General features: G+C 46.7%; 1 protein-coding gene and 1 non-coding gene across 4 annotated transcripts; both read left to right on the forward strand.

Annotated features, from left to right (window-relative positions):
• Positions 1 to 8048: 8048 nt before the first annotated feature.
• On the forward strand, positions 8049 to 44739 carry TIPIN (TIMELESS interacting protein). Of its 3 annotated transcripts, XM_077263268.1 has the most exons (9): positions 8083 to 8205; positions 14412 to 14546; positions 27112 to 27255; positions 29290 to 29389; positions 31074 to 31149; positions 33929 to 34051; positions 41453 to 41516; positions 43755 to 43952; positions 44458 to 44739. In XM_077263268.1, the coding sequence occupies exons 3-9, from the start codon at positions 27126 to 27128 to the stop codon at positions 44679 to 44681; spliced, it is 915 nt and encodes a 304-aa protein (XP_077119383.1). In that variant the 5' UTR covers positions 8083 to 8205; positions 14412 to 14546; positions 27112 to 27125; the 3' UTR covers positions 44682 to 44739. The 3 variants fall into 3 exon arrangements, with proteins under 3 accessions (XP_077119384.1, XP_077119383.1, XP_077119382.1); XM_077263269.1 differs by lacking the exon at positions 14412 to 14546 and having other exon boundaries at positions 8049 to 8205; XM_077263267.1 differs by lacking the exons at positions 27112 to 27255; positions 29290 to 29389; positions 31074 to 31149; ... (2 more) ...; positions 43755 to 43952; positions 44458 to 44739 and adding an exon at positions 15395 to 16937.
• LOC143777276 (small Cajal body-specific RNA 14) lies at positions 41616 to 41745 on the forward strand. Its single transcript, XR_013216071.1, has one exon.
• Positions 44740 to 60948: the final 16209 nt, after the last annotated feature.

Raw genomic sequence — 60948 nt, forward strand, 5'->3', positions numbered from 1 at the left:
GACTGTGCAGGTCAGAGGGCGCAATGACGTATTAGTGTGTGCGCCGCCCTCTGCCTGAACAGTCAGTGCGGAGAGACGGGACGCTGAGGAGCAGCGGGCAGCGACGAGAGGTGAGTATGTGATTTTTTTTTTATTGCAGCAGCAGCATTACATGTGGCACAATGTTATATGGAGCTTCTATGGGGCCATAAAGAACTGCATGGAGCATTATATGGGGCATCTATGGGGCCATAACTGCATGGAGCATTATATGGGGCATATATGGGGCCATAAAGAACTGCATGGAGTATTATATGGGGCATCTATGGGGCCATAAAGAACTGCATGGAGCATTATATGGGGCATTATATGGGGCCATCACTGCATGGAGCATTATATGGAGCATCTATGGGGCCATAACTGCATGGAGCATTATATGGGGCATCTATGGGGTCATAACTGCATGGAGCATTATATGGGGCATCTATGAGGCCATAACTGCATGGAGCATTATATGGAGCATCTATGGGGCCATAACTGCATGGAGCATCTATGGGGCATCTATGGGGCCATAACTGCATGGAGCATTATATGGGGCATCTATGGGGCCATAAAGAACTGCATGGAGTATTATATGGGGCATCTATGGGGCCATAAAGAACTGCATGGAGTATTATATGGGGCATCTATGGGGCCATAAAGAACAGCATGGAGCATTATATGGGGCATCTATGGGGCCATAACTGCATAGAGCATTATATGGGGCATCTATGGGGCCATAACTGCATGGAGCATTATATGGAGCATCTATGGGGCCATAACTGCATAGAGCATTATATGGGGCATCTATGGGGCCATAACTGCATGGAGCAATATATAGAGCAGAGGTGTCAAACTGCATTCCTCGAGAGCCGCCAACAGGTCATGTTTTCAGGATTTCCTTGTATTGCACAGGTGATAATTTAATCACCTGCACAGAATGATTCCAGCGCCTTGTGGAATGCTAAGGAAATCCTGAAAACATGACCTGTTGGCGGCCCTCGAGGAATGCAGTTTGACACCTCTGATATAGAGCATCTATGGGGCCATAACTGCATGGAGCATTATATGGGGCATCTATGGGGCCATAAAGAACTGCATGGAGCATTATATGGGGCATCTATGGGGCCATAACTGCATGGAGCATTATACTACGTGACTGGACAAAATACTACGTGACTGGGCAATATACTACGTGGACATGCAATGTACTGCGTGGGCTGCGCAATGTACTGCGTGGGCTGTGCAATATACTACGCATACATATTCTAGAATACCAGATGCATTAGAATCGGGCCACCATCTAGTATATATATATACATACACACACACACACACACACACACACACACACACACACACACACTCACTGTTCACTGAAGGGCATGCAATGAAAGATTACGTCCTAACACCAGTGCCAGAGTCAGGATGTACTTTGTGGGCGGAGTTTGTACGGCCTCCAAAGGATGGTATAAATGTCCAAATGGCCCTTCGCAAAAAAAAGATTCCGCACCCCTGCTTTAAATAAAGATGGCTTATTTTTTTAAGCTTTCTGGTGTTTAGATTTCACTGAACTTTGATACACTTCGGGGTGGATTACATGCGTTTTTTGATGGGTTTCTACCATGGCAACTCACTAAAAGCGTATGTGCATTTTTTACCTGTGGATTTTATGCATCTAATGTAAGTTTATGGGGAAAATCTGCACAGAAAACTCCACGTACCCACAAGAGAAATCGACATGTTGTGGTTTTGGAAACTGTGCCGCAGGTCAGTTTAGGCTACTTTCACACTAGCGTTAACTGCAATACGTCGCAATGCGTCGTTTTGCCGAAAAAACGCATCCTGCAAAAGTGCTTGCAGGATGCGTTTTTTCTGCATTGACTAACATTAGCGACGCATTTGCGACGCATTGACACACGTCGCAACCGTCGTGCGACGGTTGCGCCGTGTTGTGGTGGACCGTCGGGAGCAAAAAACGTTACATGTAACGTTTTTTGCTCACGACGGTCCGCTTTTTCCGACCGTGCATGCGCGGCCGGAACTCCGCCCCCACCTCCCCGCACCTCACAATGGGGCAGCGGATGCGCTGGAAAAATGCATCCGCTGCCCCCATTGTGCGGCGGAGACAACGCTAGCGTCGGGGACCTCGGCCCGATGCACTGCGACGGACCGAGCCCGACGCTAGTGTGAAAGTAGCCTTACACAGTGAAAATAAGAAGCATGTTTGTACGATAAGCACAGTGGGCATGAGAATTACCGAAATCCCATCCAGACCCTGTGTTTTTGACACAGGGGAAACACAGCATAAAAAAAAGATAAAAGTACATAGTGGGAACATAGCCTAACTTCAAAGTGTAGACACACCACCTTCTTCTGTAACAACAGAGCTTTCCTATCTCACCTATGCTCCCATTGTACCGGGCAGGTCACAGACCACACTTCCCATTTGTGTGGCACTTCTCAAGCCTCATTTTGTGAACAATATGGAAAGGACAATGCATACCTACCATTACTACCCCCTCCTATCGCTCCCAACCCCTATAAACACCTGAAATCTTGCCCACCTCAAATCCGTGCCCATGACGCCCACCCCCCTGCACCCTCTCCCTGGATCACTATGGAATGCCCGCTCCATCTGCAATAAACTCCATGTGATTCACGACCTCTTTACCTCTCGTAATCTTTTCTTTCTGGGCATCACCGAAACATGGCTGACACCCTCTGACACAGCCTCCCCGCTGCACTATGTTACGGTGGCCTCCACTTCACCCACACTCCTCGCCCTGGCAATACACATGGTGGAGGAGTGGGCCTTCTCCATTCTTCCAACTGTACCTTTAACGCAATCCCACCTTATCCTCCCTTCTTTTGAAGTCCACACTGACGCATCTACTCCCCCTACAACCTCCAAATGGCCATCATATTCCAACCTCCAGGCCCGACCACTGACTTTATTGCCTAATTTTCCACCTGGCTCCTTCACTTTCTCTCTGCTGACATTCCCACCATCATCATGGGAGATTTCAACATCCCCATTGACACCCACCAGTCAGCAGCCTCCAAACTCCTGTCCCTTACTTCATCCTTTGGACTTACTCAGTGGTCCTCCTCAGCCACCCACACAGACAGACGGACACACATAAGACCTTGTATTCACCCGTTTCTGCTCCCTATCTAACTTCACAACCTCCCCTCTCCCTCTATCTGACCACCATCTAATCACTTTCTCATCCCTGTCCTCCTCACCTATCACCCATATCCAACAACATGCGCACCCACGCAGGAACCTCACACACCTAGACACCCACACACACTCTGACTCTATCCTACCACTAGCAACCATATCCTCACTCCACGACACAGACACTGCCACTGCTTTCTACAATGCCACTCTTGCATCAGCTATTGACATGGTCGCCCCTGTCATACATAGCAGAGTGCGACGAACCAATAGACAACCCTGGCACAATAACATCACTAAAAGCTTCGGCGAGCATCCAGAATTGCAGAACGGCGTTGGAAGAAAACACATTCGCAAGATGATTTTACTGCACTCAAACAAGCAACACTCGCATTCAAATCAGCTCTCACCTCTGCTAAATAGGCCTACTTCACAACAGGGGCGGACCTACCGCCGGTTCAACCGGTGCAGCCGCACCGGGGCCCGGAGGTGGAGGGGGGCCCTTGCAGGCAGGGACATACAGGGGCCCGGCTTTGTGCTGCTGCAGTAGATCGGTGCACGGGTGCAGGCCCCGCACTGTATTAGCAGTGTACAAGTGCCGTGTCGGCCGGCATCCTCCTATTGCAGACAGCAGGCTGTGTGTCTGCTGATCTGACGTCACCTGCGCGCCTGTTTCACTCTGCTGGAGGCCTGGAGAGGAGAGATGAAGTTAGTAGAAAGCCATGGGGTCCCGGGCAGGAGGTATGTGACGGGCTTCATCTCACTCCTGCTTTCTTATCTGCTTTCTGTAGAGGATCTCTCTGTACTGTGAGATTTATTGCACCACCTTAAGTTTACATACAGATAAGGTCTCGGCTCCAGCGTCACCCGATCTGCATGTAAGCTGAAGCTGCAGCAATAAGTCACAGTGATCCTCACCCTGCACTGTGTGACCCTGAGCCCGGCTCCAGGACATCCCATATTATATATCAGATATATATTTGTACTATGTGCACATATATAGTGTTATATACACTGAGCACTGACCAGGCTGCAGGAACTCACATTATAATATAGTATATTATAATGTGACTTCCTGCAGCCTGGTCAGTGCTCAGTGTATATAACACTATATATGTGCACATAGTACAGTGCACAGTATATACAGTATGGAGCCTCATGTGCGGTCATTATACAGTATGGAGCCTCATGTGCGGTCATTATACAGTATGGAGCATCATGTGCGGTCATTATACAGTATGGAGCATCATGTGCGGTCATTATACAGTATGGAGCCTCATGTGCGGTCATTATACAGTATGGAGCCTCATGTGCGGTCATTATACAGTATGGAGCATTATCTGCGGTCATTATACAGTATTGACCATCATATGGTGCCATTATACAGTATGGAGCACTGTGTGGTCATATTTATTTATAATTATTCTTTATGAAAGTGTGATCAGCAGTGCTAAATGGGTGTGGTTGGGACGTGGATATGGGTGTGACTAGTTATGAATGGGCGTGGCCAGAGGCGTGGCCTAAAATTTGCCGCGGCGCGCATTGCGCGCCGCAAGCTTTGTCCCTCTTTCCCATCTTCAAAAGTTGGGAGGTATGATGCTGGGCAGGGAGGGGGGCCCAGACACATTTCTTGCACAGGGGCCCAAAGCTGTCAGTGTCCGCCACTGCTTCACAACCCTGGTATCTTCCTTATCCCACAACCCCAAACAGTTGTTCAACACTTTTAACTCCCTCCTCCGCCCAATACTGCCCCCTCCGAGTTTCCCAATCGTTGCCGAGGAATTTGCCATGCACTTTAAAAATAAGATCGACCAAACAAGGCAAATCTTTGTCGTCAAACCACCACAACCCCTTTGTATACCAGACCAATGCCCTAACCCCATAACTTCTCTCTCCAAAATCATTGAAGGGGAGCTTGCTCATCTTCTCTCCAAATCACACCTCACCACTTGTGCACTTGACCCCATCCCACCTCCTCCCCAACCTCACCACCACACTAATCCCATCCCTAACCCATCTCTTCAACCTATCACTAACTTCTGGTACCTTCCCCACTGCTTTCAAACATGCCACAATCACACCTATCCTCAAAAAGCCATCCCTTGACCCAAGCGCTATGTCCAGCTATCGCCCCATATCTTTGCTCCCATTTGCATCCAAACTCCGTGAGCAGCACGTCCATGCTGAACTTTCCTCTCACTTTGCATCTAACTCTCTCTTCGACAACCTACAATCTGGCTTCCGTCCCCACCATTCCACTTAGACTGCCCTGACCAAAATTACTAACGACTTACTTACAGCCAAAGCTAACAGACAATTCTCTATACTCCTCCTTCTAGACCTGTCCTCTGCCTTCGACACACTTGACCACTGCCTTCTACTACAGATCCTCTCTTCCTTTGGGGTCAAAGATCTTGCCCTATCTTGGATCTCCTCATACCTTACCAACCGCACATTTAGTGTTTCCTACTCCCATAGTACCTCTTCATCTCACCCCCTCTCTGTTGGTGTCCCTCAAGGCTCTGTCCTTGGGCCCTTACTCTTCTCAATCTATACACTCGGCCTGGGACAACTCATAAGGTCCTATGGCTTAGAGGAACCATCTATATGCTGATGACACTCAGATCTACCTTTCTGGCCCAGATGTCACCTCTCTGCTCTCCTGAATCCCGGAGTGTCTATCAGCCATATCCTCCTTCTCTTCTCGCTTCCTCAAGCTCAATGTGGACACATCTGAACTAATTAGCTTTCCTCCATCTCGCGTATCTTCCCTACCTGATCTATCTATCAAAATAAATGAATTCACACTTTCCCCTTTCCCCAAAATCCGCTGCCTTGGAGTAACCCTGGACTCTGCCCTGTCCTTCAAACCACACATCCAAGCTCTCGCCACCTCCTGTCGCCTCCAGCTCAAAAATATTTTCAGAATCCGTCCTTTCGTCAACCCTCACTCTACCAAAATGCTTGTGCATACCCTAATCATCTCCCGCTTCGACTACTGCAACATCCTCCTCTGTGGCCTACCTTCTAACACTCTCGCACCCCTCCAGTCCGTCCTTAACTCTGCTGCCCGACTAATTAATCTCTCTCCTCGCTACACTCCTGCTTCCCCTCTTTGCAAATCCCTTCACTGGCTCCCAATTTCCCAGCGTATCCAGTTTAAACTACTAACACTGACCTACAAAGCCATCCATAACTTTTCTCATCCGTATATTTCCAAACTAATCTCTCAATATCTTCCCTCACGTAATCTCTGGTCCTCCCACGATCTCCTTCTCTCCTCCACGCTTATTCGCTCCTCACGCAATTGCCTCCAAGACTTCTCCCGAATATCACCCATCCTCTGGAATTCTGTGCCCCAATACATCTGGTTATCCACCACATTTGGATCCTTCAAAAGAAACCTGAAAACCCATCTCTTCAAAGAAGCTTACAGCCTGTAATGACCACACGACCACCTCAACACCATCGGAGCTACTACAACCCCCGAGCTACTGTCTCCTTCTCCATAATCCCGTAGAATGTAAGCCCACAAGGGCAGGGTCCTCTCCCCTCTGTATCAGTCTGTCATTGTTAGTTTTGTTTACTGTAAGTGATATCTGTATTTTCTTGTAACCCCTTCTCATGTACAGCACCATGGAATTAATAGTGCTATATAAATAATAATAATAATACAGAAAACATGCCATATAAAATGAAATGAAAGAATTACCACACATGCTGGCTTCTGCTAACAGGCAATCCCTGTATGTGCTGCAGCTGCAGAACAGCAGCGGGGACTTGAACATATCATTTGAACACCCCGCGGTCACCAGCACATAAGCATGCTCAGATAACACCTCCCACCACGTTCGCTCATTACTAGTGGAGGCGTCCGATCCGGATCCATCGTGACCCCAGCTATGCATGCACGCGATGGTGGGGTGCCAGTGGGTTTCCATGGCAGCCGGCCTCTTAGGAGGCTGTGACTTGTACCATACACTGCATTAGTGAGACATATAGGACAAGCGACTGAGCAATCGTAGGTTTCAAGACCCCTAGAGGGAACTAAAATGGAAAGCAATAATAAAAAATATATATATATAAAAAAAACCCTAACATTTCAATTGTCCCCTATACTCCATCCAGAAATAAATATGCATTGATATAGGAAACCTCCTTAAAAGTCTGATCTTTACCCATAGGTTATGAAGCCCATAAAGTAAATGCCATGAAGAAAAAACATCAAATACAAAGAGTTGAAGATGTCGCCTGCAGCTCACACAGACCAGGGAATACTACGTGACCAGGAGGAAAGAAAAAAACAAAAGCCCAAAAACAGAACATTGCCTCTGCTGGGAAGGGGTTAATATGGTGACAGGAGAGCGAAGCAGCCGGGGTTATTAGGCTATGTGCACACAAAGCGGATTACTCTGCAGATTTTTGTGTACTGATTTCCGCACTGCGGATTTACCGCGGGTTTTTTTTTTTTGCAGATTTTGTGCAGATTCCACCTGCGGTTTTACACCTGTGGATTCCTATTATGGAGCAGGTGTAAAACGCTGCGGAATCTGCACAAAGAATTGACATGCTGCAGAATGCAACCCGCAGCGTTTCCGTGCGTTTCTTTCCGCAGCATGTGCACTGCGGATTTGTTTTCCATAGGTTTACATGGTACTGTACAACGCATGGAAAACTGCTGCAAATCCGCAGCTGCCAATCCTCTGCGGCTCCGCAGCAAAAGCCGCAACGTGTGCACATAGTTGAGGGCCTGACTTGTAGAGAAGGATAAATCATTTGTCTGTGAACAATAAAGTTTTTTTTTTTTCTTTTTGTTCATTTACATCTCCCGCTCTTTTCGGATGCGGGTCAGGACAGGAAGCTGTTTCCTAGAACCAAGGCAGTCAGCGATAGCTCCTCCTCCTTGCCGTGACGTCACATACCCGGAAGGCGCGCTTTAGTGTAGGCGCTGGTGCTCGCTGCAGGTGACCTGGAGGTGTGAGAGCCGGGCGCGTCCATTACAGGTATACGCATGGGGGCGTGCGGCCGGTATGGGCTGCATGCCTGTGCAGGACGGTGCTGCTGTGCACAGCTGGCCGTGCCGGTGTGCCAGCTGTGACTGGGCAGGTCTCAGGCGTGAAGCTCTTGCTGTGTACTGGAGCGTGCCACTGTGAGTTACAGGTTCTGCAGCACTAGCCACCTGCAGTGTGGAACTACAGATCCCAGCATGCAGCAGTCACCCACAGTATACAGTTCTGGAGGTGACTGATGTGTATAGTGGCCTCTTCCATCATGGGCTGCTGCAGACTGTATGTGGGCGAGGGCTGGTTATGGCCGTCCTGCTGTCGGACCGTGGCGGCATTCTTCCCCATGTGACCGCTACATGGAGCGTCTGATTGGCTGTACCGATCACAGGGATGGCACATTGGCCGCACATGCTCTGGGAGAGGAGCCCTTGTGGACTCTGCGAGATCCGAGCCCAGAATAAGTGTAAGGTGCGAATGAACATTGGGAAACTCTCAGCCAGTTTGTATGATCTATGGAAAATCTGCAGAAAACGCTCTGTGTAGACGCAGCCGTACACCACACACTGCTGGATCTAGCGGAATGCTCTCGTGTCTTTGTACACTTACATGCTGTCACTTTCCTATAAAGGAGCTGATGGGAAAGCTCCTACACTGGAGCTACAGCACGCTGCATTAGAGGGAAAATAACCTAGAAAAGAATGTGGCGACATTTTAGCATAATCTGTGTAAAATCTACTTTTTCGTGTCAAATAAACGACACAGATATGATCTTCGTAGCCCAGTGACTAAACACTTCTTAGTGATGAGCGAATATACTCGTTACTCAAGATTTCCCGAGCACGCTCGTGGGTCCTCCGAGTATTTTTTAGTGCTCGGAGATTTAGTTTTCCGCAGCTGAAAGATTTACATCTGTTAGCCAGCATAAGTACATGTGGGGGTTGCCTGGTTGCTAGGGAATCCCCACATGTAATCAAGCTGGCTAATAGATGTAAATCATTCAGCTGTGGCAAGAAAACGAAATATCCGAGCACTAAAAAATACTCGGAGGACACCCGAGCGTGCTCGAGAAATCTCGAGTAACGAGTATATTCGCTCATCACTACCGCTTATAGCTGTTATACAACCGAAATGTATGAACCTATGTAGGGGCAGATCAGGCTGGACAGTAGAGATTTTCTACTCTTTATTTTTTTTATTCTGTAGGTTTGTGCTGTTAAAACCAAACGTGATCCGTATTCCGAATTGCACTCGGACCCCCCAAAAAATAAACACATGCTGCAATTTCACTCTGAAGCAGTAAAACACTCTCCTGTCTAAGGCCGTTGTCACACTAGCGAGTTTTACGGACGTATGAGAGGTGTAGAAAATACGGATTGCATATGGTACAATGATTCTCTATGGCCCAGCTCCTATCTGCCGTATTTTACTGATCCGTATTATACGGTTTTGTACGGCCGTAGAAAATCGCAGCATGCTGCGTTTGTCACCGTATTGCGCAAAAAAATCGCCAATGAAAGTCTCTGGGGGCGAGAAAAATACGGATTCCACACGGACCAGCAGTGTGACTTGCGAGAAATACGCACCGGTGTTCTATAGAAAAGCCGGTAATTCAGTGCGGTGTACAGTAAAATCACACTGACAGAATAGAATAGGTAGAATAAATGTATACACATAGAATAGGTATATAGAATATATACGGTATATATATATATATTTCATACAGCGCTAGATATCATAAAAGCCGGTAATTCAATTGCCAGCTTTTGCTATCTCCTTCCCAAACCCGACATGATATAAGTCATGGTTTACATACAGTAAACCATCTCATATCCCTTTTTTTTTTTTTTTTTTGCATATTCCACACTACTACTTTTAGTAGTGTGTATGTGCAAAATTTGTGCGCTCTAGCTATTAAAGGGTTAAATCGCTGAAAAAATTGGCGTGGGCTCCCGCACAATTTTCTCCGCCAGAGTGGTAAAGCCAGTGACTGAGGGCAGATATTAATAGCCTAGAGAGGGTCCATGGTTATTGGCCCCTCCTGGCTACAAACATCTGCCCCCAGCCACCCCAGAAAAGGCACATCTGGAAGATGTGCCTATTCTGGCACTTGGCCACTCTCTTCCCACTCCCGTGTAGCGGTGGGATATGGGGTAATGAAGGGTTAATGTCACCTTGCTATTGTAAGGTGACATTAAGCCAGATTAATAATGGAGAGGCGTCAATTATTATAATAAAATATAACCATTTCGTACTGTTGGATTAATAATGGATAGGTGTCATAATTGACGCCTCTCCATTATTAATCTGGCTTAATGTCACCTTACAATAGCAAGGTGACATTAACCCTTCATTACCCCATATCCCACCGCTACACGGGAGTGGGAAGAGAGTGGCCAAGTGCCAGAATAGGTGCATCTTCCAGATGTGCCTTTTCTGGGGTGGCTGGGGGCAGATGTTTTTAGCCAGGGGGGCCAATAACCATGGACCCTCTCTAGGCTATTAATATCTGCCCTCAGTCACTGGCTTAACCACTCTGGCGGAGAAAATTGCGCGGGAGCCCACGCCAATTTTTTCCGCCATTTAACCCTTTATTTTACAAGCTACAGCGCCCAAATTTTGCACATACACACTGCTAATAGTAGTGTGGAATATGCAAAAAAAAAAGGGGATATATCCTGTCGGGTTTGGGAAGGAGAAATGAAAAGCCGGCAATTGAATTACCGGCTTTTCACTAACATCGCTGCGTATTTCTCGCAAGTCACACTGCTAGTCCGTGTGTAATCCGTATTTTTCTCGCCACCCTTACACTTTCATTGGCGATTTTCTTTTTTTCTTTTTTTTTTTTGCGCAATACGGTGACAAACGCAGCATGCTGCGATTTTCTACGGCCGTACAAGACCTTATAATACGGATCAGTAAAATACGGCAGATAGGAGCTGGGCCATAGAGAATCATTGTACCATATGCAATCCGTATTTTCTGCACCTCTCATACGTCCGTAAAACTCGCCAGTGTGACGCCGGCCTTAGGCTGCCATCACACTATCAGTATTTGGTCAGTATTTTACATCAGTATTTGTAAGCCAAAACCAGGAGTGGGTGATAAATACAGAAGTGGAGCATATGTTTCTATTATACTTTTCCTCTAATTGTTCCACTCCTGGTTTTGGCTTACAAATACTGACGTAAAATACTGACCAAATACTGCTAGTGTGACGCCGGCCTTAGAGAGGTATTCACACAGGTCAGGGACCGATCAGACTGAGACCACCTTGACGATTGTTGATGGGCATATAATATTTTGCCAAATTTTATGCTAAGCGTCTCATATTTTTTTTCCTAATCCTCCAAAGCCGTATTGCTATTCAAATTTCACATATTCCAAATTGACATGCTTTAGCATGATAGAGTGCAACCTCTTTTTTTGTATATTGTATATAGAGGTAGCTCCTCCTAGTATGCACCTATTCACAATAGTCTGGATGTGCCAGTCCGTTTTTTGTCTTTTCTAATTTACCGTATATACTCGAGTATAAGCAGAGACCCCTAATTTTGCCACAAAAAACTGGGAAAACTTAATGACTCGAGTATAATCCTAGGGTGGAAAATGCAGCAGCTACCGGTAAATGTCAAAAATAAAATGATACCAATAAAAGGAAAATTAATTGAGACATCAGTAGGTTGTGTTTTTGAATATCCATATTTAATCAGGAGCCCCATATAATGCTCCATTAAGTTAATGATGGGCCCCATAAGATGCTCCATATTAACCCCTTCATGACCTTGGGATTTTCCGTTTTCCCGTGTTCGTTATTCGCTCCCCTCCTTCCCAGAGCCATAACTTTTTTTATTTTTCCGTCAATTTGGCCATGTGAGGGCTTATTTTTTGTGGGACGAGTTGTACTTTTGAACGACATCATTGGTTTTACCATGTCGTGTACTAGAAAACGGGAAAAAATTCCAAGTGTGGTGAAATTGCAAAAAAAGTGCAATCCCACACTTGTTTTTTGTTTGACATTTTTGCTAGGTTCACTAAATGCTAAAACTGACCTGCCATTGTGATTCTCCAGGTCACTACGAGCTCATAGACACCTAAAATGACTAGGTTATTTTTTTATTTAAGTAATGAAAAAAAATTCCAAACTTTGCTAAAGAAAAAAAAAAAAAAAAACGCCATTTTCCGATACTCGTAACATTCTCCATTCTCGTAACGTCTCCATTTTTCATGATCTGGGGTCGGTTGAGGGCTTAATTTTTCCGTTCCGAGCTGGCGTTTTTATTGATACCATTTCGGTGCAGATACATTCTTTTGATCGCCCGTTATTGCATTTTAATGCAATGTCGCGGCGACCAAAAAAACGTAATTCTGGCGTTTCGAATTCTTTTCTTGCTATGCCGTTTAGCGATCAGGTTAATGCTTTTTTTATTGATCGGGCGATTCTGAACGCGGCGATACCAAATATGTGTAGATTTGATTTTTTTTTTTAATTTTGTTTGGGGCGAAAGGGGGGTGATTTAAATTGTTTTATTTATTTTTTTATTTTTTTTCACTTTTTTTTAAACTTTTTTCCATGCTTCTATAGCCTCCATAGGAGGCTAGAAGCTGGCACAACATGATCGCCTCTGCTACATAGCAGCGATCTGATGTTCGCTGCTATGTAGCAGAATTGCAGGTGTGCTATGAGCGCCGACCACAGGGTGGCGCTCACAGCTGCCGGGGATCAGTAACCATAGAGGTCTCAAGGACCTCTATGGTTACTATTCTGAAGCATCGCCGACCTCCGATCATGTGACGGGGTCGGCGATGCGATCATTTCCGTCCGCCCAGCCGGAAGCGGTAGTTAAATTCCGCTGTCTGCATTTGACAGCGGCATTTAACTAGTTAATAGGCGCGGGCAGATCGCGATTCTGCCCGCGCCTATTACGGGCACATGTCAGCTGTTCAAAACAGCTGACCTGTCCTGGCTTTGATGCGGGCTCACCGCCGGAGCCCGCATCAAAGCGGGGCTTCTGACCTCGGACGTACTATCCCGTCCGAGGTCAGAAAGGGGTTAAAATATGCCTCATATAATACTGCACAAATGTTGATTATGACCCCATAAGATGCTCCATACAGACATTTGCCCCATATAATGCTGCACAAATGCCGATTATGGACCCATAAGATGCTCCATAGACTATTATGCCCCATATAATGCTGCCACATGTTGATTATGGCCCCATAAGATGCTCCATACAGACTTTTGCCCCATATAATGCTGCACAAATGCTGATTATGGCCCCATAAGATGCTCCATAGACAAATTTGCCCCGTATAATGCAGCACAAATGCCGATTATTGACCCTTAAGATGCTCCATAGACTATTATGCTCCATATAATGCTGCACAAATGCTGATTATGGCCCCATAATATGCTCCATACAGACATTGGCCCCATAAGATGCTCCATACAGACATTTGCCCCATATAATGCACAAATGCTGATTATGGCTCCATACAGACAGTTGCCCCATATAATGCTGCACAAATGCTGATTATGGCCCCATAAGATGCTCCATAGACTATTATGCCCCATATGCTGTTTTTGTGATTAAAAAAATGACATCCTCACCTCTTGTCGCTCAGGCCCCAGCACTTGCTATAGGCCGGTTTCACATTAGCGTTTGTAGCAACTGCGGACTTCCTCTGTGAAGCCCCGCCCTCAGCCGCTAGCTCCGCCTATTTGCATGCGGCCTGCGTACCTATCTTTAACATTAGGTACGCAGGTCGTGCCGCTGTATGCGGATACTTCCGCATGCGTCGTTTTGACGATGCGGCGACCAGCATAGAACGCAGCTTGTAGCAATGTCTTTTTTTTTTCGCATTGTCAAAACGACGCATGCGGAAGCATCCGCATACAGCCGCACGACCTGCGTACCTAATGTTAAAGATAGGTACGCAGGCCGCATGCTGGCCGCGGTTCCCTAAAAAATTGCCCACACGGAAAATTGCCAATTGCAGCATCAGAAAGTTTCAGATCTATGATATTTGAGGTGCAAGGTGAGGATGTTCACATGATATGTGATCAACTTGTGATTTACAGCTGACCTAGTGCAAAACTGCAAACATGCTGAAGATCTGTGGTTTGTAGCAGTCTGTCATTCTCAGCAATAGATAGATCTAGTCTGCTCTCATCTCTCACTGATTCTGCCTCCTCCCACCAGCCCAGAAGAGCAGCACATGCAGAACCAGCAGCAGTGTGATCCAGAGGAGCCATCACTGCTGTCAGTGCTCACAAAAGTATCACTGCTGCTGGCAGAGATAGTTGGTGCTGGAAGCCCAGAAGGCACAGCAGAAAGGTGAGATTCTGTCACTTGTACCACTTTGTGTTTATTCTGAGAATGTATGATATGCTTTTGCAGTGGAGTCCGATGGGCCCCAGTGCGAAATTTGGACCCCCCCCCTCCACACGTTGGTCAGATGTATGGGCCCCTGTAGTGTTCTAAATTCTATAAAGACATATGAATTGCCCCCCTCCCCCTTCATTATGTAGTAATGTCCCCCATACTGGTATATATGCCCATCATCCTGGTGAATATGTCTGTATCCTGGTATATATGTCCTAATGCTGGTATATATCGTCCCCATCCTAGTATGTATGGTCCACATGATCTCCATCCTGGTATTTATGCCCCCTTTCAGGTATACATGTCCCTATCCTGGTTTACATGGTCCCCAATCCTAGTGTGTGTGTCCCCGTTCTGACCCTAATGCATAATTAAAAACAATAACATTCTACTCACCTTTGCTCCCACGTCGCCCAGTGTCTTTTGTAGCCACCGCATAGCCTGGCAGCTGACATCGGAGTGTGCGCCATTTTATGCACCGCTCCCTGTGGCTGCACCTCTTATGTCAGCTCACCGCCAGCAGCATGTATCGTAGTGCAGGGACCCCACGGGTCTCTGCAACATGATGCATGTCATCTGGATCTGCATCTTCAGTGAAGACGCAGATCCACCAGAAGCAGGCACCTGTACCCCCTTGCCTGGTTGTGGACTTGATGCCTGCGACCACAGTCGTTACACATCTGTGTTTTTTTTTGTATTGGTGAACCAATAGTCTTCCCCATCTATCCCCATATTTGTTAATTTATTTTCAATAAAAGTGTATTTTGAGTTCATCTAAAGTATTCTATTTCTTCTTGTAGTGCTAACAATGGAGTTTTCAAAAAGCCAGAGAAACAACAAAGTTATGATTTACTTGGGGTTTGAATATCTTGCATTTCGTACTATCAACGCAGTTGTGACTTGGAGATGCCGACTGCACCGCTCTTCAAAGTGCCATTCAATTCTCAAAACAAAAGATGGCAACGTAGTTCAAGAACCAACAGAACATTGTCATGACTCCTGCCCTCAAAAAGCAGAAGCAAACGTTGCCAGAAGCAAAATGAGAGAAGACATGAGAGCAGTAAGTGCTACTCCTCGCAACGTGATGGGAAAGGTGTTGTCTGTGTTGAGTAATGATGTATTGGCCCATATGCCAAGACAATCATCTCTTGCGAGAAGCCTGGTCTATCATAGAACAGATGGTAATTTGCCTAACCCAAAAACTATACATTTTTGCATTCCGGAAAAGTATAGTCAACTGATACTTCATGATTCAGGAAAGGAAGATCGAAACAGAATTCTGGTTTTAGGAGATAGAGATCTTATGCTTGAACTGAACAAAGATACAATCTGTGGAGATGGCACCTTTGATAAAGTGCCCAATATGTTTTACCAACTGTACACTTGGCATGCCAAGGTGGGTAACTCATATCCGCCACGTTTGTACATTTTACTACAAAGAAAGGACGTGAACACATATAAGAGAATGTTTGAAATAATGAAGCTATTGATTCCAAATCTGGCACCTCAAAAGGTTTTAGTGGATTTTGAGAAGGCTTGTATGACTGCAGTAAAGATTGCCTTTCCTCATGCTGATGTTAAAGGGTGTTATTTTCATCTTTGTCAGAGTCTCATTAGAAAAATAAAAAATGTTGGTTTGAAAACAGAATATGAATCTAATATCAACATAAAAATTACACTGAAGTCTCTTGCTGCATTAGCCTTTGTGCCAATTGAAGATGTGAGATGTGTTTTTGATAAGCTTGCTGCCACATTCCCAGATGAAGAATGCCATAATGAGGTGCTCACATACTTTTTTTCTACATATATTGAGGGTGCAGCTGGTAGAGATCCTCAGTTTCCTATAAGAATATGGAATCATCATGATGCAGCCCTGGAACAGTCACCAAAAACCACAAACTGTTGTGAGGGATTTCACAATGCACTTAATTCCATGTTCCACTGCATGTTCCACTGCAGTCATCCCAGCTTGTGGTTTCTCTTTGATGGATTGCAGAAGGACCTGGCTTGCCACAAATTAACACTGGCTAATGCACAGGCGGGTTGCCTTGAGATAAAAAAGAGGAAGTATGAAGCGCTGTATCATATGGTGGCAACTTCTGTACAGGACTACCCCCAGGTTGAAGATAAACTAAAGTACTTAAGGAGAATAGCTAATTGGCAGTAAAATGGCTAATTTGCAGGTATGCAGTGATTGTTTACTAAACCGGAGTTATTGTTATTAGACCTCTTTAATAAACTGTTCCTGTTCAGGACTATCACCAGGTGGCGAATTATTTCCAGGTGTACAATGATTGCTTAATTGAAGTTATTGTTATTAGACCTCCTTAATAAACTGTTCTTAATAAACTTGTCAGTAATTTTCTGTGTGGGCAATTTTTGCCGACATTCTTCTGAGCTGCAGAGCATCTCACCTATAACTCTATACTATTCTCCTGCCCGGCAGAGCATCTCACCTATAGGGTAGAGGCACTCTAGGGTATGCGTTATCGGAGCGATTTTAATGCATGACAGTCATGCGAGTGCTTTCCGTATCGTCATGCGAGTGTGATGCGATTTTGCTTTTTTTTTCTCTCAGCTAACATCAGTGTGACATCTGTATGGTGTCTGTGTGCTATGCGTTTTTAACATGGTCTTTCTCATCTTAATATATACTTACCTTGTAATGTCTTCACATCCTGTTTCGTCCAGATGTGTCCGGATCTCAGAATTCCAAGCGGCGGAAGTTCACCGAGCTCCATATTGGGACACCCAAGTGATGGGTGTCTCAATATGGAAACTGCTGGTGGTACCAGCCTCTTGTGCGGTACCACCAGCGGAACACCGTCGCACCACGCAAGACACACACACACACACACACACACACACACACACACACACACACACACACACACACACACACACACACACACACTATATGCCGTACGCAGCCTCTTGCGCAGAATACCGTCGCACCACAAAAACACACTGTATACGCTATACGCACACCACACACACACGCACACACACTGTATAAGCCGTACGCCGTCTCTTGTGTGGTACCACCAGCGGAACACCTCCTGGATCAGTCGAATCACTGACCGCCACCATCTTTGTACAGGAGGAGCGCATGCGCAGTTTTAATGTGACCGCCGCTATCTGTCTGCACAAAGATGCTGGCGGTCTGATTTACTGCGCTTGCATGAATTCCGCGCAGGCGCAGTGAATCATTAGGGTGATCCCAGAGGCAGATGCGCGACGTAGCTACAGGCAGAGGAAGCCGGTCACATTAAAGGGGTTTTCCCACGAACGAAAGTTCATTTTAAAAATTGTCTGACCGTGTACGGAGCATACCACATCTCCTTGGCAGGGGAGGAAGCAAAAGACAATACTGACATTACAGCAGGGGATCGCAGAGGATTCATTTTGTCAGGTAAAATAGTGGTGGAGAGAGAGAGCAGACAAGGGGGAGAGCACATGGGGTACACAGGTCAAAGAAGAGCTGATGAGAGAAGACGGCAAATGGGGTAGAGAGAGAGCGCACAGGAGTGAGAGACAGCACAGGAGGGAGACAGCTCAAACGGAACAGCACATGAGGGGAGAACACAGCACAGGAAGGAGAGAGACAGCAGACAAGAGGGGATAGCACATGGGGTAGACAGGTCAAAGAAGAGAGCACAGACGGGAGAAGTCAGCACATGGGGAAAGAGTGGATAGGTGGGTAAGCACATGGGGAGATTCTCAATGCTGCGAAACCTGCCCCCATCGGGACATTACCACCCTCCCGATGCGATAGCATGTGGCCTCCATCTAGTGCTGTATAACGTTCGAAAAGAGAAGACAGACAGATAGGATAGATAGATTGAATAGAATAGACAGATAAATGCTGTAAAAGGTAGATCAGGCTTACCAGTCTCCCACCCATTAAGCCTCATGCATATTCACTGCATTGACTGGCAAACAGCCAATCACAGAAGCGCACACCCCGTGAGAGCCTCTGTGATTGGCTGTTGCAGTCAGACTGCATTTCCTCGATCTGAACGGTGTTTTTGCTTGGTTGCCACCCCTGAAAATGGCGCTAGTGTGGCTGTACCCATACCTGTATACTATCCCCCTGTCCTGCAGAGCATCTCACCTATAATTCTATATTCTCCTGATCTGCAGAGCATCTCACCTAAAATTCTATATTATTCTCCTGCCCTGCAGAGCATCTCTCCTATAATTCTATATTATTCTCCTGCCCTGCAGAGTATTTCACCTATAATTCTATATTATTCTCCTGCCCTGCAGAGCATCTCAGCTATAATTCTATATTCTGCTCTGCAGAGCATCTCACATACCTGCATACTATCCCCCTGTCCTGCAGAGCATTTAACCTATAGATCTATGCTGTTCTCTGCCCTGCAGAGCATCTCACCTATAATGCTATATTATTCTTCTGCCCTGCAGAGCATCTCACATATACCTGCATACTATCCCCCTGTCCTGCAGAGCATTTAGCCTATAGCTCTATGCTATTCTCTGTTCTGCAGAACATCTCACCTATAACTCTCTACTGTTTTCCTGTGGGTATTCATGTCTGTGGGCACTTTTCACATATCATGTGAACACCTTGCACCTCAAATATCATAGATCTGAAACTTTGTGATGCTGTAATTGGCAATATTCCGTGTGGGCATTTTTCCTGTGGGCATTTTTCTGGTCACCGCTGGCCACATGCAGAAATAGGCGGAGCTAGCGGCCGAGGGCGGGGCTTCACGGAGGAAGTCCGCAGCTGCTACAAACGCTAGTGTGAAACTAGCGATAGTCAAGGGCGCCGGTGTCTTCCCCATCCTCCGCACTGACGCTAAGGCAGAGGGCGCGCACTAACCACGTCATCGTCCCTCTGACCTGAGTGTCAGTCGGAAGACGGCGCCCGGCGGTGGAACGAGGAGAGGTGAATATCTCCGTGCTCCTTCTCCCCATTATACTCACCTGCTCCCGACGCGGTCCCTGGCAGCTTCTCTGATGGACTCTCCGGGCGCGGCAGCTCTTCCAGCATTGAGCGGTCACATGGTACCACTCATCACAGTAATGAATATGGATGCGACTCCACTTTTATGGGAGTGGAGTCACGTCCATATTCATTACTATAATGAGCGGTACCATGTGACCGCTCAACGCTGGAAGAGCTGCCGCGCGCCCAGAGAGTCCATCAGAGAAGCTGCCAGGGACCTCGCCAGGAGCAGGTGAGCATGTGACAGCCGCCGCTCTCCCTCTCCTGCCGAGCCCCCCCCCCAGGGACAATAACTCAAGTATAAGCAGAGAGGGGCACTTTCAGCCTAAAAAAATGGGCTGAAAATCTCGGCTTATACTCAAATATATACGGTACTTAATAGGTAGTGATGAGCGAATATACTCGTTGCTCGGATGGTCTCTTGAGTATTTGACTGCTCAGAGATTTAGTTTTCATCGTGGCAGCTGAATGATTTACAGCTACTACCCAGCCTGAGTACATGTGGGGCTTGCCTGGTTGTTACGGGATCACCACATGTAATCAATAATAATAATCTTTATTTTTATATAGCGCTAACATATTCCGCAGCGCTTTACAGTTTGCACACATTATCGTCGCTGTCCCCGTTGGGGCTCACAATCTAAATTCCCTATCAGTATGTCTTTGGAATGTGGGAGGAAACCAGAGTACCCGGAGGAAACCCACGCAAACACGGAGAGAATATACAAACTCTTTGCAGATGTTGTCCTTAGTGGGGCTTCAACCCAGGACTCCTGCGCTGCAAGACTGCAGTGCTAACCACTTCGCCACCGTGCTGTCTCAATCAAGCTGTCTAGTAGCCGCAAATCATACAGCTGCGGCAAGGAAATCTACAACTTGCCTAAGGAATTATTAGGCAAGTTGTATTTCAGAGGATTATTTTTATTATTGATCAACAGCTATGTTCTCAATCAACCCAAAAGACTCATAACTATCAAAGCTTAATATTTTTGAAAGTTGGAGTGTGTTTTTTTTTTTTTTTTTTTTTAGATTTGGCTATGTGTCCACGTTCAGGATTGCATCAGGATTTGGTCAGGATTTTTCATCTGTATTTGTAAGCCAAAACCAGGAGTGGGTGATAAATGCAAAAGTGGTGCATATGTTTCTATTATACTTTTCCTCTATCACCCACTCCTGGTTTTGGCTTACAAATACTGATGAAAAATCCTGACCAAATCCTGATGCAATCCTGAACGTGGACACATACCTGCACAAACAGATATCCTCCTAAGGGTATGTGTCCACGTTCAGGATTGCATCAGGATTTGGTCAGGATTTTTCATCTGTATTTGTAAGCCAAAACCAGGAGTGGGTGATAAATGCAAAAGTGGTGCATATGTTTCTATTATACTTTTCCTCTATCACCCACTCCTGGTTTTGGCTTACAAATACTGATGAAAAATCCTGACCAAATCCTGATGCAATCCTGAACGTGGACACATACCCTTAGGAGGATATCTGTTTGTGCAGGTAACTTACTGTGCAGAATTATTAGACAACTTAATAAAAACCAAATATATTCCCATCTCACTTGTTTATTTTCACCAGGTAAACCAATAATAACTGCACAAAATTTAGAAATAAACATTTGACATGCAAAAACAAAACCCCAAAAAATTAGTGACCAATATAGCCACCTTTATGATGACACTCAACAGCCTTCCATCCATAGATTCTGTCAGTTGCTTGATCTGTTTACGACCAACATTGCGTGCAGCAGCCACCACAGCCTCCCAGACACTGTTCCGAGAGGTGAACTGTTTTCCCTCCCTGTAGATCTCACATTTTGTGAGGGACCCCAGGTTCTCTATGGGGTTCAGATCAGGTGAACAAGGGGGCCATGTCATTATTTTTTCTTCTTTGAGACCTTTATTGGCCAGGCACGCTGTGGAGTAGTTGGAGGCATGTGATGGAGCATTGTCCTGCATGAAAATCGTGTTTCTTGAACAATACCGACTTCTTCCTGTACCACTGCCTGAAGAAGTTGTCTTCCAGAAACTGGCAGTAGGTCTGGGAGTGGCTTCACTCCATCCTCAACCCTAAAAGGTCCCACAAGTTCATCTTTGATGATACCAGCCCATACCAGTACCCCACCTCCACCTTGCTGGCATCTGAGTCGGAGTGGAGCTCTCTGCCCTTTACTGATCCAGCCTCTGGCCCATCAAGAGTCACTCTCATTTCATCAGTCCATAAAACCTTTGAAAAGTTAGTCTTCAGACATTTCTTGGCCCAGTCTTGATGTTTTCTCTTATGTTTCTTGTTCAAAGGTGGTCGTTTTTCAGCCTTCCTTACCTTGGCCATGTTCCTGAGTATCGCACACCTTGTGCTTTTTGTTACTCCAGTAACGTTGCAGCTCTGAAATATGGCAAAACTGGTGGCAAATGGCATCTTGGCAGCTTCACGCTTGATTTTCCTCAATTCATGGGCAGTTATTTTGCGCCTTTTTTGCCCAACACGCTTCTTGTGACCCTGTTGGCCATGAAAAGCTTGATTGTTTGGTGATCACGCTTCAAAAGTTTGGCAATTACAACACTGCTGCATCCCACTGCAAGACCTCTCACAATTTTGGACTTTTCAGAGCCCGCCAAATCTCTCTTCTGACCCATTTTGCCAAAGGAAAGAAAGTTGCCTAATTAAGCACACCTTATATAGGGTGTTGATGTCATTAGCCAACACCCCTCCTCATTACAGAGATGCACATCACCTGATTTACTTAATTTGTAGTTGGCTCTCAAGCCTGAACAGCTTTGAGTAGGACATGTATAAAAAGTATCATGTGATCCAAAAAAAACTTGCCTAATTCTGCACGCAGTGTATTCACTGTGGCCATCTACCTTGGCATCATTGCTGAGCCCAGTGATTGGCTGCAACAGTCCCATGCTCTAATGATGGGCAGCCCGACTCTTTGTGGTGACCAGGATCCGTTCACCAAAATGACTGCTTTTTTTGATCCTACATGGATCCCTACGGAATGTGTTCACCTGTGGCTCTTTGTGCTGATCGGTCGTGAATGACTCTTCTCCCATGATGTCGGCAGAGCTTGAGCAGCAGTGGAGTAAGTAAAGATGACATTTTTTTTTTTTATTTTTTAAATTGGTCGATATTGGGCCGTATGAAAAATCAGCTGATTGTGTTAGTTGAAAATGATTGGCATTGAGTGTTACGATTGCTTTCTGACACTTTAATGGTGTAGATTATGATGACTTTTTCTGCTGCTCTGGCACACCCATTCATCATCCAGCTCTGTCCACTTTATATAAAGTTTGTGTAGCTGGCCAATTCTGGCATAAAAAGGTGAAGTGTCACACAATAAGTTTCGAAACTGACACATTTCAATCAATATTACACCAGAATTCTGCAAGAAACTGTTGTCTGGATCGGGGACAGTGGGTGCAGGCTACAACAAATTGTATAGCGGTTTTGTTTCCACCTGGAAATTTGGATGGAAAATGTGCAGCGTGTTCACCCTGCAGTAAGAGGCCGCACAGTGCCGAGGTGGGGCAGACAGTAATGCAGTGACTGCGTCCACTTATGACGGTGGTTGGGGCAGTGTCGGCTCACATGTAATTCACAGCACACGGTAAGAACAGGGCAACATGTCGTTTCGTGTTACTCTGTGCACTGTATGTATAGTGGCCATCATCCATGGTGAATAATCCTGTTTTGGCTAAGAGCTGTGTAATCCTCCTTCTATTACACCACTCTTGGTAACCTCATGTACTGCGGTGCTCAGAACGCTTTTCATCAGCTCGTTGCTGAATTTCTTATGTGACATATGGGTAATGCGATCCTGGGTCTGAGATGTTCAGAGCCTGCCAGATAGTATAATGAAAGCGGACTCCGATAGTCACTGATCATGCTTTCTTACCGGATGGTTAAAATCCATTTTGAGGCTATGTTCACACAGACCTTTGAAATATCAGATGCTGATTTGGCAGAGAATCTGCTGCAGGAATATGAATCTGACCTTCATATTGTTGTCTCAGATTTTCAGTTTATAACTGCTGGTGGTCCCCTGCAGTGGGGTAATCCGTGTTTGGTTTCCTGCTGCAAATATCACTAAGTGACATGTCCTGTAGGGAAGCCGCTCTCAAATCCACAGCAGAAACCGGATCTGCATTTGTAAAAGAGTTAAATCTTGTTAAAAAAAAACTATAAATAAAAGCAAAGGAATTTTAGGTCTTATTTACACAAGATGTTCACATGTTGTTTTTTTTTTTGTTTCGACTTTATGAAAAGGAACAATTTTTACCACGTTTAAATAAATAAAAAACCTAAACAATGAGTCATGTAAACACAGCTTTTGGGAGAGGATACATAATACCAGAGTTACAGTAACTTTTTTATTTTAAATAAGAGAATTTTACATAAATTTGAAGAGGGGGGGTAAGACACAGATAAAAAGATTTGTAAGCACAAAAATTCTAAGAGCAAAGCAACAAAAAAGCATGTCAACCCGTCTACCTAATAAACAGGGCTGTGGAAGTCGGTAAGCCAAACTCTCCCGGACTCCTCGGTTTCCCGAACTCCTCGGCCCACAGCACTAGTCACTACTGAGTATGTACATAAAGTGCAGCACAGATTCATCTCATCTACCACCCCACAGCACTGGTCACTACTGAGCATGTACATAAAGTGCAGCACAGATTCATCTCATCTACGACTCCACAGCACTGGTCACTACTGAGTATGTACATAAAGTGCAGCACAGATTCATCTCATCTACCACCCCACAGCACTGGTCACTACTGAGCATGTACATAAAGTGCAGCACAGATTCATCTCATCTACGACCCCACAGCACTGGTCACTACTGAGCATGTACATAATGTGCAGCACAGATTCCTCTCAACTAAAAGCTGAGATCCTTAGATCAGGAACAGAACAGACATTTATAGGACGTTTCATAAGTTTCAGTAAATATGAAAAAATATTCAACACATACTGCATTTTACTATTGTAACCAATTTATTATATATTTTAGGAGTCTATCCATTTTATTACGACTCTGACTCCACGGCCCTGCTAATAAACATTGAGAAATAAAGTAAAAATATAATGAGGGGTAAAAATACATGGGAGGAGACAGAGGAAAGGGGGAAGAGCTAAGAAGGGAAAGAGAAGAAAAGGTGACTTTTGTTACTTGTGTAGTCCTAGCTAACCACTCTTGGACTATGTGCACACATTGCAGATTCGTGAGCGGATCTTTATGCGCAGAATCTGAAAAATCTGCAGGTAAAACGCCCTGTGTTTTACCTGCGGTTTTTGTGTGGATTTCCCCTGCGTTTTTACACCTGCCGATTCCAATTATGGAGCTGGAGCATGTGCAAAATGCTGCGGAATTCACACAAAGAATTGACATGCTGCGGAAAATAAACCCCAGCGGTTCCGCGCTGTATTTCCTGCAGCATGTGCACTGCGGATCTTGTTTTCCATACGTTTACATGGTACTGTACATCGCATGGAAAACTGCTGCGAATCCGCAGCGTCAAATCCGCTGCGGATTCGCAGCAAAATCCGCAACGTGTGCACAGACCGTTAGGTGTCTGGAGCATTTCCGCAACTCCTTGCCGTGGGTAAAACGCATGCGGAATTCTCATGCGTTTGCCCGCAAAACACAAGCTTTTTGCAAGTGTTTTTAGCTTGCAGAATGCTTGCGCTTTTCCAAGCATCGCTTGGAAAAGTGATTGACAGGTTGGTCACACTTGTCAAGCATAGTGCTTGACAAGTGTGACCAACTTTTTACTATTGATGCCGCCTATGCGGCATCAATAGTAAAAGGATGTTAATAGTAAAAAAAACCAAACAAACCATAGTTATTCTCACCTTCCGACGGCCCCCGATCTCCTCAGCGGCGCTCCTGGTACATTCCGTTCCCAGGGATGCTTTACGGGAAGGACCTTTGTGATGTCATGGTCACGTGACTGCGATGTCATCTCAGGTGATTCGTGCAATGCATCCCTGGGAACGGAAGTCACCGCGTGCACCGCTGAGAGCCGGGAGGAAATCCCATGCCCACTATGCGTGCACCAGCGCCCGTGGCTTCCCTGCGGAGATGGACATGTGGCGCGTCTTTCCAGACCGCAGCATGTCTATTTAACTTGCAGAGAACTTCAGTCTCCACAAGATAAATATTATCCATCCAATGTATAAGGTGTGGTGATTCCGCATGGTTCAGTGAACACCTGCGTTCAAAAGCCGGCAGCCCTTTGGACACAGCGGACATGTGAAACGTCCAAAGCGCTGCCGATTACTGACCATGGGGACGTAGCCTAATAACAGTTGCTTTTTTGTTACAGCAATCTAGGTTAATTATGTTAATGCTCCTACATGGGCTGGTGACTGTGTGTGTCTATATTTAATATTAATGAGGTTATCTGGCTGAAGAGGTTGAACAAGGAAATGACATCACTTTTTTTTTTTTTTTTAATATATATTTAGCTTACAAATCCGCATCAAATCCGCACGGAATTTCAACTGCGTTTTCTGCCAAGAGAGACAGAATCCGTGCAGAATTATGCACAGGCAAATTTGCAACGTGTGCACATAGCCTAATACTTTTGAACAGTACTGTATTTGTAATATGTTCCTATGAATACTTTTACTGTAGCATTTCTTATAATGGTCTCTCTCCATGACTTACTTCTGATGTGAACAGAGGTGTAATTCGTACAACTTCTGGCATGTTGTATAGATTGTTAGGAATGATACTTAAGTTCAAATGTAGTCTGAAATGTTTCCCATACTGCAACAATATATTACAATAGCGCTAAACACGTGTATCAGAGAAACAAAGCAGCAGGTAATCGGACTGGTGCGGCGTGAACACCGGCCTGTGTGTTTGCAATCTAAGGAAAAAGATAAAGGAGATTACCGCGCTGAGAGGCACTTGAGGATATCCGGATGATCCCGTGTGTGATGGGCAAGATGGCGTAGGCGCTTCCTCCCCACTGTCCGTTCGTGTCTAATGCGGGAGCGTCCTCCCCAAGGCCGAAAAACTCACGACCACTCACTGCCGGACACCACCGCGGCGCACCTAGGACGATAACGCCGCTGTCCGAGTAGCGTGGTGAGCAGGGGAAGGACCTTGAGAAAGAGGGACGTTTCCCTCGAAACGCGTCGGGATTGGCCCACACACATGTTCGTTACACACTGACAGGTGACGTCACCCCACAACCACGCCTCTCGTCCATCACGCCCCCTGCTCACCACGCTACTCGGACAGCGGCGTTATCGTCCTAGGTGCGCCGCGGTGGTGTCCGGCAGTGAGTGGTCGTGAGGTTTTCGGCCTTGGGGAGGATGCTCCCGCATTAGGCACGAACGGACAGTGGGGAGGAAGCGCCTACGCCATCTTGCCCATCACACACAGGATCATCCGGATATCCTCAAGTGCCTCTCAGTGCGGTAATCTCCTTTATCTGTTTCCCATACTGTTACTTATAAGTATCATTAATCATGTCATGCTCGTCATTACTGTTAAGCTACATATTTCTTATTTTGTAGAAATTGATGCAAAAATGACGGATGAATTGGAAAATGACCTTTTTGACCTGCCCGATTATGAACACACAGGAGATGAAAGTTTCCCTCCTTTACCCCCACCACATTCTCCTGGGGCAGGAGACAATGAGGATCTGGATGATGGAGGTAGCTGGTGGAAACGTATTGTATTGTACTGTACATTAAAGGGAACCTGTCACCGTTTTTTTCAGTATGAGATAAAAATACCATTAAATAGGGCCTGAGCTCTGCTTTACAATAGTGTATTTTGTGTACCCTGATTCCCCACCTATGCTGCCGAAATACCTTACCAAAGTCGCCGTTTTCGCCTGTCAATCAGGCTGGTCTGGTCAAATGGGCATGATGGAATCGCTGGTTTCTCCCCCAGATCTTGCTTATCTTTCCGTTGGTGGCGTAGTGGTTTGCGCATGCCCAACAGCGGAATGCACTGCGCAGCTGAAGAAAAAGAGCGCGATCTGCGCTATTAAACTGTTTAGCGCTGGCGGCGGCCATCTTCCTGAGGCCGCGCGTGCGCAGATGGTAGTGCTCGGCTTCCCGTGGCTTCAGGAAAATGGCTGCGGGATGCCGCGCGTGCGCAGATGGAGATCGCGGCGGCCATTTTCCTGAAGCCGAGATGCGAACTCGGCTTCAGGAAAATGGCCGCCGCGATCTCCATCTGCGCACGCACGGCATCCCGCGGCCATTTTCCTGAAGCCCCGGGAAGCCGAGCACTACCATCTGCGCACGCGCGGCCTCAGGAAGATGGCCGCCGCCAGCGCTAAACCGTTTAATAGCGCAGATCGCGCTCTTTTTCTTCAGCTGCGCAGTGCATTCCGCTGTTGGGCATGCGCAAACCACTACGCCACCAACGGAAAGATAAGCAAGATCTGGGGGAGAAACCAGCGATTCCATCATGCCCATTTGACCAGACCAGCCTGATTGACAGGCGAAAACGGCGACTTTGGTAAGGTATTTCGGCAGCATAGGTGGGGAATCAGGGTACACAAAATACACTATTGTAAAGTACAGCTCAGGCCCTATTTAATGGTATTTTTATCTCATACTGAAAAAACGGGGTGACAGGTTCACTTTAAGCGGGTGTCAAGTTTACACCATTGAATGCTACGTTCCTGGAAATGGTTGCCATCTGATTTTTCTAGAAGGAAAAATTGAGTGCTAGTGCAGGGAAGTCTATTTTCTGTCTAGTTACATAATCACTGTGGCTAGGTTAAGATTGGGTTGTTTTTTGTTTTGTTTTTTTTTTGCAAGATTTTTAATTTTTGAACGACACCATAGATGATACCATATAATATACTGAAAACCAGGGAAATTCCAACTGCAATGAAATGATTAAAAAAACCTCAAGTTGCATTTATTCTAATTTATTCTTCAGGAGAATAATAACCTGGTAGCATGTCTTATTTATTTTTTTTATTATTATGGCGGAGGGGTTTTGAATCTGTTTCTGATTATTTGTTCAGTGTAGTGTATTGTAATGCAAGTCTGTTGTAATAAATGGATAAAATGATGATGTCCTGTCTGGCTGGGCTTTACAGAAGTATTAGCATAGTAGTCATGTAGGTCATCAGCTGCCATAGCAACCAGGCCAGAATTGCACATGCCACTGGGTCAGAGATTGACAGTGGCATTAAAGGGGTTAATGGCAGGGATCGGTTCTCGGCCATATAACGTGATGCAATCTATGTCTGATGAAGGCATTAAAATGCCAGTGACTTTCTTCTACCGTTTCCAATGCTAATCCAGTCCCTCCCCTTGCACCATGTGACGGCAGCGCTTTCTTGCCCACTCACACCTTGGACTGTTAGTTCCTCTTAATGCAAGGCCATGAAAGCCGCCTTCTGAGTCCCAGACTTGCATTGAGAAATACTGTGTAAGCCACCGACTGGTCACAACTGATTCGGTAGAGGACTAGAGCGGCTCTGGAACTGGGGGAAGACGGCGACTACTAGATGTTTGAATTCATGCAACATACATACATAACTACATACATACCTGATATCCACCGGATTGGGAAATAAGATATCTGCTGGAGTGTTACTTCAAGGGGCTTAAAATCTGTCTGTTTCAGATCGGTGGCCTGTTCCCTTTTCTGTTTTTTTTTGTTTTTTGTTTTTTTTTATCATGGAAATAATTTTTTTATTTTTATTAATGTTCTTCTAGATGACTGGACTAAAGGCATGGGACAAACACAACCAGAAGAAGCACCGAAACCTGCCAGGCGGGCAGTAAAGAGACCCCAGCCTAAGCTGGATGCTCAGCGGTACGTTGTATCACTTAATATAAACAGCGGCAGATTTGGAACACACAAATTTGCGACTGCACCGAAAAAGGTCCTTTGTCATTCAGTGATGGGGCAACACTGAGGCGTTACTGAGACTGGGGCCTGTGGTTGGTTTCTTGCTGTAGTTTGATCAGTATGACTCTGTGTTTGGGATGTCAGTGCAGAGTGTAGTGTCCCTGTACCTGCACACTCTGGGTAACCATACCACTCACCTCTAGCTCTGCGACTCTGTGATGAGCTTTGTTCTCTTTATTTTCTCACAGCCCATAAATTTAATAGAAAGAAGCCGAGTAGACTGCTGTGAGGAGTGGTACAGGCGACATATCCCACTGCATGTCTTTACGGTCTTTACATGTCTTTACTTTTTGGTGATAATTCCAAGGGTATGTGTCCACGTTCAGGATTGCATCAGGATTTTTCATCAGTATTTGTAAGCCAAAACCAGGAGTGGGTGATAAATGCAAAAGTGGAGCATATGTTTCTATTATACTTTTCCTCTAATTGTTCCACTCCTGGTTTTGGCTTACAAATACTGATGAAAAATCCTGACCAAATCCTGATGCAATCCTGAACATGGACACATACCCTTAGCGGTATGTCTGGAGAAAACCAGGCACAGCTGCCCCATACAATCCCAACAGTGAAACATGGTGGTGGCAGCATCATGCTATGGGGGTGTTCTTCAGCTGCAGGGACAGGACTGGTTGCCATTGAAGGAACATGAATGCGGCCAAGTACAGAGATATCCTGGATGAAAACCTCTTCCAGAGTGCCCTGGACCTCAGACTTGGCCGAAGGTTCACCTTCCAACAAGACAATCACCCTAAGCACACAGCTAAAATAACAAAGGAGTGTCTTCAGAACAACTCTGTGACCATTCTTGACTGGCCCAGCCAGAGCCCTGACCTAAACCCAATTGATCATCTCTGGAGAGACATGAAAATGGCTGTGCACCAATGCTCAAGATGAGGTGCAGAGTGTACATTAATGAGAAAAAAATGAACTTTTTTGAATTTACCATATGGCTGCAATGAAGCAAAAAGTGAAAAATTTAAAGGGGTTTGAATACTTTCCGTACCCACTGTATATACTTCAGACCTGTGGCTCAAAATGTGATGTGAACAGGCCTAATTGTTTTTTTTGTGCAAAAGATGAGTCCTTCCTGAAATAAGTGTCAGACTGTGCTACAGCTTGAGTTGTCCAGGGTTATAATATTGCTGTACTCATAGGATGGGTCATGGATGTCAGATTGGTGGTTTGCCATGTGGCACCTGCATCGGTCAGCTGTTACCAGTCAGGAGTGCAGTGCGTGGAGCCGGAACACCGCAGCTGAGTGCTGTCTAGTGGCTGTTCTGGGGTACTGCACTCAGGTCCTGTTGATGCAGGCTGAGCGCTCTTTACATGCAGCTTGATGCCTGCTGCACTTGGTAACCTTTCACTGGCAGCTTCCCACCCTCCCAATAAGTGGCACTCTGCTCCCCTGCACTCCATTCAGGCAGGGAATGCGTTGACGCTGGGAAAGAGGAAGCTATGTGCCCTCCGATTACTTCTCTTCTCTTTATAATTGTTAATTTTTTGTAATACAGCTGCTTTAGAAATACTGCAAAATACCGCAAAAATACTGCCTTCTATAATATTGGGGACATTACGTATCTCCCTCTAGGCTCACTTCACAGCGTGGCTTGCCTGCTTTAAGGCATCTGTTTGATGGCACAAAATTCAAAGGCAAGGGACATGAGGTAAGCGGTGGTTTGGTGACTCTGGCGCTTGTGCTCTTTAACACTCGGCATTCTCCTGTATTAGCAAAAAAAATGTTCTTTACAGCAGAAGCTGCTTTTTAACTCCATGACCTTTCGATTTTGTGCTTTCGTTTTTTCCTTCTCTTCTTCCAAAAGCCGTAACTTTATTTCTCCATCAATATAGCCTTATGAGGGCTTGTTTTTTTGCGAGATAAGTTGTACTTTTGAATGACACCATTGGTTTTACCTATAGTGTACTGGAAAACAGGAAAATAAAATTCCAATTGTGGAGAAATTGCAAAAAAAAAATGTGTGTATGTGTATATGTATGTATATGTATGTATGTATGTGTATATATGTATGTATGTGTATGTATGTGTATGTATGTGTATATGTATATGTATGTATGTGTATGTATGTGTATGTATGTGTATGTATGTGTATGTATGTGTATGTATGTGTGTGTATGTATGTGTGTGTGTGTATGTGTGTGTGTGTGTGTGTGTGTGTGTGTGTGTGTGTGTATGTATATATGTATGTGTATATATATGTATATGTATGTGTATGTGTGTGTGTATGTGTATGTATATGTGTATATATATATGTATATGTGTATATATATATGTATATGTGTATATATATATGTATATGTGTATATATATATGTATATGTGTATATATATATGTATATGTGTGTATATATATATGTGTATATATATGTATATGTGTATATGTATATGTATATGTGTATATATATATGTATATATGTGTATATATATATGTGTATATATATATGTATATATGTGTATATGTATGTATATGTATATGTGTATATATATATATATATATATATATATATATATATATATATATATATATATATATATATTTTTTTTTTCCTAATATTTTTACTTATCTTGTTCATATGCTAAAACTGATGTGGCAATATGACTCCCCAGGTCAATACGAGTACGCACTACGCAGATACCAAACATGTATTTTTTATTTTATTTTTTCACAATTTTTAATCCCTTTCTGACCTTGGACATGATAGTACGTCCAATGTCAGATCTCCCCCTTTTGATGTGGGCTCCGGCAGTGAGCCCACGTCAAAGCCGCCACATGTCAGCTGTTTTGAACAGCTGACATGTGCGCGCAATAGTGGCGAGTGGAATCGCGATTCACCCGCCGCTATTAACTAGTTTAATGCCGCTGTCAAACGCTGACAGCGCCATTTATCTACTGCTTCCGGCCGGAGATGCGCTCATCGCCGACCTTCGTCACATGATCGGGATCAGCGATGGGTCGGCATAGTAACCAGAGGTCTCCTTGAGACCTCTATAGTTGCTGATGCCGGCTTGCTGTGAGCGCCACCCTGTGGTCGGCACTCATAGCAAGCCTGTAATTAAGCTACATAGGAGCGATCTGATGATCGCTGCTATGTAGCAGAGCCGATCAGGCTATGCCAGCTTCTAGCCTCCCATGGAGGCTATTGAAGCATGGCAAAAGTAAAAAAAAAAAAAAAAAGTTTTAAAAAAATGAAATAAAAATAAAGTTTAAATCGCCCCCTTTCACCCTATTCAGAATCGCCAGATCTATCAATTAAAAAAGATTAACCTGATCGCTAAACGGCGTAGTGAGTAAAAAATTTAAAACGCTAAAATTGTGTTTTTTTTGTTCACCGCGACATTGCATTAAAATGCAATAACGGGCGATCAAAAGAACGTATCTGCACCGAAATGGTATAATTAAAAACGGCAGCTCGGCATGCAAAAAATAAGCCCTCAGCCAACCCCAGATCTAGAAAAATGGAGACTCTACGAGTATCGGAAAATGGCGCAATTTTTTTTTTTTTGCAGAATTTGGGATTTTTTTTCACCACAGATAAAAAATAACGTAGACATGTTTGGTGTCTATGAACTCGTAATGACCTGGAGAATCATAATGGCATTTTTAGCATTTAGTGAACCTAGCAAAAAAGCCAAACAAAAAAACACCCATGGGATTGCACTTTTTTTTTTCCGCAATTTCACCGCACTTGGAATTTTTTTTCCCATTTTCTAGTACACTACATGGTAAAACCAATGATGTTGTTCAAAAGTACAACTTGGAAAAATAAACATTATGGCTCTGGGAAGAAGGGGAGCGAAAAACAAACATGGAAAAACCCAAGGTCATGAAGGGGTTAATGAATGCAATAAACCTCTTAGGTGACTTGAAGCTGTGATCATCTGATCACCTGTGCTACACATAGTGCAGCTGAATCAGTTATGTAGAGCAAAAATCACAAGCCAGCATTCAGAGATTTACAATGACAGACATGGGGGTCTTCTTCTTGACATGCTTCTGGCCTGAGGGTTTAAATCTCGCTATCAGTGATTGACAGCAGGATTTAACAGGTTAACATCCGCGGGCGGAGCCCCATTCATAATAATATAATGGTAATTTACAAAATAGATTTTTTTTTTCCTAACATACAGCCTCTGATTCATCAAGACCAGCAGTTTTTCTCATGAGTTTTGAAGGGACTTGGTGGAGTCAGACACTCCTGCAAAATTTTAGTGGAACTTCATGTTGTGCAAAAATTTTGCTAAGTTTCAAACTCATGCCAGAATTCAGATCCGAGGCCATAACCTTCATGTTATCAATGCATTTTTTTTTTGTGTATTCAGCATTTGTGCCATAGAGAGTACTTTAAACAGAGCGCCTAAGTATGTTAGTGTGCGTGTGCTGGATGGGACTTCAGTTGGGGATCTGTTTGTTTTTCACTCTTTTTGCAGGCAGAGGATTTGAAAGTGCTTATTAGGCAGATGGAGAATTGGGCACACAGACTTTTTCCTAAGCTGCAGTTTGAGGACTTTCTCAATCGACTGGAGACTCTAGGAAACAAGAAGGAAGTGCAGGTGAGCGAAGGCGGAGATTATTTTTGTATAATTAGTGTGTAGAATAAGCAAATTGGTTCACAGAAATTTCACTACATAAAAATGACTTTTATTATTTAAAAAAAAAAACTAGGAAAGTAGAAGATTGGTGAACAATGGCTGTAGATTGAAAAATACTGCTTGTACAGATTGGTTAGTATCTGCTGACAAGAGGGAGAGAGCAGGCTGCCTTTGGTCTTTTTGAGGGTGAAAACTGTTAAGACTAGTTTCAACAACCATCGACTTTTCTAGTTTTGTTTTTAATAAAAATAAAAAAAAAAAATTATTTTGTGAACCAATGAGCGAAAATGGAGAAGAATGTTCGGCAATGTGTCTTATAAATTGTTTTCATTTCACCTATTGAGTCAGTCCGACCGTGATATTTGCAGCAGAAAAAAATTCAAATCTGCTGTAAATACTGATGTGTTGGCAAGAAACAGCATAAAATAAGGAGATTTTTGTGTACTCACCGTAAAATCTTTTTCTCCGAGTCATCATTGGGGGACACAGGACGAATGGGTGTTATGCTGCTGCCACCAGGAGGACACTAAGTTAAACACACACAAAAGATTAACTCCTCCCCTGCAGTATACACCCACAGGCTGGACAATCCAGAGCCAGTTCGGTAACAAAGCAGTAGGAGTAAACCAGTTATCAAACAGAAAACATGTCATAGTCAAAACACAGACTGAAAAGAACAATTGAGCCAACTAGGCTAACAGGGAGGGTGCTGTGTCCCCCAATGATGACTCGGAGAAAAAGATTTTACGGTGAGTACACAAAAATCTCCTTTTCTCCTACGTATCATTGGGGGACACAGGACGAATGGGACGTCCCAAAGCAGTCCCTGGGTGGGTCACCAGAAGTTATAAATGCTGTGCGAGCCTACAACTACAGATGAGACACAGCCGCTTGTAGGATTCGCCTACCGACGGAAGCGTCTGCCGAAGCCTGAAAGTGCACATGGTAGTGTTTCGTGAACGTATGTAGACTGGACCATGTAGCAGCCTTGCAGACTTGTGCTGCCGATGCCTGGTGCCGGATGGCCCAGGACGCGCCGACTGACCGGGTAGAATGAGCCTTGATCCCCGGAGGTGCAGCGTGACCCTTGACACGGTAGGACTCTTGGATGGCGGAACGAATCCACTTGGCAATGGAGGCCTTGGAAGCGGGTAGTCCCTTCCGTGGCCCCTCCGGAAGAACAAACAAGGCATCTGATCTACGGAAAGACGCAGTCCTGGAGACATAACGTCTGAGACCCCTCACTAAGTCCAGAGTGTGGAGCGCCCTTTCCGTGGGGTGGGAAGGCGCAGGGCACAGTGAGGGAAGAACAATTTCCTCATTAAGATGGAAAGAGGAAACGACCTTCGGAAGAAAAGTCGGACATGTCCGCAGAACTACCTTATCCTGGTGGAACACGAGGAAAGGAGGCCGGCACGACAGAGCTGCCAGCTCAGAGACACGTCGAATAGACGTGACAGCCACGAGGAAGACAATCTTCCAAGACAAGAACAGTAAAGACACCTCGTGCAAGGGCTCAAAAGGTGGCTCTTGAAGAGCACAGAGAACTAGGTTCAGGTCCCATGGTTCCAAAGGCATCTTGTAAGGCGGAACCATATGAGAAACCCCCTGGATAAAGGTCCTGACCTGCAATCTGTTTGCGATCCTTCTCTGAAAAAGGACCGAGAGAGCAGAAATTTGGCCCTTAAGAGAGCTGAGTGCAAGACCCAAGTCTACGCCTGATTGGAGGAATTCCAAAATGTGAGGAATAGAAAAACGGAGGGGGGAACGCCTCCGATCCCTGCACCAGGCGAAGTATGCCTTCCAAGCGCGGTGGTAGATGCGCATAGAAGAAGACTTGCGTGCACGGAGCATGGTAGATATCACCGTCTGAGACAACCCCTTCTGCCTCAGAACCCAGGACTCAACGGCCACGCCGTTAAACACAGGGCCTCTGAGTTCGGGTGGTAAATGGGCCCTTGAGACAGGAGGTCTGCGCGATTCGGCAGCCTCCAAGGTACGTCTGAGACCAGTTGAACCATCTCGGCATACCATGTCCTGCGTGGCCAATCCGGAGCGATGAGGATTACTGGAATCCGTTCTGCCCTGATCTTCCTGATAACCTTCCCCAGAAGGGGAATTGGGGGAAAGATGTATGGGAGACTGAAGCCCTGCCATGAGAGGACGAGAGCGTCGGCTCCGAAGGCTGAGGGGTCGTGAGACCTGGCCATGAAGACGGGAACCTGACAATTGAGGCGGGATGCCATTAGATCCACGTCCGGGGTCCCCCAACGAGAGCAGATCTGGTGAAAGACTGCGGGATGAAGAGACCACTCTCCGGGATCGAGGCTGTGGCGACTTAGAAAGTCCGCTTCCCAGTTTTCCACGCCTGGTATGAAAACTGCTGAGAGAATGGAATGATGTGCCTCGGCCCAACGGAGAATTAGCGTCACCTCGACCATGGCCGCCCTGCTGCGAGTGCCCCCTTGACGGTTGACGTAGGCTACTGCAGTAGCGTTGTCGGACTGGACTCTTACCGCACGTCCGGAGAGGAACTGCTGAAAATGATGGAGGGCTAGTCTGATTGCCCGAATCTCTAAGATATTGATGGGTAGCTGGGACTCCTGCGGCGACCAGCGACCCTGGGTCGAGTGACGCTGGAACACTGCACCCCAGCCGAAGAGACTGGCGTCCGTTGTGACAACCAGCCAGTGCACCGGAAGGAAAGACTTCCCCCGAGTCAGGGAGGACCTCTCGGTCCACCACTTGAGGGATTGTCTGATTTGGCGAGAGAGAAGGAGACGGCGGTCGAGCGAGGCGGGATTCCTGTCCCATACTGCCAGAATGGCGTGTTGTAAGGGCCGGAGGTGAAAAACCGCAAAGGGCACTGCCTCCATTGCCGCCACCATCCTGCCGAGTACCCTCATGGAGAAGCGTAGGGAGTGAGAGCGAGGTTGAGCAAGCTTCCGGACCTCTCTCTGTAGAGTAGATACCTTTTCCGGAGGCAAGAGTACTAGACCCTGAGAGGAGTCTAAGATCATGCCCAGGTAGGGTATGGTTTGGGCCGGGACTGGGGAAGATTTTTTGAAATTGAGTTTCCAGCCCAGGCGTGAAAGAGTATTTATAGTGACATCTACCGCCTCTGAACAGGACCGGAAAGAGGGACCCTTTATAAGAATGTCGTCCAGGTAGGGCAACACCACTATGCCTCGAGCATGGAGAATGGCCACGGCAGCCGCCATGACCTTGGTGAACACCCGAGGAGCGGTGGCCAGCCCGAACGGTAGGGCGACAAACTGAAAATGGTGGCCCTGGACCGCGAAGCGGAGAAAGCGCTGATGAGACGGCAGAATGGGAATGTGCAGGTAAGCGTCTTGAACATCTAGAGATGCAAGAAACTCGCCCTCTTCCAGAGAGGCAATTACCGAGCGGAGGGACTCCATTCGGAATTGACGCACACGGACGTACCTGTTGAGGAGTTTGAGGTCCAATATCGGACGTACGGAGCCGTCCTTCTTTGGTACAATGAAAAGATTGGAATAAAAACCTTGGTACCTTTCGTCCTGAGGTACCGGGATGATGACCCCGTCGTCCCATAGCGATTTTATGGCCTGGAAATACTGACGGACCCTTGCTCTGGGAGGAGGGGACTGAAAGAAACGAGATGGGGGAAGAGAGACAAACTCTATCTTGTAACCGACGGATACCAGATCGCGGACCCATCGGTCGGGAACTACCGAGAGCCACGCGTCCCGAAAGAAGAGTAGGCGGCCGCCAACTCTGTCGGTGTCCTTTGGCGTCTGCCAAGAGTCATTGAGGAGGAGACCTGTTAGATCTGGACCCCCTGGACCCCTGTTGTCTGGGTCTGCCTCTCCAAGAGGGAGAAGGTTTGTAAGATGGCTGGGAGGTTCTGTCCTTGCGCTGACCTCTCCCGACGCCAGGTGGCGCGGAGGAAGGATTGGACCAGTTGGAACCGAAACGGAAATATCGGCCTCGGCCCTGTTGGTTGCGAAAGGGACGAAAGGTCCGTTGCTGGGGAAGGAATTTGCTCTTTCCCCCTGTGGAGTCTGCGATCATTTTATCTAGTTTGTCCCCAAACAGACGTTCACCCTGGTATGGAAGGGACGTGAGAGATTTTTTGGATCCTGAGTCCGCTTTCCAGTCCCTGAGCCAAAGGGATCTGCGGACCGTGACAGCATTGGCCGCTGCCTGTGAGGCACAGTTGGCCGCGTCTAAGGATGCGGAAACTACAAAGTCCCCCGCTCTGGCAATCTGAGTGGCCAGGTGAGAAACCTCAGGGGGTAAGTCGGCATGAAGTGCAGTAGAGGCTAAAGACTCGGCCCAATGGGACATGGCTTTTGCAACCCATGTGGCGGCAAAAGAAGGAAAGAGAGAAGCCGAGGAAGCTTCAAAAGCCGAGCGAGCCATCTGATCAATTTGTCTATCCGTGGGATGCTTGATGGACGCGCCCTCGGAGGAAGATAGAACCGCCTTTGTGGCTAGCCGCGACACTGGCGGGTCCACGGAGGGTGACTGAGACCACTCCTTAGCAAGGTCCTGAGCAAACGGATACTTCAATTGCATAGCCTTCTGACCTGAGAAGCGTTTATCCGGACGGACTCTATGGAGATCGACAATGTCCTTGAATTGAGGATGCGTGGGAAAAAACCTATGAGCCTTTGTAGTCCGCCCAAATGACACGGGATGAGCCGCCTTAGACGGGGCTTCCTCCTCTAACTGTAGAGTCTGACTTACAGAGTCTATGAGAGAATCAAGGGTCTCTTGGTCATGACGGTACTCTGGGGAACAGGACACGCTGGAAGCGTCGTCCAGAAAAGATTCCCTGCTATGATCTGGGGATGAGTGACGAGAGACTTCGCTCTCTGAACCAGAAGGCTGATCACGGACCGGAGATATTACCCTGGACCTCTTTCTATATGAGTGAGGGCTTCTGGAAACGGAACGACCTCTGGGCCGTGAGGGGTTCTTAGACCGCGTTACATCATCCTTGGAAGTACCCTGGGTAAGGGACGGCTCACGGAGGGACTGTATCGTCCTTTCCAAGGATGCCACAGATCGAGCAAGGGAGGACGCCCATGCGGGGGTACTAGGTTCAGTACATTCCGGGTCAGAGGCCGGATTATCCTGTGCCGCGGGCATTTCACAGGCAGAGCACAGCGGGGTGGTGTGACCTCGGGGCAGAGAAATCTTGCAGGAGGTGCACACAGCAAAAATAACAGAGTGGGTCTTTCCAGTCCGTTTTTGCGTAGACTGTGACATATTTGCTGTGGAGTGAGCGTACTGGCAGGGGAGAGAGGCAATCCTATTGGGTGCGTCTCACCTAGGATCCGCGGTGGCTTGGCAGGGAGATCCTGAAGCTTTCCTCCTGTCCTGAGCGCTGCGGTGCTGCAGAGCCGCCAGTGCACTTCCTGGTCCAAGATGGCCGCCGAGAAGTGAGAAGGGCGCTTCTCGGGAGCGAGAAGCGCCCAGGGAGGGGGCGTGTCGTGGGCGGGCGGCGGCATGCTTGTGGGCGGGCGCTGTAGTCCGACCCAGGCCTGGGAGCCGCCGAGCCCTCTCAGAAAGGAAACGCTGCCCAGCGGCTATAGAGCCGCACGCTGCCCCGCGGCTGCAGAGCCACCCGCTGCCCCGCGGCTGCAGAACCGCACGTTGCCCCGCGGCTGCAGAGCCGCACGCTGCCCCGCGGCTGCAGAGCCGCACGCTGCCCCGCGGCTGCAGAGCCGCACATTGTCCCGCGACTGCAGGGCCGCATTTAGAAGAGAGTAAGGGGGGCCCCCTGCTGCCAGCTGGTCGGTCCCCGCACTTACCTTGTGCGATGGGACCGATGCTCCATCCACCTTCACCATGATAGGGAGAGGGTGGAGAGCTACTGCCGCCATGTATCAGCCACTATATCAGTGGTGGTGCAGTGGGCGGCTGCGCGGACGCCCTGTCAATTTGTCCGGCTGTGCCCTGGCTCCAGGAGACTTAGGTGGATGATTAGTCCCCATGGTCGCCTGAGAAGGATGGAAGGAGATCGGGACGCTAGGGAACCGTCGCCACACTGAAAGGTGAGCCAGGGCTGGCATCCATCGTTGCGGGAAAGGATACAGGAGGAACGCTCCGTGTACTTGCCCGTTGTTGGTGCGGGAGAGATCAGAGCTAAAAATTTGCCTGTCGCTCCCTTCTTTCCGTTAAATCAAAAACTAAAAATTGGTGGGGTCCTGAGGACCCAAGTGCCTCCTGAGACACTAAGTAAGAACTGGCTCTGGATTGTCCAGCCTGTGGGTGTATACTGCAGGGGAGGAGTTAATCTTTTGTGTGTGTTTAACTTAGTGTCCTCCTGGTGGCAGCAGCATAACACCCATTCGTCCTGTGTCCCCCAATGATACGTAGGAGAAACAGGTTTTTGTTTTAATTCGTTTTTCCCATTCTTTAGTTTGGTTGAAATCTGCAGTAAAAAAACAACAACAAAACACTGAATGAATTGATGTGCTGCAGATGCACCAACATGTGCATGAGACTACAGGAATCTCATTCACTCTGCTGGGACTACGAGAACTTCAGGTTTTGTAACAAATCTGCAACATGTGCACAGATTCTTAGAGGTTTTCCAGTCCAACCTTTGTCCTCTCTGGATGATGACTCGTTATTAGAGATGAGCGAACCCAAAATTAAAAGTTCAGGGTTTGCATCGGACGGTTGGTGTCCAGTGCTAAGACAGAACACAAACCTTTCCCAGAGGTATCTGTTGCAATGTTCAGAGTTCCATGAGATGTCCGTTGCAGAAAGAGAATTTTTTTCCAGCTCAAAAACTCATGTTCCCATTGTTTTCAGTGGGGTTTGGTTTCAGTTCTGAACTTTGGAATAAACTTTCGGTCGGAAACCAGAACCCGAACTTCCGCTTATCCCTGCTTTCTATAATTCACGGATACTGTAACAGGCAGCAAATATGTTGATGAAACTTCAGCAACAGCATGATTTTTTTTTTCTGTGGTTTGTACAGTGGTGCTTGAAAATGTATGGGAAATTCTGAAGGGTTCACAGTTGTGTGTAAATCTGATGTAGTTTAGGCAAATTTATACGTAAGTCCTAAAAGTTGATAAAGAGAACCAAATAAAGTCACAAGTACGAACATCAAGCCCACAGTGAGTGTTATACTAAGTGAATATCCTATTGTGATGCAGGTGCCCATAAAGAACCTATTTAAATTTGCAATTGAGATTTTAGAAATCCAACATGGGTCAGGTCATGTGTCTTCCATTCTTCGTGTATATTGTGAATGCAGAATCTACAATATGAATGATCTAAGCCGGTCTGGTAATGTTCATCTTAACAGTACATTTGTTCCTAATTTTTTTTTTTTTCCCATCCCCCTCCCTCTAGACTTGCTTAAAACGAATACGTATGGATCTCCCTATTGTGCATGAAGATTTTGTTAGTGAAGAAGGTATTTTCCAACCTCAGTGTACAAATAGCCATTATGGCACCTATTATGTGTGCATTTCTATGTGCAAAGTTCTATGATTGGTGAAGTGTGAAAATGATTGTGGCAGATGCCCCAGTGTTGCATTAAAAAGGAGTTTAATGTGACTTCAGGCTGCCACATAGAATAAAATGGTTCCTGCCGACAGGACCTGGAAAGATGTGAGGCTTCCTGTGCGATGGCTCCATACACTTTAGTTCTGGTCTCTCTAATTTATTAATCTCTTAATTACAGGTTTGTTTGTTCTCATTAGCTTACAGTCTTGGTAACTACCACTTAAAAAAATACTCCCGTCAACATTTTTATCCTCTTAATACATTGCAGTGAAAATATTATATAGCACTGAGTACTTACAATTGCTCATTTTGCCTTTCTACCCAGTTAATGCTTCTGTTTTACATTAGGTCTATGACATCATGTGATTAAAAACTGACCAGCTGAATCCTTCTGAGCTCTGTGTAGAAACAGGAGGTTAATTTTCCCTGCATGACTTATGAGTCATCACTGCAAAAGTCTCTAGCAAGGGGGAGTGGGAGCACCTGCCTCATGAAGAGGTGGATGATAAATGCAAGGACAAAAGACTTCCTGCTTCAACATGGAGAAGAGAAGAAATTGACTGGGTAGAAAGGCAAAATGAGCAATTGTAAGTACACAGTTCTATATAATTAGGATTGCAGTATATGAAGAGGATAAAAACTTTGATGGGAGGAGTGCTTCTTTAAATGCAGTGCCGCATGACGACCATTCGATCACGAACATTCAGTTTTGACCATCCGCCTTGTTCAGATGGATTTCTTAAGAATCTCTGAATTTTTTTCTATTCTGTCTGGAAATTGTCTTTGAAATTTTATGTCTGGAAATTGTCTTTGAAATTTTATGTCGAACAGATTTTTGAAGTTGTTCCACATTTTTTAGACTCTGTAGTAACCTCTGACCATGTTTTCCAAGTGACTCTGCTTCTTTAGCATGCTCTTTTGAAAGTGTCACGTGACTTTGTTAAATACTAGGATTTGAGAGTCCTCAGTGGTTGATACCTTTTTCATGACTAACTGAAAAGATGGGAACAAATTGTAAGCTTTCCAGACTACTCCGGTCTCTTCAGGCATAGACTAATACAAAAACTTAACAATCACATATTTATACACAGCATGACACAGGAATAGTGCAATAGATAAGACAAGTGACGTGAAGCAGAACTATCACTATGGGAGAGGGAGAAGCAGTTGTGGCTGTAAATATTGGAACAGTTCATAGATAAGGAGTGTCAAAGTTTTATTGTCCAGTGATTGGGGTCTGGTCCATGGTCCTGATGCCCCCAATTGGTCTGAGGAGCACATTCCTTAGTTGGTGTAAAGGAAAGATAGATAGATAGATGGATATCTATCTTGGTACCGTGTTAGCCAGTAGATAAAAAAAATATTTAAATTGAGTCCTCAGTGGTCAATACCCTTTAATGGCTAACTGAAAAGATGGTAAATTGCAAGCTTTCGAGACTACTTCTATGCCTGATGAAGGGACCTGAGTAGTATCGAAAGCTTGCAATTTGTTACCATCTTTTCAGTTAGCTATTAAAGGGTATCAACCACTGAGGACTCTCAATTCTAAATATTTTTAGTTGATGTAGAAAGACATAGATCCATGCGATACATTCATTTCTGAGCGTGTCAAAGGTTGCCATAAGTTTATAGTCCCAAACCCTTCTGTCTCTCTGAGACTTGAATTACCTTTCTAATACAAATAGTTTGTTGGAATATGACCCTCCAGCTGTTTTTTCTTTAGTGCCACACTTTTCCAGGCTTCTGTTAACCATGTCCCAACTCTTTTGAGATGTGTTGCTGCTGTCAATTTGTAAAGGATTTCATTTTTTTCAAATGAAATGGAAAAATGTCTGTTCACCGCAGTAGTTGAAGTTTAAAGGTTTCCAAATCATTGCATTCTTTTTTTTTTTTTTTTTTTTTTCTTTACATTTTACACAGCGTCCAAACTTTTTGGGAGTTGTGGTTATTGATGGGATCTGCAAAGAAAAGTGTGTGACACCCAGCTTTATGCCTCGTACATACAATATAATATGGACGTGTAGACTGCTATAGGCGTTGCATTACAGCTCCGTCCATTTTTTTTATTTTTTTTATTAAGAGGATATTTAGTTTGGTAGTGACAAAGTATCTGGCTAAGGACACCTCTAATTACCATTTGCTTTAGTTGTTATACAGAAGGAGGAGGATGGACCGGACTTGGCCTCTGAAGTATTTTCTGCCCTCCCACAGTCATCTCCACCCTCACTTTCTCAATCCAGTGTAGTTGAACTGAGTGAAGAGACTCTTCAGAGGATAGAAAGGAACAGGCGCTTGGCTATGGAGAAGAGAATGCAGAAAATTCAAGCCCAAGCAGACAGTCAAGGTATGACTTGTGCACATATATTACTTTATTATATAAAATTTATGTTGGTTGATAACACTGTACAGTCACTTATTGCTTTCGGCCTTGAGGGGCCTGGGCTATGGAAAAAGGAAGTATAAATGGTTACAATAACTTTATAAACTTTGGTTTTCTGGTCCCCGCTGAATTCCATCATGGCTTTCTAAGGTCCATTTTTGGGATTAATGGAAGTCCCAACTTCGTGACCTCCATTGATCAGCAAGTTATCACCCATATTGATGTTATAACTTGCAGTATTGGGAATTTATATTTTAACCACAGTTGAATTACTGTCAGATTGGTTAATGCCACCATGGACAAATTTTTTTTTTTTTTTACTGCATCCCCTTTAGTGGTCTGTACAAAGACTTCATTGTAGGCAATCAGATCTTGCCTTCTGTTGCCCGCAAATTATTTGCTTTGGAATTCTGCAGTAAATGTGCGTGATAAAGAAAAGAAGGATAAAACAAATATTTATTTCTTTTAGCTATGGCTTCTTCTCAAGATGTATCTCAGTCGCAAAGCACTGATCCAGATGATATTCCTGAGGATTTCGATGCAGATTTGTTGGAGGAGGTTGATAAAGCAGTCGACATCAGATCCCAGTCACAGGAGCCTTCAAGCAGCCCTGTAATCGGTGAAAAAGTTTCTATATCTCAGAATGAGCCCTCCACTGAAAAGCTGGAAGATGTGACTGAGGCTGAAGATTAATGGCTATTTGTATATGTAGATATTGTTTTGTTTTTTCTATTAAAATATTTTATTTGTTTGTATTTTTTTTTTTTTTTTTAATTTTGCCCACAAGAATAAGTAAAGTGCTGCAACTTTCAGCTACATAAAGCATTCAAGTGATCTATTGTTTAAACTGTTAATAAACCTCCCCTCTATGATTCTTCACCCAAAAATGTCACACTTGTCAGTGGATTGTTGCAACCCCACGGAATGTAACATGGTACCTGTTTCTCCTCCACAATGCCAGTCTCTTAAACAGAGAGGAAAATGGCATGAAGAGTTGTAGGGCAACGATACCATCGGGTAAGTATCTTGTAGCTTTTCTCTTATGCTGTACAAACTATAGAGAATTGGTGCAAGAATAAAAACGGATTTTTGTGTACTCACCTTAAAATACTTTTCTCCGAGACACTCATTGGGGGAAACATGACTACAGGTGTTATGCTGCTGACACTAAGTAGATGCAAAAAAGATTAGCTCTTCCTCTGCAGTATATACCCACACACAGGCCCCAGCCAAGCCAGTTCCGTGATAAAGCAGTAGGAGAACATGAACATCATACAAAGGTATAAAACGTCAAACCGAAGAACATACTCAAGCCGTCAGGCCAACAGGGTGGGTGCTGTCCCCCCCAATGAGTGGCTTGGAGAAAAGGATTTTACAGGTGAGTACACAAAAATCCATTTTTCCATCATACATGATGGCACCACGAGAGAGGGGATCCGCCCTTCAAGGATAGGAAACCTTCAAGATAAAAGGGGCGGCTCCTCTCTCCACATCAGTTGGTTTCCTGTCCTTGATGGGGAACCCTCAAGATGGACTTCTGAAGAACAGAAGAGGATGCCTGGGTCGGGTGGATTTGGGCAGGCGCTAGTCTGCTGCACCCGTCACCAGGTACCGGTAGTCGCCTCAGGGGCCATGTATTCCATGAGAGAAGCATGGCCACAGCCCGTGAGGCAAATGCCTGGGTGAAAATAGAGCCTTGGAGGCCACATTGTGTACCCTCCGTGATGCCGAAAAATACCCACAGGTCCTCGGAAGCCACAGTTTGTGACCTCCCTGTTGACATATAGTGGCCATGCAGCCCGTAAGGCACATCGGTGCCCTGGTAAATAAGTCTCCTCGGGGATCACAGGAGTACTCCTCCCCCACCTCCGTTGGCAGTACTTGCAGACAGCGGTGAGGTGGTTCCCTCCAGGGAGATGAATGGAGCGGTGTATGGAAGGAACAGCACTGCGAGGACATCATGGTGCTGGAAGTTGAGTGCTGCGCTGCCTCCCTGAGACTCTGGGCACATTCCCCGTTGACTGTGGGTTTCCTCCTCAGCCAGCGCCGCGTACTGCGCGACCGGAAGTGAGGAGACATGCGCGTGCAGGACAGCATATACCTGACATGGAACCCTGGGCACGAAGCAGTGCGGAGGCATCGGGGCGCTGGGTGGCCAGCAGAGAGCACGCACCGAAAGTGGTTGCCGGGTGCACGCTCAGGCATGAGTGCACTGCGCAAGCGTCACGCTGGGTGGCTGGCAGATGCAGGATCAACCAGGTGCTTGATTGCATCTATGGGTACCGGAAGTGGTGCAGGCACGATCAACTGCAGGTGATCAATCAATGAGATTAACATGACAGGTGCGCACATACACCTGATTGCTGAGCGACCAGTAAAAGGCAGGATTAACCAGGTGAACCATAAAAAAAAAAAAAAAAGGGGGAAGTAAACCTATTTAAAGGAATTAGAAGTGCGGCCCTGCGTCACTAACCAGTCCAGGTTCATTGTGACTGCTCTTGTTATGTGGTAGTTGATAAGATGGAGAGTTTTTCACCTGAACATTTAATGCCACAGCAAGAGGTGCAGGAGAGGTAGTCTCGCTCAAGTGAGAAGAGCCAGATTCGCCATGGCAGCAATAGAAACCGCTCGGACAGCGTACGGACGATTCGCCATACTAAGGAGGTGTCCTTGGTCTCACTGGGAGACGACAGGAAAACCAGTCAACCTCCGGATCCGGTACCCTTACTCTTAGGCTACTTTCACACTTGCGTCGTTTTGAATCCGTCGCAATGTGTCGTTTTGGGGAAGAACAGATCCTGCAAATGTGCCCACAGGATGTGTTTTTTCCCATAGACTTGTATTGCTGACGGATCGTGACGTATGGCCATGTCGCGTCTGTCGTGCACTGGATGCGTCGTGTTTTGGCGGACCGTCGGCACGAAAAAACGTTCAAGGGAATGTTTTTTTGTACTTCGCGTCCGCCATTTCTTACTGCGCATGCACGGCCGGAACTCCGCCCCCTCCTCCCCAGACTTTAGAATGGGCAGCGGATGCGTTGAAAAACTTCATCCGCTGCCCACATTGTGCCAAATTTTCACATCATGCGTTGGTACGTCGCGCCGACGCTAACAACGGACCCGTACCGACGCAAGTGTGAAAGAAGCCTTAAGCGTCCGAGTGGTGAGTGAACTTCGAGAAAGTCCAGCGCGTTAATGTTTGTTCTTTTCTCTTGTCTCCATCTCTCCCCTCTTTTCTTACATACACCAAGAAACCCAGTGACGGTCCTTCTCAGGTGGGAGGGAGGCTCTCTCACTTCCTTCCAGCCTGGGAGAGGATCTCATCCAGCACATGGATCAGACAAATTATAAGATCGGGCCTAAAATTAAAATTCCACCACTGGCCTCCAAGAAGATACATGCAGACTCCAGTACAATCCTCCCAAGAGAAACAAGACAGTCTGGAAGGAGAAGTAAGGTCACTCCTAGACAAACATGTCTTGGAAGAAGTTCCGATAGAGGAAAGGATGGAAGGTTTTTATTCCCCCCTTTTTCTCATAAAAAAAAAAAAAAAAAAAACGGACAATTCTTGGAGGACAATAAATTTAAAAGGCCTCAACAAATATCTAATAATTCCATCATTCAAAATGGAAACAATAAAAGCAGTGAAACTTCTATACACTCAGTGTTTCATGTCTGTCCTAGACCTAAAGGACGCTTATTACCACGTCCCAATCAGACAACAAGATCGCAAGTTTCTCAGGGTGGCAGTTCAGATGGGGTCCCAGCTACGTCAATTTTAGTACAGGGCTCTGCCCTTTGGGATAGCAACAGCCCCACTTGTATTTACAAAACTGATTGCAGAGGTTACAGCACATCTCAGAGAAAGATACTCTGATAATACCTTACTTAAGGCCCCGTCACACTTAGCGACGCTGCAGCGATACAGACAACGATGCCGATCGCTGCAGCGTCGCTGTGTGGTCGCTGGGGAGCTGTCACACAGACCGCTCTCCAGCGACCAACGATGCCGAGGTCCCCGGGTAACTAGGGTAAACATCGGGTTGCTAAGCGCAGGGCCGCGCTTAGTAACCCGATGTTTACCCTGGTTACCAGTGTAAAATGTAAAAAAACAAACAGTACATACTCGCCTTCGCGTCCCCCGGCGTCCGCTTCCTGCACTGACTGGCAGTCAGTCAGTGCGGGAAGCAGACGGCAAGGGACCTGACGGACACCGGAATGTGAGTATGTAGTGTTTTTTTTTTTTTTTACATTTACGATGGTAACCAGGGTAAACATCGGGTTACTAAGCGCGGCCCTGCGCTTAGTAACCCGATGTTTACCCTGGTTACCAGTGAAGACATCGCTGAATCCGTGTCACACACACCGATTCAGCGATGTCAGCGGGACCTCAACGATCAAAAAAAGGTCCAGGCCATTCCGACACGACCAGCGATCTCACAGCAGGGGCCTGGTCGCTGCTACGTGTCAAACATAGCGAGATCGCTACTGAGGTCGCTGTTGCATCACAAAACTTGTGACTCAGCAGTGATCTCGCTAGCGACCTCGCTTAGTGTGACGGGGGCTTTAGACGACTTCCTGATAGTGGGGAAAACTTTTCTGTCATGAGCAGGTCAGAATAGTGATGGACACTCTACGGACACTAGGATGGCAACTGAACATCAAGAAATCCAAACTGGAGCCAGCAATGGTCCAGAATTTCCTGGGGATAACGGTAGACTCGGTGGCGCAGGAGTGTCGTCTCCGAGGAAAAAGTCAAACAAATGATTATAACAACATTAAAAAAAACATGACTTTAAGAAGAGCCATGTCGGTGTTAGGGTCTCTAACCTCCTGCATACCGGCAGTAAAATGGGCTCAGTTCCATGCAAGAGAACTGTAATGGTGTGTGCTGCAGAACGACCTGGAACTTCAGGGGCAGCTAGAGCAGAAGCTCATTCTCCTGCTGTCTGTACTCCAATCACTCAGGTGGTGGTTACAGATAGAGTCATCTCCGACTACTAACACTGATCTACAAAGCCATCCACAACCTGTCCCCTCCCTATATCTCTGAACTAATCTCCCAATACCTTCCCTCACATAATCTCCAATCCTCCCAAGACCTACTCTCCTCCACACTTATTCGTTCCTCACACAACCGCCTCCAAGATTTCTCCCGAATATCCCCCATCCTCTGGAATTCCATGCCTCAACATGTCCGACTATCCACCACCACCCTTGGATCCTTCAGACGGAACCTGAAAACCCATCTCTTCAAGAATGCCTACAGCCTGCAATAACCATTCTGCCGCCTCGCCAGAGCTGCCGCCTCGCCCCCTACCTTCGGCCTCTTCCCCACTATACCATAGAATGTAAGTCCGCAAGGACAGGGTACTCTCCGCTCTGTACCAGTCTGTCACTAAACTTGTTTACTGTAAATGATATCTATAACTGTATGTAACCCCTTTCTCATGTACAGCACCATGGAATTAATGGTGCTATATAAATAAATAATAATCTCCAAGAGGAGTCCCCTGGACATACACAGCTTCCAAAATAATCACAACGGACACCAGTCCATGGGGGTGGGGAGCTCAGACACACTATGGGTCCAAGACCCCTGGACTCAGGCGGAAAAAGATCTATCCTCAAACGAGTGGGAACTCCTAGCAGTTGAAAAAGCGCTAAGGAAGTTACTTCCACACTTAACGGCATCATGTGAGAGTCCTATCGGACAACCGAACAGTGGTTGCATACATAAACCACCAGGGGGGCACCTGTTCTCGGTCATTGATGCACAAAACCAAAAGACTCTAGTCGAAAGGCATTTCCTCTCATCGGCCCTGCATATTCGAGGTGTGGACAAAATAAAGGCAGACTTTTTAAGCAGGAACCACTTAAGGCAAGGGGAATGGTCCCTAAAAAAGTCAATTTTTCATCGGATAATACACATGTGGGGAAGACCCAGTGTAGACCTCTTTGCCTCAAAAGCCAACAAGAAAGTTCAGAAGTTCTGCTCCCTGAACCCAGCAGACAGGCCGTTGGCAGTAGACACCTTCAGCATAGAATGGATGTCAGGACTGTTGTATGCCTTCCCACCCATATGTCTAATCCCAGCAGTTCTGAAGAAGATCAGGGAGGACAAGGCCAGGGTAATTGTAATAGCTCCCTTCTGGGCGAAAAGACCATGGTTTTACTGGCTGAGAGTGATGTCAGTGATGGACCCGTGGGTACTTCCGGAAGACCAGGACCTTCTAACACAGGGTCCCTTCAACCACCTGCAGAATTCCGGGCTACATTTGACAGCCTGGCATTTGAACGGTTGTTAGCGAAAGAAGGGTTCTCAGCTGGTTTAATATCCACTTTGCTTAGTAGCAGAAAACCAGTATCGACCAAGAAGAATATAGAATATGGAAGAAATTCTTGTCCAGGGCCAATACGGGAAGGGGAGGTCCCGATAGTGGCAATACTGGAGTTCTTGCAAAAGGGCTTAGATCTAGGATTAGCTGTTAGTACCCTCAAAGTACACATTTCAGCTTTAGCAGCCTTATTCAACTGTGACCTGGCAAGCAATAGGTGGGTGGTGAGGTTTATCCGAGCCTGTAATAGAGCTGACTCTGTTCCATCCCCTACTCCTCCACCATGGGATCTAAATTTAGTATTGACAGCTTTAACAGAAAGCCCCTTTGAGCTGTTAAATACAACATCAGGTAAAGTACTAACATTAAAAACAGCTTTGTTAGTGGCACTTACATCGGCCCATAGGGTTGGGGATTTACATGCATTGTCAGCTGACCCCCCTTACATGCAAATTATGGACGATAGAGTTGTATTAAAATTAGATCCGGCATATCTCCCCAAAGTGGTATCGAGATTCCATAGGGCTCAGGAATATAACCCTACCCTCTTTCTGTCCCAATCCTAGCAACAAGAAAGAGGAGAGACTCCAGTGCCTAGATGTCAGGAGATGTATCCTACAGTATTTAGAGATGACAAAATGCTGGAGGAAACAGAGGGCTTTATTTGTTTCATTCCAGGGGTCAAGGAAGGGCATTAAAGCCTCAAAACAAACTCGCTAGATGGGTGAGAGAGGCCATTATTCTAGCTGTATAGTAGTGCAGGCAGGGTTGTTCCACAGGGTGTGAAAGCCCACTCCACGAGGGCCATGGCAACGTCGTGGGCGGAGAGCAGATGCTACCATTGACCAAATCTGTAAGGCGGCCACTTGGTCCTCTCCATCTACATTTTTTAAACATTATAGGCTAGACCTATATGCTACCTCTGATCTCACATTTGGGAGAAGAGTGTTACAAGCAGTGATCCCTCCCTAAAAGAGAATACAAATCTCTAACTCGTGGTGCCATCATGTATGATGGAAAAACACGGGTATTACATACCTGGTAATGTGGTTTTTCATGAGACATGACGGCACCCTTATATTCCCACCCTTTTGATCACATTATTAGTTGGGTGCATTATTAGCATTATTTGTATTATACACTCCCTCGGGTGTCGGTGAATAGAACCGTATAGGATGTATTATTTATGTGTACACTAACCGGTGGAGTTCCTCTCGTACTCTGTAAAACAACTGATGTGGAGAGAGGAGCCGCCCCTTTTATCTTGAAGGTTTCCCGTCCTTGAAGGGCGGATCCCCTCTCTCGTGGTGCCGTCATGTCTTGTGAAAAAAAAAAACATTACCAGGTATGTAATACCAGTGTTTCTCTAATCGCTTCATTGGGGGACACAGGAACCATGGGTGTATGCTGCTGCCACTAGGAGGCTGACACTATGCACAAAAAAGTTAGCTCCTCTGCAGTATACACCCCACCGACTGTCATTCTGAAAATCAGTTTAGCTTAGTGTCAGTAGGAGGTGGATACGGGTCTTTCATTAGACCCATATCTACCTCAGTGTGCGTCGTTTCTTTTCAGGTACCCTGAGGGATACAGTGTGAATGGTCACTATTGTACTCCCACAAAGAGACTGAGTACGGTGTGTACTGCCACCCTGTATCCTCATAGGTCTGGCTGGCAGGATCAAGGCCCCTAACACAGAAGCGTGTTTAGGAGATCCGAACCGGTCCTAGCCCCGTCTCCCACCCACTCGCCCACCAGAGCCTGTCGGTTTGAGGAGACGAGGACGTCCATCAACAAGCTTTTTTTCTGGACGTCCCCTTCATTCCCTGGTTTATGAGATACCTCTTCCCTCTTTCTCCAGATTTTTCTTCCAGGAGAAGTTATGACGAGTATACAGATGAAGAAGGTATTTCCAACTAGCCCCCCTTTCAAACTTCCTCCTAGGGGTAGGACTCTGGGCTTTTGTACGGAGAAAGCACTGGGGCTTTACAGCATGGGGCTCCAGGGCTCTTATCTCACTCTGGATGTCATTTGCAGCTCTCTGTCTCCTTGTACTCAGGGGGTCCCCCTGTTGCCGGCGCATTTCACTTGGCTACCTTTTTTTGGATGGGTCTCCCAGGTTGGGGGTAATCGCTGCGGTAGCGCCGATGTCCTGTTAGTGCCTCTGTGTCGCTTCACCCTCCCCGGCGGTCACCGGGTTTTAATCTAGGCCCCAGCTAGTGTTAGGGCCTAGTCCTGCATTGTGACTCCGCCCCCCTGTCTTCTCTCCTTCGGGCGGGCTTTTCTCCTGCCTGTCTTTCACTTCCTCACTCAGTGCCTAGCTCCGCCCACTCCTCCTGGCCTCAGCACAGGCTGTTATCGGTGCCATCTGGCATCTTAGTGGGTCTGTTCATCATGTCTAATTCTAAGGGAGAACATCCTTGTCCTCCTGCTTCCTCTTCCTCTGCTTTAGTCAGACACTTTGTATGTTCTTCCGGTAAATGTGCTTCCCTCAGGTCCATCCTCTTCCCTCTGTCAGGACTGCTGCAATCCCACTGTGCCCACCGCCCAGGAGCCCCCTGCTGCCCCACGTGAGAGTGATGCCCTTATCCCAGGGTGGGCTTCGTCTCTGTCACAATCTGTGGCGGATCTCACCAGGGTGTCTTAGACGCTGGTGTCCGTACTTAACAGGTTGCATCTGCAGGCTTCCGCAGTAGCCAGCGCGTCACAGGAAGCTCTGTCCAAGCCTGCCAACTTAGGCCGCAAAAGATCCAGACAGGAATGCCGGTCTGAGTCCTCTTCCCGTTCCATCTCACCCCACGGTCCGTCTCAGAGGTCTGCTGCTTCCTGGTCCTCCTCTCCCGAGTCAGGCGAGGCATTCTCAGACATGCCTTCTGAGGATGTTTTGGAGCTGGATTTGGACCAAGGCGCCAGCATGAAGGATATGGTTCAGAGCCTCATTGGGGTGATCAACAAGACCTTTGGCATCAAAGATTCCTCTACGGAACCTGCAGATCAGGCGGTTTCATTTAGACGGTCTAAACCACCTTCCAAGGCCTTTGCTTCTCAATCTGAATTCGAGGAGCTTCTGGCCAGAGAAAGAGAGAATCGGACCAGATGCTTTCAAAGAGGGAAGCGCCTTGGCGTGTTATATCCTTTTTCTCTGGAGCTCACCTCCAACTGGACAGCGTCTCCCTCTGTGGACCTGCCAGTTTTTAGACTGTCTACCAACACGGTCCTCCCGCTTTCTGGTGGAGCATTTCTGAAGGATTCTAAAAGAATTATAAAATCTTTTGCGAAGTCAGCCTTCAAGGCGGCTGCGTCTACTTTATGTCAGGCCTTTGCTTCCACTTGGGTTTCAAAGTCTGTAACCAAATGGGCCAAACAACTCCGTCAGGGCATTCTGGCTGGGGCCAACCAGAACAGCTGATGGCACTTGCCAACCAGATTTCCCATGCAGGTGAGTATTTGGTCTCTGCCTCCCTGGATGCCACATCTTGTGCAGCTCAGGTATCCAGTAATGTTGCCATATGGAGGACTGTTTGGCTTAAGGCTTGGCAGGCGGACTTCTCATCAAAAAAGTCCCTTACCAGCCTGCCTTTTCAAGGATCGCGTCTTTTCGGTTCCAGGCTGGACCAAATTGTTAAGGACGCCACCAGGGGCACAAGCTCCCTTCTCCCCCAGTCCAAACCTCGCCGGCCTCCTCCAATGCGGCAGTTTAGGTCCTTTTGGCCTTTTCATTGTTTCGCGACGACTGAGTCCTTTTTCCACCAGCAGAGGCTGCAAGCACACCAAGATAGGAAGAAGGTTTCCTTTAGGCCCACCTCTTCTTGGCGCCCCCCGCTACTTCCAAGATAGATCCACTAGGTCTAGACCTGGAAAGTCTACCTTGGCATGACTCACAACGGGACCCCAGCGCATCTCCCAAGCTGGGTGGCTGTCTCCTTTTCTTCAGAGACGTTTGGCTCACCTCAGTGGAGGACGCATGGGTCAGGGAAGTTGTATCCTCAGGATACAAAATAGAATTCATTTCTCGGCCCCAGGATCGATTCTTCAAATCCCGCCCTCCAAGAGACCCCGCTCTGGTCCCGGGTTTCTTTACATCAGTCGCCTCCCTCCTCAGTTCGGGGATAATCGTTCCCCTTTCCAGAAAGAGAATGAATGATTCACAGGTTTCTACTCAAACCTGTTTGTGGTACCGAAAAAAGACGGCGCAGTTCGGCCCATTCTGGACCTCAAGTTACTGAAGGGTCCACCTGCGGAATTTCAGGATGGAGTCTCTTTGTTCAGTAATCGCTTACATGGAGGCACAGGAATTTCTGTGCTCCATAGACATTCAGGACGCCCATCTTCATGTCCCTATACTCCTAGGACATCACAAATTCCTGTGTTTTGCAGTACAGCAGGAGAATTTCCAGTTTGCCATTCGGTCTTGCACGTGCTCCCAGGGTCTTCACAAAGATCATGGCAGCGTTGATCGCCATTTTGCGGATCAGAAGTCTAGTGCTCTTTCCATACCTCGACGACATCCTCATCAAGGCTCCGTCCTTTTCCCAGGCTCACGATAGTCTGACCATCATCCTCGACACCTTGTCCCGTTTCGGGTGGCTTGTCAACAGGAAGAAGTCCTGCCTTGTTCTGACTCAGCGCCTCGTGTTTCTAGGCATGCTGTTCGACACCCGTTAGACCAGTTTTCCTCTCCGAAGAGAGCAATTGTCCGGCGGGAAGTTCGCTTGCTTCAGAGCCCTTGGCTTCCATCCTTCCGATCAGCCATATGAAGGTCCTAGGGAGGATGGTGGCAATGTCTGAGGTGATCCCCTTCGCTCAATTTCACTCAAGACCACTTTAGCAGGCCATCCTTTTGGCAGTGGGACAAATCCATCTTTTCTCTGGATCGTCTGATTCGGCTCTCGACCCGGGTCAATCCATCCCTCAATTGATGGCTGACATCACCCCTCATGTTCCAGAGCCGGTCCTCCTTCCCGTTCACTGGCAGGTGCTGACGACGGCTGCCAGCCTTCTCGGCTGTGGGGCAGTTTTAAGCCACCTTACTGTCCAGGAACGTTGATCGGCACAGGAGTCTACTCTGCCGATCAACGTCCTCGAGATACGGGCAATCTTTCTGTCCCTCCTTCACTGGGAAAGGCTCGGGGGTCTGCCAATCCGAATTCAGACGGACAAAGCCACGGCAGTGGCATATGTCAACGATCAGGGAAGGACTCTGAGTTTCTTGAATTGGTCAAGGTGTCCAAGATCCTCCTTTGGGCAGAGGTGGCAGTCCCGGCGATATCCGCGGTGCATATCTCCTGCGTGGACAACTGGGCCGCCGATTTTCTCAGCCGCGAGGGTCTCGTAGCAGGGGAATTCTTTCTGCATCAGGAGGTCTTCCATCGGATTTGCCTTCTTTGGGGGACTCCGGATGTGGACCTCATGGCATCCTGACTGAACAGGAAGGTCCCTCGGTTCGTCTCCAGGTCCCGCGATCCTCTCCTGGTGGGCGCCGATGCTCTGGTCATTCCTTGGCAATTTCTGCTTCCCTAACTGTTCCCTCCCCTTCCTCTTCCCAAGCTCTTGAAGATCAAGGCGGAGGGGGTGCCAGTCATTCTGATCGCACCTTATTGGCCCAGAAGGTCTTGGTTTGCAGAGATCGTCAACCTCGCGAACGCTCCCTGGAGGCTTCCAGACGGTCCGATCTGCCACCCGAATTCTCGGTCACTCAGTTTGACGGCATGGCTGTTAAAACCGCGTTTCTGAGAGCGTCCGGTTTTTCAGATCGGGTGATTCACACCATGATCCAGGTTAGTAAGCCGTCGTCTTCCAGGATCTACTATCAAACATGGAGGGCCTATTTCAACTGGTGCGAGTCCAATCACATCCCACCTATGTCCTTTTCTCTCCCTTCTAGTTTGGCGTTTCTCCAGGCGGGACTGGATGCGGGTCTTGCCCTTAGTTCTCTAAAGGGTCAAGTATCAGTGCTTTCCATTCTTTTCCAGAAGACGTTATCATCCCGAATGCAGGTCAAGACCTTCCTTTAGGGAGTAGCGCATGCAGCTCCTCCCTATCGAGCTCCCATGGATCCCTATCTAGTTCTGGAGGAGGGTTCTCCCTTTGAGCCTCTCAGAGAAGTTTCCCTGTCTTTTCTGTCCTGCAAGGTGCCTTTCTCGTGGCCATCACTTCCATCCACCACGTCTTGGAGTTGGCGGCCCTTTCTTGTCGCCCTCCTTTCTTGGTTCTTCACCAGGATAAGGTGGTCCTGCGGCCTCCGCTTTCCTTCCTTCCTAAGGTGGTGTCTGCCTTCCACCTAAATGAGGACATCGTTCTACCTTCTTTTTGTCCTGCTCCGACTCATCCTCTGGACTGTTCTCTGAACAAGCTAGACCTGGTCAGGGCGGTGAGGGTCTATCTGATTGAACAGCTTCTTTTTGGAAGACAGATTCTCTTTTCGTTATTCCAGATGGTATGCGTAGAGGACTGCCGGCCTCAAAGGTGACTATTGCTTGCTGGATCAGGACAGCAATTTTGGAGGCTTACCGGGTCAAGAACAGAGTGCCCCCTCCTGGGATTAAGGCTCACTCTACCCGGGCAGTCGGCGCCTCCTGGGCAATGCACCACAGGGCTTCCGCCCTACAGCTTTGCAAAGCGGCAACCTGGTCTTCCTTCCACACGTTCGCCAAATTTTACAAGCTTCATACCTACGCTTCGGCAGGTGCCAGCCTAGGTAGAAGGATCTTGCAGGTGGCAGTGGTCAGGTCTCCGACCTGATGGAAGTCTGTTTTTCCCTCCCAGGGACTGCTTTGGGACATCCCATGGTTCCTGTGTCCCCCAATGAAGCGATAGAGAAAACAGGATGTTTGGTTGCTTACCGTAAAATCTGTTTCTCGGAGCCTTCATTGGGGACACCGTACCCTCCCATGTTGATCCGTTCCTTTGTTTTCTGTGTTCTATGATTACAGTTAAGAAAGATGTCTGTTGTGTTCTTTCAACCTTCTTGTTTCTCTTACTGCTTTCTCACTAACTGATTATCAGAATGCCAGTCGGTTAGGTGTATACTGCAGAGGAGGAGCTAAATTTTTTTGTGCATACTGTCAGCAACATACACCCATGGTTCCTGTGTCCCTCCCAATGAAGGCTCCGAGAAACAGATTTTATGGTAAGCAAACAAAAATCCTGTTTTTTCCATTGCCACATGGGGAGACACAGGACCATGGGACGTCCTAAAGCAGTCCCTGGGTGGGGAAAAACCATAATCAAACAAACCCCATGCACCAGCTGCCTAGAGATGCGCTACCGCCACCTGCAAGATTCTTCCCAGGCCTGCATCTGCAGAGACCTGAGTGTGAATGTTGTAGTGCTTCGAGAAGGTGTGCAGACTGGACCAGGTCGCAGCCCTGCAAACCTGTTCTCCCGACGCCTGATGCTGAATGGCCCAAGAGGCACGCACCGCCCGAGTAGAGTGAGCCTTTATCCCCACTGGGATAGGCCTGCCTCTGACACGGTAGGACTCTTCAATTGCCGAGCGTATCCACCTGCCTATTTTGGACTTCGAAGCGGCCAATCCATTCCTGTGACCCTCAAGAAGAACAAATAAAGTGTCTGTCTTTCGGAAAGATTCCGTCTGGGACATGTACCTTCTAAGGGCCCTCACTAGAGCCAGAGTGTGGCGAGTCCTTTCAAAAATGATGTACCGGGGCCGGGCAAAATGAGGGTAGGACAATGTCCTCGTTAACATGAATGGGAGAGATCACCTTGGGCAAGAAGGCTGGGGACGGTTGGAGAACCACCTTGTCCTGGTGGAAAATTAGAAAAGGAGCTCGACAGGAAAGAGCAGCTATCTCCGATACTCGCCTGATTGATGTCACCACCACCAGAAAGGCGACCTTCCATGAAAGGTGGGCCAGAGAGACATCCTGCAGCGGCTCAAACGGAGCCTCCTGTAGGACACCCAGGACTAAGTTGAGGTTCCAGACATCCAACGGCCTTCTATAGGGGGGAACCATGTGGGAGACCCCCTGAATGAAAGTTCACTGGTGGCTTTGAAGCAATTCGGTGCTGGAACAAATCTGATAAGGTAGAGATCTGGCCTTTGAGGGAACTAAGTGCTAGGACTTAGTCCAGACCAGTCTGAAGAGACTCCAAAATGGTCGTGATAGAGAATTCGAGAGGGTAGCAGCCACATTCCCTGCACCATGTGAAAAAGGCTTTCCAGGTGCGGTGATAGATGCACACTGATGCAGGTTTCCGAGCATTAATCATAGTGGAAACCACTTCTCTGGAGAACCCAGCTTGGGTTAGGACCCAGGATTCAACGGCCAGGTTGTTAAACACAGGGCCTCTGAGTTCTGGTGGCAAATCGGGCCCTGGAAGAGTAGATCTGGTAGTCGCCAGGGAATGTTGACGACAAGCTACACCAACTCTACATACCACGCCCAGTCCAGAGCAACTAGGATAACCTGTCTTGATCTTTCTGATAACCCTCAGAAGTAATGGAAGTGGGAGGAGAACACGTAAGGCAGACAAAATCGACACCACGAAAGGACCAGTGTATCCACTCCAATGGCCTCTGGATCCTGGGACCGAGCTATGAACTTGGGCGCCTTTGCGTTTAGCCTAGATGCCATCATGTCCACGTCAGGAGTCCCCCAGCGATGACAAATCTATTGTAAGATCTGCGGATGAATAGACCACTCTCCCGAGGCAAGAACCTGATGGTTGAGGAAGTCCGCCTCCCAGTTTTCGATGCCCAGGATGTGAACCGCTGAGATGACTGACTGGTTCATCTTGGCCCAGAGGAGAATGTGCTGCACCTTGCGCATTGCCGCCCTGCTGCGGGTGCCCCCCTGATGGTTGATGTATGCCACAGCCGTGGTGTCCGACTGTATTCGGATGGGGAAACCTGCCAGAGGGTGATGGAACCGTTGCAGGGTCAACCGGATGGCCTGTATTTCCAGGACATTGATCGGAAGAGACTCGAGGCGACCAGCGCCCTCCGGGCGGTGTGATGGAAGATGGCCCCCCAGCCGAGAAGACTGGCATCGGTGGTGACCATCAGCTATTGAACCGGGAAAAAAGATTTCCCCTGAGGAAGGACCGTAGTATCCACCACCTGAGCACCCGTTTGACTCGCGGAGACAGGCGGCACAGACGGTCGAGAGAGAAAAGGGGTTCCTGTCCCTGACTGACAGCAGCGCAATCTGCAGAGGACGGAGGTGTAGCTGGGCAAAGGGAACAGCTTCCATCGTTGCCACGATCCTACCCAGGACCTGCATTCCGAACAGGATAAAGAGAGGAAATTGGCGACAAAGTGCACAGGCTCCTTGTTGAAAGGCTATGACCTTGTCTCCAGAGAGAATCACCAACCCACGGGAGGTGTCCAAAGTCATTCCTAAAAAGGATATCTGCCGAGCTGGGACTGAGGAAGATTTGTTTAAGTTTATCAGCCAGCCCAGGGGAGAAAGTGTATCCAAGGTTATACGGACACACTCTGCGCAGGCCTGAAAAGATGGACACCTTTTGAGCAAAGGGCCAGGTGTGGAAGGATGACCACACTCCGAGAGTGCAGAATGGAACATTTCCCACATGTCTACTTTACATCAGCACAATTTTGGAAAAAAATGTATTTGTTAGGAACTTAAGGGTTAAAAGTTGACCAGCGATTTCTCATTTTTACAATAAAATTTGCAAAACCATTTTTTAGGGACCATCTCACATTTAACCCCTTAGTGACGGAGCCAAATTTTTTAAATCTGACCAGAGTCATTTTATCTCCACATATGTCTTCTGCCAATCACTTGGGCACTTCACGATATCATAAACAACTAATCCCACCTTTATTGATGTGAGAAGAAAGAAGCGATCCCATATATAAAATCAATATTTATTGATGTAAATTTAAAAACTCACAAAATAAAAAAGCAAAATTACCGTAGGGGACACCATAGTAACAGGCAATGCATCAATAAATCATAAATAGCCATTTAACAATATCGGTGGTTAACTACACTAAGGCAGCAATCTAATTTACCAATCAATGCTCAGTGACATCATGAACCCAAAAAGGTGGTCTATTAGTACAAATAATCCCTCACACTCACGCTGCCATTAAACAATATATAACTTGAGTGTTAGACAAATGGCTTAATATACAGGCAGTACTACATAATGTGAGAGAGACCACCTAATAAAGCCGCCAAAGAACAGAATAAAAATCCACTCAACAATAGTCTAAAGGAAATAAAGCATATTACCTTGTGATAATGGCGTCCCCTCACCCCGACGCGCGTTTCGCCTCCTGCTTCTTCCAGGGGGGCGCCTGTATATAGTACTGCCTGTATATTAAGCCATTTGGCTAACACTCAAGTTATATATTGTTTAATGGCAGCGTAAGTGTGAGGGATTATTTGTACTAATAGACCACCTTTTTGGGTTCATGATGTCACTGAGCATTGATTGGCAAATTAGATTGCTGCCTTAGTGTAGTTAACCACCGATATTGTTAAATGGCTATTTATGATTTATTGATGCATTGCCTGTTACTATGGTGTCCCCTACGGTAATTTTGCTTTTTTATTTTGTGAGTTTTTAAATTTACATCAATAAATATTGATTTTATATATGGGATCGCTTCTTTCTTCTCACATCAATAAA

Source organism: Ranitomeya variabilis, chromosome 5 (assembly GCF_051348905.1).
Source record: "Ranitomeya variabilis isolate aRanVar5 chromosome 5, aRanVar5.hap1, whole genome shotgun sequence".
Classification (NCBI taxonomy): domain Eukaryota; kingdom Metazoa; phylum Chordata; class Amphibia; order Anura; family Dendrobatidae; genus Ranitomeya; species Ranitomeya variabilis.

What these genes read in the sequence shown, in the direction of transcription:
- TIPIN (XM_077263267.1), top strand. Translation starts at nt 15,403, where the DNA reads ATGGAGTTTTCAAAAAGCCAGAGAAACAACAAAGTTATGATTTACTTG.